This window comes from Nicotiana sylvestris, chromosome 6 (genome assembly GCF_000393655.2).
Source record: "Nicotiana sylvestris chromosome 6, ASM39365v2, whole genome shotgun sequence".
NCBI lineage: Eukaryota > Viridiplantae > Streptophyta > Magnoliopsida > Solanales > Solanaceae > Nicotiana > Nicotiana sylvestris.
The window spans coordinates 81197766-81269854 of NC_091062.1; the positions used below are offsets into that span (position 1 = coordinate 81197766).

Here is a 72089-nt window from a genome sequence, read left to right on the forward strand (position 1 = left end):
TTTGAGTAAAGATCAGTAAAGACAAAGTCATGCTTACTCTAAACAAGTAAAATTGACAGCCACTAAATCGAAGGCTAAATTCACCAATGCCCAGTCATTACTAATTCCGGAATAGAAGGCCAATATATAGCGAACAAACATGAGATCCGTAATGACAAATTTAACGGGTCCTAACTTGTACCCAAAATCCATTAGAATCTCATTTCCTGCTACTTAATTGTTTTTGTTTTCACCCCAGTGTCTGGTTCCCCGATTAACCAGATTTGCTCCGCATAAGACCATTAAGAAAAGAAACTATTTCTACCAGAACTTTGTTCACCACAGAACTCAAATTCAAGGCCTCTAATTAAATATGGAGAAAACATATTCATCCTATTGTAACCCTTACTTAATTACTTTAGTAATTATTTCGTCCAGTCTACTTTAAGTAATTTTTTTTGTTGTTTTCACACATATTAAGGAATTAACTTTTTAGCATTATGTAATAATGTAATTGACCATATTAACCTTAATTTGTTCATCGAAAATACAACAAATGCTTGTAGGCTCTTTATACCAATAAGAACTTTGGAAATAAGAAGTTAATTTTTTCTTGATATTTGAAAAAATCAAATATTATGGACTACAGGAAAATGCCAAAATATCACTTCAAGTGGACAGAAGAGAGTACCAATTAGTGCATTTCTTATTTCTTTTTATTTTCCACCATTAATTAATGCATTTTTGTTAATCTTCGTCTTAAATCATAGGGAAGCAGTTTTCAAACGTCCTTAGATTTTCTGCCCGTCTTTAAAGTGACATTCGATTGAATAATCTCTCTCCCATGTATAAATATCACCACCAACATCTACGTACATCCTCATTCCATTCTTGTTTTTCTTGTAACCCCTTTTACTATTTTGGGATCCCAAAAATGGAGAGTTTAGATGCCAAAAATATGCAAAGCCCACCACTGAAACCTTACAAATGTTTGTTGAAGACCCAAATTTTCCTGAGAATTTTGGCAACTGCATTCACATTGGCGTCCACTTGGATTATTCTCACCAGCAAGCAGACTGTTACTGTATTTGGACTTGAGATGGATGCTCGATATAGCTACTCTCCAATTTTCAAGTAAAGAATATGAAAAAGCAAATCTTTGGGTTTTTCCTTGAAATTTCTGAATTTTATTAAATATCTTCTGATTTTGCTGCTTATTTCGTTTTGAATGGTTCTCTGCAGGTTCTTTGCTTTTGCAAATATCATTGGATGTGCCTTCTCTGTTTTGTCCCTGTTTCTTGCCTCTGTTTTAAGCCATAAGTGTCTCGACCCAAAGAACTACTTTTGCATGTTTCTTCATGATTTGGTACGCCCAATTTGTTTGCATAGCTTGAATATCCATCTTCTAGTAGTACTATTCATTGTGTTTATTACTATAAATTGTTAGTAGATCTAGGAAAATTTCTTGATCAATGTAGACTCAAAGGTAAATGTAAGTCCATTTGGGGGGTCTGGAAAAAACATACTTTACTTGCAAGCTTGTAACGTCACGCAATACTGGCATTAAATGATTTGCTGTCTCTCGATTTGTTTCTTTTCTTATTATGAGGCCTAAACTTAGACGTCATTTACAATGCATTATGCATGCATTTCCCTAATTGTTGATTAGTTTTGAGGGAAAAAAAAAGAGCTAGATGCTAATAGCATGTTTGGGCATAGCAAACTTCTCCAAAGTGCTTTTCTTTTTCAAAGTTGATGTGTTATGGGCAGACTTTTGCAAGAAAAAAAAATGCTTTTGAAAAGCACTTTTGAGAAAAATACATTTAGAAGCAGTTTTTAAAAGTTTGGCCAAACACTAAATGCTGCTGTGAAATGCTTTTCGAATTAATTAGCCAAACACAAAACTGCTTCTTACCAAAGGTACTTGTGAGAAAGCACTTTTAAGAAAAAAATCACTTCTTAAAATAAGCTGATTTTTGCCGCTTGGCCAAACATGCTCTATAAGTGGTAGATATTGGTATAATGGTGCTAGCTAGTATGAATGTATGAGCTTTTTCTTTTTCTTTTTCTTTTTTTTGTTTTTCTCTTAGGCCCCGAAGAACTTTGAAACACATGGTCTTTGGATTTTATTTATCTTTACACTATCAGTATAATTTAACATGTTGTACTAATATGTAAGCTTCCTTATCTTTTTAGGTTATTAATCATACTTTTTGTGGACGATTTATTTATAATTATCTCTAGGTAACATAGTAGTGTAATATTTTGTTTACACGTATCAGTATATACAATAGTTAAACTGTTACTCTTGTAAAAGCCATACATTTCTATTATAAACTCAGTATAAATTTGAAGCAGTAATGTGAATGTTGGAATTTTGTTGTGAGGACAGATTGTGATGGCACTGCTGCTAGCTGGATGCGCAGCAGCCACTGCAATTGGATATGTGGGGAAATATGGAGAGAGCCATTCGGGATGGATGCCCATTTGTGATCATGTCTCAAAGTTCTGTCACAAGGTTACAGATAGTGTCATGCTCTCCTATTTTGCTGTGCTTTTCTACCTCTGCCTCGCTGTAATCTCCGCAAATCAATCTAGAGAGATCCAAGTTTAACACACTTCAGAAATATCTTAATTAGCAGTGATGAAGTCCAAGAAAGTTCTTTTAGCTGCAACAAAGCAGAAGTAGAAACCAAAAACTGAGCAACTAATGGTCTATTCTTCACTATTTTGAATTGATCCAAGGCAATTTAAGGGATATATACCTGAGTCCTGAGAGCAGACGATTAAATGAAGCTGGAGATAATTGTTTATCTCAAGGATTATGCTCAATTTCAAAGGCCAGTTGCGCGTTGTGTGATCTTAGCAATTGTCCACTGTTCTGAATTGATGCAACTGAGCAATTGCTCTTTCGTATTTTGAGTTCAGCCCTATGTAGTTCAAGTTATTGTTGCCTTTCTTTTATCTTCTTTTCAACTAATTGTATGGAATCTAACGTCACTCAAACGATATTTACCTCAAAAAGTAAGAACAAAACAATTGGTCCATCCATAATCAAATTAATTCTACAAACAATTCCTGCAAAAACGCTGAGCCAACGAAATGACAAAATCACAACCATGTTGATCTTGGCTTTACAACTAACACAACGCTATCAAGTTAGGTAAATGGGCTATTAGTTTCAGTTTGATCAAGGAAAACACAGCTCACACGCTACCATTTCAAGAAATGAAGTGAGAGGTTTGGAATTCCAACAACAAAATATATATAATAAGAGAATCTGAGATACCAAATTTTATGTGGAAAACTTTTTATATACAAATAGTACAAATTATAGGACCTCCAAATCCATAGAAGTTTCAGTATTTCAAAGAGCGTTATAAAAGTCCCCTAAATTGGTCACAACACTAGTGCCACGTAAAGAGAGACAAATATAGAGAGACAGGTATCGATAAAAGCAACAACAAACAAGTGAAGAATAAGAAAGACTTAGGGTATATTTGGTACGAAGGAAAACATATTTCAGAAAATGTTTTACAATTTTTCCATGTTTGGTTGACTTAAATGTTTTGAAAAATATTTTCCTTATAAACTGATTTTCCTCCAAATGGAGAAAAATAGTTTCCCTATCAAGAGAAAAGAAAAATATTTTCCAAAACGCTTTTTCAACCTTCCTCACCCTATTTTCCATCCCCACCAACCCACTCCCATACTCCACCTACCCACCCCCACCTCCACCCCCACCCCCATCCTACCCACCCCCACCTCAACCCAACCCCCACCCTCGCTCCCATCCCCATCCAAAATAAGAATATTATTAATAGTACTTTCTTTTCATGTTATAGATAGTTTTTTTTATCATTTCAACGAATGAGTATTTTCTTTTCATGATATAAAAAAAATTCATTTTAACAAAAAAAAAGTACTTTCTTTTCATGATGTAGAAAAAGTATTTTCTTTCATTTCAACAAAATGAGTATTTTCTTTTCATGATTTAGAAAAAGTATTTTCATTTATTTCAATAAAATAATTACTTTATTTTCATATTGTAGAAACAATACTTTCTTTTTCAACCAAAAAAAAAGTATTTTCTTTATAGTTATGGATCATAAATTTCAACGTTTTGCAAAAGTAAAGCAGCACATTAGTTCCTTACTTCCTTTGGATTTGTGTAAATTTTTAGAAGAATAATTAAATTGTTGAAGAAAATAGGGGTTGAGTACTTGGGGGAGGGGGGAGGAGAAAGGAAACATGGGGACTTGGGGGAAGGGGAGTGAGGAGAGTAACATAAAAAAAATATTTTCTACTCTTTAACCTAACACTAAAAAATATTTTCCGGAAAAGTTTTCCACTCACCAACCAAATAAGGGAAAATAAATGATAAAACCATTCATTTTTCATGAAAACATTTTCTAGGAAAATATTTTCCTTCGTACCAAACCACGCTTAATCACCCAAAATCGAGCTATGGTTTTTGGCTCAAAATATGTAGTTAATGACCTCTAAAACACGATTACATTTTTCAAATTGAAGAACAAGATCTCAGAAACTCCAATTAAAAATTTCATCTCGATCCAATAGTTGACGAATTAGAAAATTGTTGAGAATTGGGGTTTGGAGATCAACAATGGGTGTTGTGAACGCGTGCTAAGAACCAGGTCCTCAAGATGGCTGCTGAAGTATGCTAAGAACCAGGTCTTCAAGGTAGCTGTTGAAAGTTCTAACAAGGCAGTAAATTTTGCACAAAGTTACTATAGTCCAGTTCGCGAGAAGAAGGCTATTAATGTACTAAGGGCCGTTGACCAAGAATATATGCTCGCATAAGTAATTGACAAGAGTCACAAGATTCGTGGAGCCCCTAAAGCTTTAGGAGTCCTATCAAATGAGAAGTTGATTGTGCACACGACTTCCAAAGATCTTGAAGTATTGGGAAGTTAAATATTTTCCTGATGGACTGAGGGCATCATCCTTTTGCATGTCAGCTGTGGAATAACATTTTCAACACTCAAGTCGATTACTAGTCTTAGTGTTCTTCTTGAATCCGTTAGTTTATGTGTATTAGGAAATCTAGTTGTAATCAATATGCCATTCATAATCTATTAGTTGGAGTAAGTGTTTGAGTGTGCAAGTTAGAGTAGCTTGTAATTCATTCAAATAGTTGAATTGGATAATTCTGGGGGTATTGATTTACAATAATCAGTACATTTGGCTCATTTATTCTAGTGAAGTTGAAGTTGAAGTTAAAATCCTACGTGGTAGATCGTAGTTTTTGCACCTTTAAAACCGAGTGATTTTTCACGTAAAAATTGTTGTCCTTGTTCTTACTATTTATTCTGTTTACGCTTAAGGAGTAAGGCAAAGACCAAATTTTTTAATAATTTAGAAAGACACTCAAATTAACAAAAATGCAATTTCAAGCTAAGATGATCACAAAAAAAAATTACGGTAAAAAATGATCTTCCTCTCTCTTCTTACGTCACTCCCACACCAAAAACAATAAATAAAAGTTCAAGGCAAACCTTCTTGTAATTGGAAACGAAAAGGAATCAGAAATTAAACCCAAACTAACTTCAAAGAAATTCGAAAATGATTATTAGCGCATTTGGCTGGAAAGTGGGTGTGGTGCCAACAGGGTAACAGTTATTGTCAAGAAAGAAAAATAAAAGTGAGAATTTGTTCGATCAAACATTGTTCCCACACGGGACACATGTGATCAATTCTCCTTATCAACAACCTACTCAGTCAGTGCTCATTGCACCAGGCTTGCCCAGTATAGTTTGCATCTCTTGTGTAATTTACGAGCTATTGCATAGTGAGCAAGTTATCCAGTGCGCAAATTTTCAAAAAAAAAAAAAAAAAGTTCAACTCTACCTTTATTTAAAATCACAAGTTCTTGTTGATTTGAATGGAAAGATAGTACTCCTTGATTTCCCATTTTTATTTAAAATGCCTTTGTATAAAGAGTTCTGCGTCATTTTCCTTTCTTTTGAAATTTTGGTCACCGACGGCAGGAAAGCTTGATGGACTTTTTCAGTGGGTTGTTCTTATTTTTCTGTGTCAAAATTGAGCAATTATTAGGTTAACAAAAAGAAAATTGAAAAGGAGAAACAGGTTTCGGGGGAGGGGGGGGGAAGGGGGAATATGGCTAATTTGCAGGGGGAAATATGGAGATCTAGTTCTCAAGGATAATTTTAATTCTAAGTTTGTCATCATCAAAAAAGGGGAAATTGATAAGTTATGTGCCTTTTTGTTTTGATGATTTAATAATCTTCATATGAGAATCGGATAGAGAACCTGATACAAAACCTCTTTGTGCTCAAAACAATAAGTCACATGTGTCTGGAACAAGTTCCAATGAAATCAGCTAAGGGAATGACAGATGGAACAGATGGTTATCAGTGCCTCCGATCACAGTACAAGTCAACTCTTTACATCTGTTAAAGTTGCTGCACTGCAGACGAAACAGTGCAGCACTCACTGTTGAAGCATGCTCTGGACCGGACAGTTGCTTGCATCATCCTAGTGACCTCACTTATATGTTACCAACATGAGACAATGGATTAAATACACTTGCAAACCCTAAAACACAATTTACTCTTAAGTGTATAGCCGCCTTTATTTACTCCAAGGCATCGAAGAACAAAGTAGCAACAGAATGAAAGACCAGATCCCAGCATTGACTCCTTAATATTGTTGTATCTTTATTAATATTTGTGGCTCAATATATGTAGCTAAAAATCTCCTAGCACGATCTCCATTGTTTAGATTGGAGAACAAGATGTTACCGGGGCCAGCCGAAGGATATATAAGGCTTAAAGCCATTGCTTTAGGCCCCAATCTTGAAATGCTCCTTTTTTTTCTCCTATTATTTATTATTATATATTTTTATAAAGTTATCAGTAATAAAATGATTCCAAATTTTATGCTTCTATTGTTGGAATGTAATTTACTTCATCAGTTGAATGAACTTGAATTTATAAACATAGACTAAGAAGAGAGAAGCAATTTGATGATGATATTAATGAAACTATGTATCTTTATCTTGAATTTTTTTTAGAATTGATTATTTCTTATACATAATGCATCAAGTTTTTTTTTTATTTCAAAATAGAACTAAACTATTTAAAATGTATAAAATTATTTTAACATTCTACTTAGTAGTAGAAATTTGGGATGATTAGATGATGAACATAGTGAAAAAACATTGCAATTAAGTTAAATTTTTCTTAAGATATTACCTAAGTTTTTGTTAGTATAGTTAACTGATATTTTCGTTGGTGGAAGCTAGGCATAAGGAAATGAATAACCGATCGACGTTCATGCAAGACAGTTCTAGTAACTTACAAAAAATTATTTAAAAACTTAAGATTTTCTATTAAGGTTTAACTTTAGGCCACACCTTCTATTAAGCCGCTTCTAGATGTTATCAACGCCTATAAAGAAGTGAAAATCTCACTTTATACCTATTAAGCCTAAACTATTTACCTTTTAATATCAATGCCCAAACTATTTACCCTGCTTACCCAGTCGGCCCAATCTACCCATCTCTCCTTATCTTCGATCCAGCCCACCTATTTCACCCGGCACAAGCTTCTCACGCTTTTCTTCGTTCTTTAACAGTTAACAAGTAGACTAGAGTATAGTTTCCAAATCTCCATAGCCAACCGATGAGAACGCAAAATTCACCCACATTCGACTTTTTAATTTTTTTTTCCGATTCCGTTCTATCTCTTCGTCTAGTACCTATTTTTGGGTGATATTTTTGCTTCTGAAAGTACATTTTAGTGAAAGTGGGTTTTCAAAATCATAGGATTTTTGTGTTTTCCTTTGTACTTTTGTGAATCAATGTCTATGGGTTATTGTTTTCTCTATGGGTCGGAAGCATTGTGCGCGTAGATGGTGGCACCGTGGACAATATCATTCTTCAACACAAGTAGCTACTGAATCTGTTGCCTCAGCCATGTCTGTTCCTAGTTTTTCCTTATTTTCTGATTCTCAGTCTCTATTTAGTCGTAACCCTAGCAGTAGTCATGTTGAAAACACAACTGAAAATGTAGAATTAGAGGGTGGAAAAGGCAACAATATTAATGCTTCGTCAGTCGATGAAACTCCCTACCTGTCATTACCCGACACAAATTCCGAACCAGTCATAGGAGGTGTTCCTGTGACTGATAAGGGAAAAGGTAAAGTTGTTGAGGATTCTGAGTTAGGGGGAAGCCGACGTGAATCCGTGCCTAAAATAGAGACTCAACAAGTAGATGTTGATTGTAGCGATGATTCTCAGTTAAAGAAGAAAAAAATTGGTATCGCACCCAAGAAGGTAATTTCTTACAATTATGATCTTTGAGATTTTTAATGTATAGTACATTGTTATTTTTTGATTTCCTGTTATGCTTTTGTATTATATTATAGTTATAGTTAGTTGTGTTAATTTTAAGTGAATTATATTTCTTCAAGTTCATTCTGTACATTTAAGAGAACTGTTGTAAATTTATTAGGATTTCCATTTATCTGTTTATTCCAGCTATCCGTTTCATCAATGTTCAGTGCGACGTAATAGTGTTTATAGCTGTCAAAATCCATCACTAGATGATTAACTAAGAGAAAATCAAGTACCAGCGAATTTTGAGTTTTTGGGTGAAGTTCATTTGAGTTGTTCTATGTGTATGTTTCTGTGATATTAGCAAAATTTAGGCCTATCATTCTGCTTAGAAGAAGTAAAAGATATCATTTTGTATACATTGTGTTTGAGCGTGAAGGAATTGAGTGATCTTTTCTAGTATATTGTACAGACCAGTTAATTTGCAATAATGAGCTTGTTAATTTTGGATGGCATATTTGTCTTTGCTATTAGTTTCTCAATGTTTTTGAATCAATATAGACAGATTAAATTAATGTTCTGCTTGAGGTTTAAAAAGGGTCACTGATTCAGTAGTTGTTGTAGTCAACCATATTTATTGAAGCCAGAGCTGCTCTGTGTGATTTCTGATTTTCAGCTTTGCATTAGACGATTTTGTACATGATTTAGTATTTAGCTAGTTGACAGTGGTGGAGAGAAGCATGGAAGGAATGGGACCGTGTAAGTTAGGAGTGCAGAATAAGCTTTTCTTTATATGTGGCATTGTGTGGATGGGGTCAATGGGCGAGAAGCGCTGGTACTGTAGCATAAGTTCCTTGTCGAATATTAGCTATCTTGTAGTGCAATTTGATGTAAGTTTATGCTATTCTTTTACTTCCTTAGTAATCTCAAGAATATGCAAGATGAAAAGTATTTGCTACTATCCTCTAAAATATGTATTTGATAGAATAGTTTCCGGATACTGTAGATTTAATAGTTAAGTTTCTTTTGGCTTTCCCTCCCTAGTAATATTGAATATGCATCTTCAAATGAAACAACTTAAAGTAAGTTTATGCATTGATGGTCACTTAGTATTGCTGCAAATTATTCCCAAACTATTTTCCTTTTGTTTCCTTATAAGTAAAATTTGTAGTTGCCGAAAATTAGTCAGTAGAATTGTATACCTTGCTTGTATAGTTATATGTCGTGTTGGTATCGTATGGTAGTTGTAATATTTTTAGTTGGTTTAGTTGCATTTTAAGTGAATTCTATTTCTGAAATTATTTTATATGAACATGTTTTGCAGTGTTGGGATTTCATTGTGCCTATGGACTTAGATTATAAACCAAAGGTTGATTGGGATACCAACTGCCATGTTATTCACCAATTGAAAGCGAATTTATCAAAGAGGCAACTTCGACTGTTTAAAAAAACATGCTTTGGCTATTTTTTGGATCTGCCACCAGTTATTGTGCAGATTCGGGTTATGCACCATTTTCTTATTAGAGAAGTACATCATGAGGTGAAAAATTAGATGTTGTTTGTAGTGAATGATTCTAGGTTGCGCTTTGGCTTGGGTGAATTTGCACTTGTTACTGGGTTGAAATGTAAGGGTGATACAAGTATAGAGAGCATAGCAGAGAATAGGTTGATTTCAAAATATTTTGGGACTGCATCCGTGACATTTGCCCAACTAGCAGACTGTTTTAAGAAGAAGAAATGGGAAACAGATGATGATGCGTTGAAGATAGCAGTTCTTTATTTTGTGAACAGCTTCTTACTTTCTCAACTCAAAACAAAGGTTATTTCACGGTCTTACATTGACTTGGTTGAGTGCGGTGATTTTAATAATTATCCCTGGGGTATAGAAGTTTATAAAGCTACAATTGACTCGTGTTCTAACAAGTTTCAAGATAAGCCTTCTTTTTATAGACTCGCTGGCTTCCCGTTGGCTTTACAGACTTGGTTGTATGGATGCTGCCCAAGTTTGGATGGTCACTTTGCTGATCATCTTGGAAACAAACTTCCACGAATTTTGAATTGGTTAGTCATGGGTCAAATACCGAATGAGCAAGTTGCTTTGCAAATGTGTAGCTTGCAACGCGAGCAGGTAATTTTCTCATAGTTTTATTGCCTCTCTTAATATTTTGGTACAGTAGTTTAGTCACAGTTGTAGCAATATCCCAGTTCAGTGATATACTCTGTTGGTATACATGTATACTATATTGGTATCATGTATACTATATCCCAATTCAGTGATATACCCTGTTGGTATACATGTATACTATATTGGTATCATATGGTAATAGGGATCTTTTATCTTTCCATACTTTATTATCATTTCTATTTCTAACTAGTGTGCTTAATAATTGCAGCTAAAGACCCAACTGATGATGAGAAGCAACTATTTGATGTGCGTGGTCTAAACTTTGAAATTGAAGTTGAGTGCACTGACAGTCAGCCCGATAGCTTTCAGGTTTTTGGCACTCAATTACCAAAGATACAAAGTATGCATGAAAGTACTGGAGGTGATTTTCAACCTACCAATGCTGAGGTAATGAAGGAGTTACAAGCTTTGAAGCTTTTTGTAGAGACCAAGTTTGAGGAGGTGCTTGCAGCTATTGGTAGACAGTCAATGAAACCAGAGAAAAATTCAGCGGTATTGATCTTTTATATAATATAATGCTATAGTATATTGTTCAAAGATGCAATATATGCTTATAGGATACTATTCCATTCTTTACTTTTAGTGCACATAGTATTCTTGTAATATACATAATACTAAAATTGTTAGTTTCTCATTTTCAGCATAAGCAACAGGATAATGATCCTGACTTTCGTGAGATACATAATGATTAGGACTAGTTTGAAAGTGGCCACGTTGGGAATGATCCTGTAGTTCTTGGAGATAGCACGCCCAAAGCGCCTTCTAGTATGTAAATCACAGATTTGACTGATTTTTTTTTTGTTGTTTTTTGAAAATAGTACTCTTGCTTATACTTTTATATGTTTAGTATCTGGTTTTGGTGGGGTTGGTCAAGACGGAGGTGCCACTGGTGTCAATATGAAGAACGTCACAGCAAGTGATGGTGTAGTTAATGATGATTTTGGCTTAGATTCTAACTTTAAACTGTCTGCATCTGCTATTGATCAAATCATCGCCATTACACAACAAGCAACATATAAGCAGTCATCTCATGATGTTAAAAAGTCGGGTCCTGCTCTGCTGCCATCAGGAATCCCTGTACAGACACGAGCAGATGTTGTTATTGAGTCTAATACTGCTCCACAGGGTACGATGTTGATGTTACTAATTCTGTAGTTAGTATGTAAATGATAGGTTCTTGATAGTTTTTTAATTTTTATTTAAGTAGTGATGCTGATAATGCTTTTATGTGTTCAGCATGTCGGGTTGATGGTGTTGGTCAAGTGGATGTTGGTGGCAGTAATGTGAATTTGCCTTCTGGTAATGTCTTCTATATATAACTTTTCATTCTTTTTTTCTAAATTTCTTAACTTTGTATATTTATTTATTCACTAGCATTTTCTAATTTAAGCTCCATGTCAACACGGGGGTGATCTTCACTTGGATTCTGATTTTGAATATACTGATTCTCAACTTGATCTACTTGCTGCCATTACACAAGGAGGGAGACGTAATGTAAATCAATCTGGAAATGAACTGATAACTCGTGCTGTAAATAAGTCTAAACATGATCAGTCGGTATCAAGAAGTATTGTCCAGATACAAACAGACGTTGAAACTACTCCTGCAGTTTTCGCACGGAGAAGGCGCCCCGCAGCTGTAAAACAGTCATCGTATAGGAATGACTGGCAATCTGGTGTTAGTGCAGTTGGGGGATCCTCGAAGGTTATCAAAGGAAGATTTCCATTTGTAAATGACATTTCAGAGACTGTTGATTTTAAGCTTACGACTGCATTCTCAAACTTTGTTGAAGCAAACATGCAATTGGGAGAGTGCGTATTCGTTTCCATGTACTTTTGTTTTCATTTTTTCTTAATGTTTGTTGTTATATTCCTTATCCATATCTTCTTTTATACAAAATAGGGAAGTGTATTTACCTGGTGATCAAAAGCTAGAGCCTTGTTTTGACTTTAAAGTTGAACAGATTGATGATAAGACGTTTTTCCATACCTTAAACTATTCTGGCAGGCTGTTCTCTAGTTCGGTATGTGTACTGGTTTTTATTTTTGTTGTTGTAGTAGTTCATTCATATTGTTAGTGGTAGTCATGTTTTCTTCCTCTCTTTTTTGCATCACTTGAATATTATATTCTACTATCTTAGGAAGAAGGCGAAATATGGAATTAATATGCCAATCAAAGTAACAACTACAGATACTCTTTTTAATAATATCATTCAAAGGGTTTTCACAGAATTTGTAAAAGGTGGGAAACAAGATCATTTGATTGATAGATCAGATGATATCATGGAGTACATGAAAGCATTTAGGATGCATTGCAACACTCCATGGCACCAGGTTGATCATGTCATTTTTCCAATTAATTTGGCAGAAATTTGGCATTGGATATTAGGGTGTGTGTCATTCCACAAGAGATGTTTTTACGTATATGACTCGCTAAGTAGTCGAAAGCACAAAAAAAGCTATTCAAAAAGTGGCAGAGTCTTATGCTGTGTTGATCCCCCTATTTCTAGTTAGTATTGAATTTTATAACCAAAGAAGTGACATTATAGTAGAAAATAGTCTGCACATGGGAAAGAAGTTGACTGATCCTTTTGAGATTGAACTGATTACAAATCTGCCAACACAGCAAAATTCGTAAGAATAGTTACTTTTTTTTACTTTGTTTTCCTCATTCATATTAACATTTTCACTTCTAATTGATTTTTATAGTCTATTCATTTGTTTTATTTCAGAGATTGTGGAGTATATGTTGCTTGCTTTGCTGAGTATATTATTGAAGATCTTCTAATCCCTGTTGCCAATTTTGATGTGGATGGTCTTCTAGCTAGGTTTGGTATACTGTTGTGGCACTATGTGAGGAACAAGCAGTTGCATGGCGAATCAAGTGAATCTGAGGCTCCAGTAGCACCTAAAAAGACTCGTGGAAAGAAACGCAAGAAGTAGTATAGGTCTCTTTTTGGTTTTAGTTAATCGTATCATGAAAACTTTGCAGGATTTTAATAGTTTTTGGTGAAGTATGGTATTATTAGTAGTAAATGACCTTCTGCTGATTCAAGACTGTAGGAAACTTGTGCCTTTATAAAATATTTCCAACTACTAATGTTTCTTTTGTCATATTTAATTATTCTGGTTCAGAATATATGGTATAGATTTCTTCAAGTACATGGGGGTTATCAGTTTAGTTATCTCTCTTGATGCTGAAACTTTGCTGATTTTGTTTCTGATTTCAGCTTGTTTTATTAGGCTTTTCTTAGGCTTTTTCCATAAATTTGTTGGTTTATTAGGATGTCGAGGTCCATTCCTTTGCTAGAGGGTAAGGTTTAATGGATTCTGAAAGTGAAAATTAGGGGCAGATGAAGCGAACACTTCCAACAACATACAAAGTAGTTGTGACAGAAGTTAAATGACCTGCTTTCGAATGTGATGATGGTCTAAGCTTTAATCTTCATCTGTAGTTTTAGCATAGATGGTGTATCAGTGTAGTAGAACTATATACCAATCAGGTATACTGATATACCATTTGGGTATCACGTTGTATTTGACTCACCTTTCTTCCTTCAGCAACTAGATGTAAGTACTGACATGAGTTCCAAAGCGTGCGCATTTTGGGCATCACATTGTATCCGGTGCACCATTTGTATTTCTGTGTTTTAGCCATATTAGTGCAATACCACTATATACCAGCGAGGTATACAAATATAACATTTGGGTATCACATTGTATTAATGTACCTGATGATGTACAATAACTGCATGCAAATGGCTTCCAATTTGTTATACTTCAATACAGACATGAGCTGCAAAGCGTGCCCATTTTGTTAATAAGGTATGTACAAATGTTGCATTTGCAGCACCACTTCTATTTATGCACATATTTTTATACTAATAAGATATACAGATATACCAATAAGGTATACAGATATACCACTTGGGTATCACATATATATTTTAGCATCTTTTTTCCTGCAACAACTAGATGTAAATGCATCCCACTTTTATATACTAAAATAGAAAATAAATAGATTCTTATTGAAAATACAAGTAGCCAAATAAATTTGTTGCCAAAAAGTAATTTCTCAAAGAATCATCATACCAAATATATGTCTAGTGCAAGAAATGCATTTTATTTTTTTGCAATTCAAATACTATGATTCTACGATATATGAGTTCTACAAAAACATTGAAGCATTATATCAATCTCTCTTTGGAATATTTTGGCATGTTCTCCGGTTGTGTCCTTTTCTCCCGCATAGTGCACATGTAACTGTATTTCCTTCCCAGCCTCCTATGACTCTCTTCTTTTTAGGTCTTCCTGGTTTGATTTTTCCTTTTGGTGGCAGTACCACCTGCGAAGAGACATCTTCTAGAATTTGCCACGTTGTTTCATCAGGCAATAGATTTACTGGTATCTCATTTGTTTTCAGCAAGTAGTCTATGTTGTAGTAATCCGAGCAATACTTGTATGAATCCATATGGAATTTTTGTATAACTGCCATTGCATGTGGACATGGAATATCGTCTAGCTGAAACCTCCCACAAGTACAGTTTCTTTCATGTAGGCGCACCACATTTCTTGTTTGGCCATCAATTACTAAATGTAAGAATTCAGTTGATGGCAACACCTAGTATAATTTTAATTAAGAAAAGTCATTAGCTATATGAAGTAATAGTATTTCTTAAATAACAATATTCAGTTGTTTAGTGAAATCACTAAGGTAAAAAAGTAAAAATACAGTACATGCAGTGTTTTTATGATTTTGAAAATGCATACCGTCATCGTCTGTGATAAGATAGTATTATCTGCCAATATTTTTTCATACTTTGCACCAATCTTCATAAATGATTCCACTGCATCCTTTCGATTGGTGTAATTCCATTTTTGAATCAATGTTGTCATAAAGTCAAGCAAATTCACAACTGGGAGGTCTCTTGCGTGCTTGTTTGCTGCATTTACTGATTCCGCAATATTCAATGTCATGGTCATGGTTCTATTTGCCTTGGAATGCGCCTGAGACCATTTATCATATCCAATATCCATCAGGTATGTTTTCACTTTACTATCAATAGCTTCTAACTCTGCCATATGCCTGTTGAATTCTTCAACAGTGTATGCTCTTGCTAACGCAAAATATACTTCTTTGATTTGTTTTTGGCTCTTCCTGAAGTTTGTCTTTATGTTGTTCCACAGATGGAACATACATGCACAATGAGGGACTTCTGGATAGACAATTGAAGTTGCTTTCCATATAACATCATGCATGTCTGATACAATGCACATTCCCTCTTTTTGTCCATAGGTTTCTCTGAACTGCACGAAGAACCATTCCCACGATGCATCATTTTCCGAATCAACAATTGCATATGCAAGGGGTAGAATTTGTCCTGTAAACCCAAAGAACAAAATATCAATTACAACACACTATATTAATTTAGCATTTCATATAGTAGTATAGTCATAGGTAGGTGCAGATGTGTAGCAGAACAACTATATACTCTGTTGGTATACTTGTATACCATACTGGAATCATATAATATTTGCAAATATTTTTTGTTTCTTTAACTGAATGTAATTGGATTGTACACAAAATATTAATTTAGTATTTCATATAGTAGTATAGTCATAGGTACGTGCAGGTGTGTAGAAAAACAACTATATACACTGTTGGTATACTTGTATACCATACTGGTATCATATAATATTTGAAAATATTTTTTGTTTCTTTAACTGAATGTAATTGCATTGTACACAAAATATTAATTTAGCATTTCATATAGTAGTAGAGTCATAGGTAGGTGCAGGTGTGTAGCAAAACAACTGTATACTTTGTTGGTATACTTGTATACTTTGAAAATATTTTTTGTTTCTTTAACTGAATGTAATTGGATTGTACACAAAATATTAATTTAGCATTTCATATAGTAGTATAGTCATAGGTAGGTGCAGGTGTGTAGCAAAACAACTATATACTCTGTTGGTATACTTGTATACCATACTGGTATCATATAATATTTGAAAATATTTTTTGTTTCTTTAACTGAATGTAATTGGATTGTACACAAAATATTAATTTAGCATTTCATATAGTAGTATAGTTATAGGTACGCGCAGGTGTGTAGCAAAACAACTATATACTCTGTTGGTATACTTTTATACCATACTGGTATCATATAATATTTGAAAATATTTTTTGTTTCTTTAACTGAATGTAATTGGATTGTATTCTTACCCTCTGTGTCTTGCGTGGAAGCCGTGAGTATGGTCCCTCTATATAATGACTTTAAAAAACTTCCATCAACTATAAGTGTTGGCCTACAATAGACCCATCCTCTAATCAATGCATATATAGCTATGAATGCATACAAGAAGCTCATATCTCCTTCAGTGTGTAGTTGTGTCACTGATCCTGGCTTAGCGTACTCTAACATATAAAGATATGTTGGCATTTTCTTGTATGATTCACTTGGTTATCGTCTCAATAATTGCATTGCTTTTTCTTTTGATCTCCAAGCTTGCATGTAGCTTAAGTCCATACCATATGCTTTTTGGATGTCTCTCTGGATATCTGTTGGTATATATATGGTTTTCGGGTCAACAAGTTTATCTTGTACCACAGCTGCAACAAAAGCTGAGACAGCTTGCTTTTGTGAACAAAATCTCTTATCAGTTAAACAACTGTGGACATAATTGAAATCCGTCACTTTGAAAAGATTTGATGCTCGCAGGCTTGATGCTTTAAGTCTCCAAGTGCATCTTTCATCCACGCATTCAAGGACATACCTGTTTATAATACAAATACAGTTATGTATAATGTTTTATTGATAAAAAACACACACAAAAATCCGTACAATTATATACTCACATGAAGTTATAATCACTTTTATGTCTTGAATCTCAACAATGCAAATTTCAACAGTGTTCGAAATCAAAAGTGTTCGAAATTTCAACAGTATATAGCTGCAACAGATTTTTCGAAATCAAACCTCTAGATCTCCAAACCTAGATTAGAATTTTCAGCTAAAATTCAGAAGTTTAGCTCCGAAATCAAAATCAAAACAACAGCGAAATCAAAATCCGAAAAGAAGATGCGAATCAACATCTTCGATCTGTTTTTTCACACTTAGTGATCTTCAAATTAGGGAATATCGGTGGAAATCTCAATTTTGTGCGCTGATTTTATGAAATTTTGAGCAGCTTTTGCGCTTTTTATAGGTAGGGCATTTAGTGTGGGGTATTATTTTGATATTCCCGTTTATTTATTAAATGGGTAGGAGATTATAATTATTTAGTGGGTAGAATTCTTTAATGGGTAGGGCAGGGTAAATAGTTTCACTTTTATAGGTACTCATGTCTTTTCCCCTATAAAGAATTTCATTTCTAGGTCACTCTGAATCTCTCTCCTCTCTTCTTTTTCTTGTCAAAACAGCTGCTCCCTTTGTCTTCTAAGATCACAGTCAACACCAACAACAACCAAAATGAGCATTTTATAAAAGTTAGGCAAAACTCCGAAACCTTCTTTTAATTGGGAACGAATACGACACCAAAAAGGAATTAGAAATTGAACCAAAATGAATTAAAAAGAAATTCCAGAATGATCAATAGTGCATTTGGCTGGAAAAGTGGGTGTGGTCACTGTGGTCCCAACAGAGATAACAGTTATCATTGTTAAAATTATGTACCAATTATATACTAGAGGGGGTGAATAGTGTATCAACCAATTAAAAATTTTATTCAGAATTTTCATTTTCCTAAGCATCTGGTTCTTCAAAATGTTCTTGCAATTCCTGTAACTAATAAGTGCAGAAAATAAAGAAGTGAAAAACCTCCTTGAACAAGGAAGTAAAAACCACGACTTAACTCTGGGATTTTCTCACAAACTTCACTATACAATAACGAGTAGTTTCAGGTTATCAAATTCTTTTATACCTAAGAGGCAAGTCTAGTCACTCAACAACCTACAATTAAATTGATTGTAGCTACTTTCTTTAAACTAATTTCTTAGTATAGAACAACATATTGTCCCTCAAAAACTCTTACAAATAGCTTTTAGTACAAGCAAAGTAAGATTATAACTCGATAAGCTTACTAGAAGATCAAGACAAAAACAAACTAAGCATGGATCTCTGAAACTGGGTTCTTCCCTTTGTCTTGCTCTTGATTCCCACCAAGTCTCTACTCATAACAAGGATATCTCATATCTGTATATAGGTGCACAACCCTGCTAAGGTATACATGTTGTCTTCAAAAGTGATCTTTTCTAGTATATTGTACAGACCAGTTAATTTGCAATAATGAGCTTGTTAATTTTGGATGGCATATTTGTCTTTGCTATTAGTTTCTCAATGTTTTTGAATCAATATAGACAGATTAAATTAATGTTCTGCTTGAGGTTTAAAAAGGGTCACTGATTCAGTAGCTGTTGTAGTCAACCATATTTATTGAAGCCAGAGCTGCTCTGTGTGATTTCTGATTTTCAGCTTTGCATTAGATGATTTTGTACATGATTTAGTATTTAGCCAGTTGACAGTGGTGGAGAGAAGCATGGAAGGAATGAGACCGTGTAAGTTAGGAGTGCAGAATAAGCTTTTCTTTATAGGTGGCATTGTGTGGATGTGGTCAATGGGCAGCATAAGTTCTTGTCGAATATTAGCTATCTTGTAGTGCAATTTGATGTAAGTTTATGCTATTCTTTTACTTCCTTAGTAATCTCAAGAATATGCAAGATGAAAAGTATTTTGCTACTATCCTCTAAAATATGTATTTGATAGAATAGTTTCCAGATACTGTAGATTTAATAGCTAAGTTTCTTTTGGCTTTCCCTCCCTAGTAATATTGAATATGCATCTTCAAATGAAATAACTTAAAGTAAGTTTATGCATTGATGGTCACTTAGTATTGCTGCAAATTGTTCCCACACTATTTTCCTTTTGTTTTCTTATAAGTAAAATTTGTAGTTACCGGAAATTAGTCAGTAGAATTGTATACACTGCTGGTATAGTTATATGTCGTGTTGGTATCGTATGGTAGTTGTAATATTTTTAGTTGGTTTAGTTGCATTTTAAGTGAATTCTATTTCTGAAATTATTTTATATGAACATGTTTTGCAGTGTTGGGATTTCATTGTGCCTATGGATTTAGATTATAAACCAAAGGTTGATTGGGATACCAACTGCCATGTTATTCACCAATTGAAAGCGAATTTATCAAAGAGGCAACTTCGACTGTTTAAGAAAACATGCTTTGGCTATTTTTTGGATCTGCCACCAGTTATTGTGCAGATTCGGGTTATGCACCATTTGCTTATTAGAGAAGCACATCATGAGGTGAAAAATGAGATGCGGTTTGTAGCGAATGATTCTAGGTTGCGCTTTGGCTTGGGTGAATTTGCACTTGTTACTGGGTTGAAATGTAAGGGTGATACAAGTATAGAGAGCATAAAAGAGAATAGGTTGATTTCAAAATATTTTGGGACTGCATCCGTGACATTTGCCCAACTAGCAGACTGTTTTAAGAAGAAGAAATGGGAAACAGATGATGATGCGTTGGAGATAGCAGTTCTTTATTTTGTGAACAACTTCTTACTTTCTCAACTCAAAACAAAGGTTATTTCACGGTCTTACATTGACTTGGTTGAGTGCGGTGATTTTAATAATTATCCCTGGGGTATAGATGTTTATAAAGCTACAATTGACTCATGTTCCAACAAGTTTCAAGCTAAGCCTTCTTTTATAGACTCGGTGGCTTCCCGTTGGCTTTATAGACTTGGTTGTATGAATGCTGCCCAAGTTTGGATGATCACTTTGCTGATCATCTTGGAAACAAACTTCCACGAATTTTGAATTGGGTAGTCATGGGTCAAATACCGAATGAGCGAGTTGCTTTGCAAATGTGTAGCTTGCAACGCGAGCAGGTAACTTTCTCATAGTTTTATTGCCTCTCTTAATGTTTTGGTACAGTAGTTTAGTCATAGTTGTAGCAATATCCCAGTTCAGTGATATACTTTGTCGGTATACATGTATACTATATTGGTATCATGTATACTATATCCCAGTTCAGTGATATACTCTGTTGGTATACATGTATACTATATTGGTATCATATGGTAATAAGGATCTTTTATCTTTCCATACTTTATTATCATTTCTATTTCTAACTAGTGTGCTTAATAATTGCAGCTAAAGAACATCACCCCAACTGATGATGAGAAGCAACTATTTGATGTGCGTGGTCTAAACTTTGAAAATGAAGTTGAGTGCACTGACAGTCAGCCCGATAGCTTTCAGGTTTTTGGCACTCAATTACCAAAGACACAAAGTATGCATGAAAGTACTGGAGGTGATTCCCACCCTACCAATGCTGAGGTAATGAAGGAGTTACAAGCTTTGAAGCTTTTTGTAGAGACCAAATTTGAGGAGGTGCTTGCAGCTATTGGTAGGCAGTCAATGAAACTGGAGGGAAATTCAGCGGTATTGATCTTTTATATAATATAATGCTATAGTATATTGTTCAAAGATGCAATATATGATTATAGGATACTATTCCATTCTTTACTTTTAGTGCACATAGTATTCTTGTAATATACATAATACTAAAATTAAATGTTTCTCATTTTCAGCATAAGCAACAGGATAATGATCCTGACTTTCGTGAGATGCATAATGATTATGACCAGTTTGAAAGTGGCCACATTGGGAATGATCCTGTAGTTCTTGGAGATAGAACGCCCAAAGCGCCTTCTAGTATGTAAATCACATATTTGATTGATTTTTTTTTTTGCTGTTGTTTTTTGAAAATAGTACTCTTGCTTATACTTTTATATGTTTTGTATCTGGTTTTGGTGGGGTTGGTCAAGATGGAGGTGCCACTGGTGTCAATGTGAAGAACGTCACAACAAGTGATGGTGTAGTTAATGATGATTTTGGCTTAGATTCTAACTTTAAACTGTCTGCATCTGCAATTGAAAAAATCACCGCCATTACACAACAAGCAACATATAAGCAGTCATCTCATGATGTTAATAAGTCGGGTCCTGCTCCGCTGCCATCAGGAATCCCTGTACAGACACGAGCAGATGTTGTTATTGAGTTTAATACTGCTCCACAGGGTACGATGTTGATGTTACTAATTCTGTAGTTAGTAGGTAAATGATAGGTTCTTGATAGTTTTTTAATTTTTATTTAAGTAGTGATGTTGATAATGCTTTTATGTGTTCAGCATGTCGGGTTGATGGTGTTAGTCAAGTGGATGTTGGTGACAGTAATGTGAATTTGCCTTCTGGTAATGTCTTCTATATATAACTTTTCATTCTTTTTTTCTAAATTTCATAACTTTGTATATTTATTTATTCACTAGCATTTTCTAATTTAAGCTCCATGTCGACACGGGGGTGATCTTCATTTGGATTCTGATTTTGAATATACTAATTCTCAACTTGATCTAATTGCTGCCATTACACAAGGAGGGAGACGTAATGTAAATCAATCTGGAAATGAATTGACAACTTGTGCTGTAAATAAGTCTAAACCTGATCAGTCGGTATCAAGAAGTATTGTCCAAATACAAACAGACGTTGAAACTACTCCTACAGTTTTCGCACGTAGAAGGCGCCCCGCAGCTGTAAAACGGTCGCCTTATAGGATTGACTGGCAATCTGGTGTTAGTGCAGTTGGGGGATCCTCAAAGGTTATCAAATGAAGATTTCCATTTGTAAATTACATTTCAGAGACTGTTGATTTTAAGCTTACGACTGCATTATCAAACTTTGTTGAAGCAAATATGCAATTGGGAGAGTGCGTATTCGTTTTCATGTACTTTTGTTTTCATTTTTTCTTAATGTTTGTTATTATATTTCTTATCCATATCTTCTTTTATAAGAAATAGGGAAGTGTATTTACCTGGTGATCAAAAGTTAGAGCCTCGTTTTGACTTTGAAGTTGAACAGATTGATGATAAGACATTTTTCCATACCTTAAACTATTCTGGCAGGCCGCTCTCTAGTTCGGTATGTGTACTATTTTTATTTTTGTTGTTGTAGTAGTTCATTCATATTGTTAGTGGTAGTCATGTTTTCTTCCTCTCTTTTTTGCAGCACTTGAATATTATATTCTACTATCTTAGGAAGAAGGCGAAATATGGAATTAATATGCCAATCAAAGTCACAACTACAGATACTCTTTTTAATAATATCATTCAAAGGGTTTTCACAGAATTTGTAAAAGGTGGGAAACAAGATCATTTGATTGATAGATCAGACGATATCATGGAGTACATGAAAGGATTTAGGATGCATTGCAACACTCCATGGCACCAGGTTGATCATGTCATTTTTCCAATTAATTTGGCAGAAATTTGGCATTGGATATTGGGGTGTGTGTCATTCCACAAGAGATGTTTTTACGTATATGACTCGCTACGTAGTCGAAAGCACAAAAAAGCTATTCAAAAGGTGGCAGAGGCTTATGCTGTGTTGACCCTCCTATTTCTAGTTAGTATTGAATTTTATAACCAAAGAAGTGACATTGTAGTAGAAAATGGTCTGCACATGGGAAAGAAGTTGACTGATCCTTTTGAGATTGAACTGATTACAAATCTGCCAACACAGCAAAATTCGTAAGAATAGTTACTTTTTTTACTTTGTTTTCCTCATTCATATTAACATTTTCACTTCTAATTGATTTTTATAGTCTATTCATTTGTTTTATTTCAGAGATTGTGGAGTATATGTTGCTTGCTTTGCTGAGTATATTATTGAAGATCTTCCAATCCCTGTTGCCAATTTTGATGTGGATGGTCTTCGAGCTAGGTTTGGTATACTGTTGTGGCACTATGGGAGGAACAAACAGTTGCATGGCGAATCAAGTGAATCTGAGGCTCCAGTAGCACCTAAAAAGACTCGTGGAAAGAAACGCAAGAAGTAGTATAAGTCTCTTTTTGGTTTTAGTTAATCGTATCATGAAAACTTTGCAGGATTTTAATAGTTTTTGGTGAAGTATGGTATTATTAGTAGTAAATGACCTTCTGCTGATTCAAGACTGTAGGAAACTTGTGCCTTTATAAAATATTTCTAGCTACTAATGTTTCTTTTGTCATATTTAATTATTCTGGTTCAGAATATGTGGTATAGATTTCTTCAAGTACATGGGGGTTATCAGTTTAGTTATGTCTCTTGATGCTGAAAAATTTGCTGATTTTGTTTCTGATTTCAGCTTGTTTTATTAGGCTTTTCTTAGGCTTCTTCCATAAATTTTTTGGTTTATTAGGATGCTGAGGTCCATTCCTTTACCAGAGGGTAAGGTTTAATGGATTCTACAAGTGAAAATTAGGGGCAGATGAAGCGAACACTTCCAACAACATACAAAGTAGTTGTGACAGAAGTTAAATGATCTGCTTTCGAATGTGATGATGGTCTAAGCTTTAATGTTCATCTGTAGTTTTAGCATAGATGGTGTATTAGTGTAGTAAAACTATATACCAATCAGATATACTGATATACCATTTGGGTATCACGTTGTATTTGACTCACCTTTCTTCCTTCAGCAACTAGATGTAAGTACTGACATGAGTTCCAAAGCATGCGCATTTTGGGTATCACGTTGTATCTGGTGCACCATTTATATTTCTGCTCATATTTTGTTTTAGCCATATTAGTTCAATACCACTATATACCAGCGAAGTATACAAATATAACATTTGGGTATCACCTTGTATTAATGAACCTGATGATGTACAATAACTGCATGTAAATGGCTTCCAATTTGTTATACTTCAATACAGACATGAGCTGCAAAGCGTGCCCATTTTTTTTAACAAAGTATGTACAAATGTTGCATTTGCAGCACCACCTCTATTTCTGCACATATTTTGATACTAATAAGATATACAGATATACCAATAAGGTATACAGATATACCACTTGGGTATCACATATATATTTTAGCATTTTTTTTCCTGCAGCAACTAGATGTAAATGCATCCCACTTTTATATACTAAAATAGAAAATAAATAGATTCTTATTGAAAATACAAGTAGCCATATAAATTTGTTGCCAAAAAGTAATTTCTCAAAGAATCATCATACCAAATATATGTCTAGTGCAAGAAATGCATTTTATTTTTTTGCAATTCAAATGCTATGATTCTACGATATATGAGTTCTATAAAAACATTGAAGCATTATATCAATCTCTCTTTGGAATATTTCGGCATGTTCTCCGGTTGTGTCCTTTTCTCCCGCATAGTGCACATGTAACTGTATTTCCTTCCCAGCCTCCTATGCCTCTCTTCTTTTTAGGTCTTCCTGGTTTGATTTTTCCTTTTGGTGGCAGTACCACCTGCGAAGAGACATCTTCTGGAATTTGCCACGTTGTTTCATCAGGCAATGGATTTACTGGTATCTCATATGTTTTCAGCAAGTAGTCTATGCTGTAGTAATCTGAGCAATACTTGTATGAATCCATATGGAATTTTTGTATAACTGCCATTGCATGTGGATATGGAATATCGTCTAGCTGAAACCTCCCACAAGGGTAGTTTCTTTCATGTAGGCACACCACATTTTTTGTTTGGCCATCAATTACTAAATGTAAGAATTCAGTTGATGGAAACACCTAGTATAATTTTAATTAAGAAAAGTCATTATCTATATGAAGTAATAGTATTTCTTAAATAACAATATTCAGTTGTTTAGTGAAATCACTAAGGTAAAAAAGTAAAAATACAGTACATGTAGTGTTTTTATGATTTTGAAAATGCATACCGTCATCGTCTGTGATAAGATAGTATTATTTCCCAATATTTTTTCATACTTTGCACCAATCTTCATAAATGATTCCATTGCATCCTTCCGATTGGTGTAATTATATTTTTGAATCAATGTTGTCATAAAGTCAAGCAAATTCACAACTGGGAGGTCTCTTGCGTGCTTGTTTACTGCATTTACTAATTCCGCAATATTCGATGTCATGGTCATGGTTCTATTTGTCTTGGAATGTGCCCGGGACCATTTATCATATCCAATATCCATCAGGTATGTTTTCACTCTACTATCAATAACTTCTAACTCTGCCATATGCCTGTTGAATTCTTAAACAGTGTATGCTCTTGCTAACGCAAAATATACTTCTTTGATTTGTTTTTGGCTCTTCCTGAAGTTTGTCTTTATGTTGTTCCACAGATGGAACATACATGCACAATGAGGGACTTCTGGATAGACAATTGAAGTTGCTTTCCATATAGCATCATGCCTGTCTGATACAATGCACATTCCCTCTTTTTGTCCATAGGTTTCTCTGAACTGCACGAAGAACCATTCCCACGATGCATCATTTTCCGAATCAACAATTGCATATGCAAGGGGTAGAATTTGTCCTGTAAACCCAAAGAACAAAATATCAATTACAACACACTATATTAATTTAGCATTTCATATAGTAGTATAGTCATAGGTAGGTGCAGATGTGTAGCAGAACAACTATATACTCTGTTGGTATACTTGTATACCATACTGGAATAATATAATATTTGCAAATATTTTTTGTTTCTTTAACTGAATGTAATTGGATTGTACACAAAATATTAATTTAGTATTTCATATAGTAGTATAGTCATAGGTACGTGCAGGTGTGTAGAAAAACAACTATATACACTGTTGGTATACTTGTATACCATACTGGTATCATATAATATTTGAAAATATTTTTTGTTTCTTTAACTGAATGTAATTGCATTGTACACAAAATATTAATTTAGCATTTCATATAGTAGTATAGTCATAGGTAGGTGCAGGTGTGTAGCAAAACAACTATATACTCTGTTGGTATACTTGTATACCATACTGGTATCATATAATATTTGAAAATATTTTTTGTTTCTTTAACTGAATGTAATTGGATTGTACACAAAATATTAATTTAGTATTTAATATAGTAGTATAGTTTGTCATGGGCTGCTTTCTAGACACTCCCCATGACCCCTTGGCCGCGCCCCATGACGGCCTAGCAAGCCTCACAATGCCTAGCACCATGGTCGGCCCCGTGGTCTTGGATGCGCCAAGCGACAAGCGCGCATGCGCCTCTGTCGCCCTACCGATGCCTCTCGCCAGCGCCCAAGGGCTAGCCAATGACAACAGCGCCGCGCGCCCTGACAATGCCGCGCGCGCAGATCCTGATGCCTCGCCAGCGCCCAGCTGCAGGCCCATTCTAGCAGCGCCTCACGCACAGACCCTAATGCAAAGCACCAGCGCCCAGCCTCAGGCCAACACAACAAGTGTCGCGCGCGCCCACAGCAACGCGCGCGCAGACCTTGACCCGCAAGACAAAGTTGCTGCCATCGGACTTAGTTCTACCTTGTAATAAACTAAGTCCTTTTCATTGTAATTATAGGCTAGTTTACATCATTTTCATTCAGTGTGCTTCTACAGCTTTATTAGGACTAGTCATGTAATGTTGGTTTATTTTTTTTAAGCATTATTAAAGGGGACCAAACAATCAAACATTTTCAAGCAAGCATTTTTCTGGTGTCTCTCCCCCTCGACACCGCATCTTTGTAATCAGCATTTCAGTCATCAATAAAATCATCATCATCATTCAAAACCTAATTCTCTCTCAGCTTCCGCAATTGCTCGTGACATTGGTTTTCCTGCACGGCACTGATAATCTAGTCTAGCATGCGTAGGGGACCTCATTGGCGGACAGAAACCGCACTGACATCGGTTGCTTAGCCTTGCGTTGCCCTTCCAAAGAACATCAGGAAGGCGTTGCGTAACAGTTGGTATCAGAGCCTAGGCTCGACATCGGACGAGGGAACATATTTGCCATCATCACCATTTCTGACCATGGTGAATCATGGGGAGCGTCTAGCATCCCTAGAAGAGACGGTTGACCGATTACGACCCATCGTGGATACGATGCCTGATCAAAACAACAACCTAGTGCAAAGGTTGGACGACCTGGACCGCCGAATGCGGCAGGCGGAAAATGATATTGCTAACATCAGTCGTGACTCTAATAAGGACCGACAAACGGCAACCATTGAAATTGCCAATATTTATGGCAAATTTGAGGACCTCCAACAGGAGCGTGTTGACGATTTAGCCCATCAGAAACAACAGGCAGACAGACTAACTGCCATGCAGCAAACCATAGACGACTTGACAGGCAAGCTCAATGTTGTCAACGCTGCCTTACAGAGCCTACTTCGAGGAGGCGACAACCACATCAGGGGTGCAGCAAACCTCACCCCCATTCCACAAAAGCTTAAGATATCGGAGCCAAAGCCATACGACGGATCCTGGGATGCTAAAGAAGTGGAAAACTTCATCTTCGACGTCGAACAATACTTCGATGCTGTGGGCTATTTGGAAGAATCCAAAAAGGTAGCGACTGCTGCCATGTATCTTCAGGGCGATGCCAAACTTTGGTGGCGGGTCAAATACGAAGCCATCAAGGCCGATGAAGATACTCTCCATACATGGGATGAATTGAAGGTAGCCATACGCCTGCAGTTCTTCCCCGAAAATGTGGAATACAATGCAAGGAGAAAGTTACGGGAACTCTGCCACACCAAATCAGTGCGGGAGTACATGCGCGAATTCTCCGCACTCATGCTAAACATACGCGACATGGGGGACAAACACAAACTCTTCGCATTCATAGAAGGTTTGAAACCTCATGCCCGTATGGAACTACAGAGACAACGGGTAGACACCCTGCCCAAGGCCATTCAAGTTGCAGAATGCCTTGGCAATTATCATTTGGGAACTCAGAACGACAGGCCCCAGCCGTCTGTCCGAGGGGGATTCAACGGGAACCATCCCAGCAATGGTGGCCCAAACAAAAGCGGGGGAGATCGGAGTGCATCCAAAACTAAGACTCCTCCCTCCAACAACAACAATGCTGCATCCATCAACAACAATAAGGGGAGAAAGCCTCCCTCAGAATGCCGTCATTGCGGCGGGGCACATTGGAACAATGAATACCCAAACATAAAGGTCAATGCTCATCAGACTATCTAGGATGAGTAAGATGCATCAGACACATAAGAAGAAGACCAGGTAGGCGCCTTCAATGCAATTGTTGGCTCTATCCCGCATGCCTTAGCAGGGACCAGTGCATGTCCTCCTAAGAAAACATCAGTCCCAATCACCAAGAAAGCGAAGGAAAAGATGGACGAGAGGCCTCCTAAACAAGCGAGGACCCTAATGTTCGTCGAATTGAAAGTGAACGGCAAGTCCCTTCACGCATTGATAGACACGGGTGCCACCCACAACTACTTGTCGTCAACGCAAGTAGAGCGCCTAGGTCTTGTTGTGCAAAAGAGAAAAGGCCGCGTCAAGGCTATCAACTCACCACCCCAGACATTGGGTGGAACAACTACCAATGTCCCAGTGAAACTTGGCCCATACAAAGGAAGCATCGACCTGCTCATCGCAATCATAGATGACTTCGACATCATAGTGGGTTTGGAGTTTATGAGGCAAACCAACACCATACCGGTACCATATGCCAACATGCTCCTGATAATGGGAGAAAATGGGGCCAAGCCCTACACCATACCATGTTTTCCCATAAATATGGCCGCTGAAAACATCTCGGCCATGCAGTTGGAGAAGGTAGTCGACAGATATGAACCCCTGGTTCCGGCTACTCTTCGCAGCAACAATCAGCCATCATGTCATCGGCCTCAAAAGACTGGTGACGCTCCTAAGCGTGTGAAGACTTGTCAGCCATGCCACAAGGACAAGTCGGATTACTCATCACAGATGGGACCCTCGCAGCCATTACATGTCCCTCAGAGACCATGGGAAAGTATTTCCCTCAGATTCATCACGGGATTGCCCCAAGTCGGTAATATTGCATCTATCATGGTTGTCATAGATCAGTTTTCAAACTATGCAACCTTCATAGCAGCCCCGTAGAACATCTCAGCAGAAGATACAACTCGACTCTTCTTCTCGCACATTGTCAAACATTGGGGCCTGCCCAAAGACATTGTTAGTAGGCGCGACTCACGCTTCACTAGCAACTTTTGGACCCATCTCTTCAGGTGCTTTGGGTCAACATTGAGTCACAACTCAAACATCCATACACCATTGGATGGCCAGACAGACCGGTTCGATGACATGCTAGAGGAATATCTCCGCAACTTTGCAACCGGATCCCAAAAGCATTGGGTGAAGCTCCTGGATGCTGCTCAACTGTGTTTCAATTCTCAAAAGAGCCATCATACAAACAAGAGCCCTTTTGAAATTGTTACCGGACAGCAACCGCTTCTCCCGCAAACGGTGAATGCATCAACCATGCCGAAATCTCCTCGAGCTGCCAACTTCTCGAGCGAATGGGAGCGCAACATGGGGATAGTGCGGAGCTATCTCGTCAAAGCCTAAGAGCGGGAAAAAAGATTCAACGAACAAAATCTTTGCTTTGCCCAACATCAAACAGGGGACAAAGTAATGTAATGCATCCCAAAGCGATACTTGTTTGCAGAGAGGACCCATGACCCTCGCCTGCAACAAAAATACATCGGGCCCCTACCCATCAAAAAACGCATTGGGAAGTCCACATACCAGGTGAAAACTCCATCCTAGTGGAAGATCCATCCAGTCTTCCATGTGAGCCGCATGAAATCATTGTGTCGCAACAACAACAAGCTCACAGAATAGAGGGGCGCAGACCTCCCATCCAACAACCACCAGAAGCATCATCATCATCATCATCATCATCATCATCATCATCATCATCATAAGGCTCCGAGGACGGCGCCAACTCAGGTGGGGGAGAATGTCATGGGCTGCTTTCCAGACACGCCTCATGACCCCTTGGCCGCGCCCCATGGTGGCCTAGCAAGCCTCACAATGCCTAGCGCCATGGTCGGCCCCGTGGTCTTGGCTGCGCCAAGCGACAAGTGCGCATGCGCCTCTGTCGCCCCACCGATGCCTCTCGCCAGCGCCCAGGGCTGGCCAATGACAACAGCGCCGCGCGCCTTGACAATGCCGCACGCGCAGATCCTGATGCCTCGCCAGCGCCCAGCTGCAGGCCCAATCTAGCAGCGCCTCACACACAGACCCTGATGCCAAGCACCAGCACCCAGCCCCAGGCCAACATAGCAAGTGTCGCGCGCGCCCACAGCAACGCGCGCGTAGACCCTGACCCGCAAGACAAAGTTGCTGCCATCAGACTTAGTTCTACCTTGTAATAAACTAAGTCCTTTTCATTGTAATTATAGGCTAGTTTACATCATTTCCATTCAGTGTGCTTCTACAGCTTTATTAGGACTAGTCATGTAATGTTGGTTTATTTTTTTAAGCATTATTAAGGGGGACCAAACAATCAAACATTTTCAAGCAAGCATTTTTCTGGTGTCTTTCCCCCTCGACACTGCATCTTTGTAATCAGCATTTCAGTCATCAATAAAATCATCATCATCATTCAAAACCAAATTCTCTCTCAGTTTCCGCAATTGCTCGTGACATTGGTTTTCCCGCACGGCACTGACAATCTAGTCTAGCGTGCGGAGGGGACCTCATTGGCGGTCAGCAACCGCACTGACATCGGTTACTTAGCCTTACGTTGCCCTTCCAAAGAATATCAGGAAGGCGTTGCGTAACAGTTTGTATCAGAGCCTTGGCTCGACATCGGACGAGGGAACATATTTGCCATCATCACCATTTCTGACCATGGTGAATCATGGGGAGAGTCTAGCATCCCTAGAAGAGACGGTTGACCGATTACGACCCATCGTGGATACGGTGCCTGATCAAAATAACAACCTAGTGCAAAGGTTGGACTACCTGGACCGCCGAATGCGGCAGGCGGAAAATGATATTGCACACATCAGTCGTGACTCTGATGAGGACCGACAAACGACAGCCAATGAAACTGCCAATATTCATGGCAAATTTGAGGGCCTCCAACAGGAGCGTGCCGATGATTTAGCCCATCAGCAACAAGAGGCAGACAGACTAACTGCCATGCAGCAAACCATAGATGACTTGACAGGCAAGCTCAATGTTGTCAACGCTGCCCTACAGAGCCTACTTCGAGGAGGCGACAACCACATCAGGGGTGCAACAAACCTCACCCCCATTCCAAAAAAGCTTAAGATAGCGGAGCCAAAGCCATACGACGGATCCCGGGATGCTAAAGAAGTGGAAAACTTCATCTTCGACGTCGAACAATACTTCGATGCCGTGGGCCATTTGGAAGAATCCAAAAAGGTAGCGACTGCTGCCATGTATCTTCAGGGTGATGCCAAACTTTGGTGGTGGGTAAAATACGAAGCCATCAAGGTCGGTGACGATACTCTCCATACATGGGATGAATTGAAGGTAGCCATACGCCTGCAGTTCTTCCCCGAAAATGTGGAATACAATGCAAGGAGAAAGCTACGCGAACTCTGCCACACCAAATCAGTGCGGGAGTACGTGCACGAATTCTCCGCACTCATGCTAAACATACGCGACATAGGGGACAAAGACAAACTCTTCGCATTCATAGAAGGTTTGAAACCTCATGCCCGTATGGAACTACAGAGACAACGGGTAGACACCCTGCCCAAGGTCATTCAAGCTGCAGAATGCCTTGACGATTATCATTTGGGAACTCAGAATGATAGGCCCCAGCCGTCTGTCCAAGGGGGATTCAACGGGAACCATCCCAGCAATGGTGGACCAAACAAAAGTGGGGGAGATCGGAGTGCATCCAAAACTAAGACTCCTCCCTCAAACAGCTACAATGCTGCATCCATCAACAACAATCAGGAGAGAAAGACTCCCTCAGAATGCCGTCATTGCGGCGGGGCACATTAGAACAATGAATGCCCAAAAATAAAGGTCAATGCTCATCAGACTGTCGGGGATGAGTCAGACGCATCAGACACATCAGAAGAAGACCAGGTAGGCGCCTTCAATGCAATTGTTGGCTCTATCCCGCATGCCTTAGCAGGGACCAGTGCATGTCCTCCCTAAGAAAACATCAGTCCCAATCACCAAGAAAGGGAAGGAAAAGATGGACGAGAGGCCTCCTAAACAAGCGAGGACCCTAATGTTCGTCAAATTGAAAGTGAACGGCAAGCCCCTTCACGCATTGATAGACACGGGTGCCACCCACAACTACTTGCCGTCAACGCAAGTAGAGCGCCTAGGTCTTGTTGTGCAAAAGAGCAAAGGCCACGTCAAGGATATCAACTCACCACCCCAGACATTGGGTGGAACAGCTACAAATGTCCCAGTGAAACTTGGCCCATACAAAGGAAACATCGACCTGCGCATCGCAATCATAGATGACTTCGACATCGTAGTGGGTTTGGAGTTCATGAGGCAAACCAACACCATACCGGTACCATATGCCAATATGCTCCTGATGATGGGAGAAAATGGGGCCAAGCCCTGCACCATACCATGTTTTCCCATAAAGATGGCCGCTGAAAACATCTCGGCCATACAGTTGGAGAAGGTAGTCGACAGACATGAACCCTTGGTTCCGGCTACTCTTCGCAGCAACAATCAACCATCATGTCATCGGCCTCAAAAGACTGGTGACTCTCCTTAGCGTGTGAAGACTTGTCAGCCATGCCACAAGGACAAGTCGGATTACTCATCACAGACGGGACCCTCGCAGCCATTACATGTCTCTCAGAGACCATGGGAAAGTGTTTCCCTTAGATTCATCACGGGATTTCCCCAAGTCGGTAATCTTGCATCCATCATGGTTGTCATAGATCAGTTTTCAAACTATGCAACCTTCATAGCAGCCCCGCAGAACATCTCATCAGAAGATACAACTCGACTCTTCTTCTCTCACATTGTCAAACATTGGGGCCTGCCCAAAGACATTGTTAGTAGGCGCGACTCACGCTTCACTAGCAACTTTTGGACCCATCTCTTCAGGTGATTTGGGTCAACATTGAGTCACAACTCAGACATCCATCCACCATCGGATGGCCAGACAGACCGGTTTGTTGACATGCTGGAGGAATACCTCCGCAACTTTGCAACTGGATCCCAGAAGCATTGGGTGAAGCTTCTGGATGCTTCTCAACTGTGTTTCAATTCTCAAAAGAGCCATCATACAAACAAGAGCCCTTTTGAAATTGTTACCGGATAGCAATCGCTTTTCCCGCAAACGGTGAATGCATCAACCATGCCGAAATATCCTCGAGCTGCCAACTTCTCGAGCGAATGGGAGTGCAACATTGGGATAGTGCGAAGCTATCTCGTCAAAGCCCAAGAGTGGGCAAAAAGATTAAACAAAATCTTTGCTTTGCCCAACATCAAACAGGGGACAAAGTAATGCTATGCATCCCAAAGCGATACTTGTTTGCAAAGAGGACCCATTACCCTCGCCTGCAACAAAAATATCGGGCCCCTACCCATCGAAAAATGCATTGGAAAGTCCACATACCAGGTGAAAACTCCATCCTGGTGGAAGATCCATCCAGTCTTCCATGTCAGTCGCATGAAATCATTGCGTCGCTACAACAACAAGCTCACAGAACAGAGGGGCGCAGACCTCCCATCCAACAACCACCAGAAGCATCATCATCATCATCATCATCATCATCATCATCATCATTATAAGGCTCTGAGGACGGCGCAAACTCAGGTGGGGGAGAATGTCATGGGCTGCTTTCCAGACACGTCCCATGACCCCTTGGCCGCGCCCCATGGCGGCCTAGCAAGCCTCACAATGCCTATCTCCATGATCGGCCTCGTGGTCTTGGCTATGCCAAGCGACAAGTGCGCATGCGCCTCTGTCGCCCCACCGATGCCTCTCGCCAGCGCCCAAGGGCTGGTCAATAACAACAGTGTCGCGCGCCCTGACAATGCCGTGCGCGCAGATCCTGATGCCTCGCCAGCGCCCAGCTGCAGGCCCATTCCAGCAGCGCCACACACACAGACCCTGATGCCAAGCACCAGCGCCCAGCCTCAGGCCAACACAACAAGTGTCGCGTGCGCCCACAGCAACGCGCGCGCAGACCCTGACCCACAAGACAAAGTTGCTGCCATCGGACTTAGTTCTACCTTGTAATAAACTAAGTCCTTTTCATTGTAATTATAGGCTAGTTTACATCATTTCCATTCAGTGTGCTTCTACAGCTTTATTAGGACTAGTCGTGTAATGTTGGTTTATATTTTTTAAGCATTATTAAGGGGGACCAAACAATCAAATATTTTCAAGCAAGCATTTTTCTGGTGTCTCTCCCCCTCGACACCGCATCTTTGTAATCAGCATTTCAGTCATCAATAAAATCATCATCATCATTCAAAACCCAATTCTCTCTCAGCTTCCGCAATTGCTCGTGACATTGGTTTTCCCGCACGACACTAACAATCTAGTCTAGCGTGCGGAGGGGACCTCATTGGCGGACAGCAACCGCACTGACATCGGTTGCTTAGCCTTACGTTGTCCTTCCAAAGAACATCAGGAAGGCATTGCGTAACAAGTTATAGTTACACGCAGGTGTGTAGCAAAACAACTATATACTTTGTTGGTATACTTGTATACCATACTGGTATCATATAATATTTGAAAATGTTTTTTGTTTCTTTAACTGAATGTAATTGGATTGTACACAAAATATTAATGTAGCATTTCATATAGTAGTATAGTTATAGGTACGCGCAGGTGTGTAGCAAAACAACTATATACTCTGTTGGTATACTTTTATACCATACTGGTATCATATAATATTTGAAAATATTTTTTGTTTCTTTAACTGAATGTAATTGGATTGTATTCTTACTCTCTGCGTCTTGCATGGAAGCCGTAAATATGGTCCCTCTATATGTTGACTTTAAAAAACTTCCATCAACTACAACTGTTGGCCTACAATAGACCCATCCTCTAATCGATGCATATATAGCTATGAATGCATACAAGAAGCTCCCATCTCCTTCAGTGTGTAGTCGTGTCACTGATCCTGGGTTAGCGTACTCTAACATATAAAGATATGTTAGCATTTTCTTGTATGATTCACTTGGTGATCGTCTCAATAATTGCATTGCTTTTTCTTTTGATCTCCATGCTTGCATGTAGCTTAAGTCTATACCATATGCTTTTTGGATGTCTCTCTAGATATCTGTTGGTGCATATATGGTTTTCGGGTCAACAAGTTTATCTTGTACCACAACTGCAACAAAAGCTGAGACAGCTTGCTTTTGTGAACAAAATCTCTTATCAGTTAAACAACTGTGGACAGAATTGAAATCCGTCACTTTGAAAAGATTTGATGCTCGCAGGCTTGATGCTTTAAGTCTCCAAGTGCATCTTTCATTCACGCATTCAAGGACATACCTGTTTATAATACAAATACAGTTATGTATAATGTTTTATTGATAAAAAACACACACAAAAATCCGTACAATTATATACTCACATGGTATACTCTGTTGATATACTTATATACTGTATCAGTATCATATTTTGTTGATAAAAAATATAGACAAAGCAACACAATTCTATAGTCACATAGTATACTGATTTAGCATACATATATACTATATTGGTATTATGTTTTACTGATAATAACAAAGACAAACCAATACAGTTATATACTCGCATAGTATACTGATATAACATACTTATATACTATACCAGTATCACTGATAAAAAACACAGACAAACCAATACAATTGCATACTCGCATAGTATACTGATTTAACATACTTATATACTATATAGGTATCACATAGGTTTTTACTTGAAAACATGCAGACGAACCTTCTTGGGCAAGATTTATGAACCCGATATTGACATTTTTCTCTAACAACATACTGTTGCATAACGAGAGCCAGTAAGTTCTTGTCTTCATAAATTTGTCCTTTTTTAACATTTTGATGAAATTGATTAGTTATGATGTTTGCATCATCAAGTTCTAAAATGGCGTCATCTCCTTCTTGCACATCAAATGTAGTAATCATATCAGTGCTTTCAACTGGAGGTGCTTGCAGCTATAGTGTTTTTAGCAAACGACACACACAGGGGAAGTGTTGTCATCCCTGCACTTGATTTTTTCAATTCCATGTAAACACTAACACTCATATCGCTGCAAATTGTAATTGGTGGATATCCTTGAGAATTAGCATACTGAATAACTATTGTTTTACTGTCCTTTTGCAGTTGCTTTGCAATTTCTCTGAGAAGTTGTTCAAATTTCCAAGAGGTATTTATTAGAATTGCATCAACATGAAAATTTATGAAATTATTGTTATCATCCCATTCTCCACTATGCTGCAGCAGAATTGGAATATTTTTAATGATTCTGAAGTTATAATCACTTTTATGTCTTGAATCTCAACAATCCAAATTTCAACAGTGTTCGAAATCAAAAGTGTTCGAAATTTCAACAGTATATAGCTGCAACAGATTTTTCGAAATCAAACCTCTAGATCTTTAGATCCCCAAACCTAGATTAGAATTTTCAGCTAAACTTTAGAAGTTTAGCTCCGAAATCAAAATCAAAACAACAGCGAAATCAAAATCCGAAAAGAATATGCGAATCAACATCTTCGATCTATTTTTTCACACTTAGTGATCTTCAAATTAGGGAATGTCGGTGGAAATCTCAATTTTGTGCGCCGATTTTCTGAAATTTTGAGCAGCTTTTGCGTTTTTTTAGGTAGGGCATTAAGCGTGGGGTAGTTATTTTGATATTTCCGTTTATTTATTAAATGGGTAAGAGATTGTAATTATTTAGTGGGTAGAATTCTTTAATGGGTAGGGCAGGGTAAATAGTTTCACTTTTATAGGTACTCCTTTCTTTTCCCCTATAAAGAATTTCATTTCTAGCTCACTCTGAATCTCTCTCCTCTCTTCTTTTTCTTGTCAAAACAGCTGATCCCTTTGTCTTCTAAGATCACCGTCAACACCAACGACAACCAAAAGGAGCATTTTATAAAAGTTAGGCAAAGCTCGAAACCTTCTTTTAATTGGGAACGAATACAACACCAAAAAGGAATTAAACATTGAACCCAAAATAATTAAAAAGAAATTCCAGAATGATCAATAGTGCATTTTGCTGGAAAAGTGGGTGTGGTCACTGTGGTCCCAACATAGATAACAATTATCATTGTTAAAATTATGTACCAATTATATACTAGAGAGGGGTGAATAGTGTATCAACCAATTAAAAATTTTATTCAGAATTTTCATTTTCCTAAGCATCTGGTTCTTCAAAATGTTCTTGCAATTCCTGTAACTAATAAGTGCAGAAAATAAAGAAGTGAAAAACCTCCTTGAACAAGAGAGTAAAAACCACGACTTAACTCTGGGATTTTCTCACAAACTTCACTATACAATAACGAGTAGTTTTAGGTTATCAAATTCTTTTATACCTAAGAGACAAGTCTAGTCACTCAACAACCTACAATTTAATTGATTGTAGCTACTCACTTTAAACTAATTTCTTAGTATAGAACAACATATTGTCCCTCAAAAACTCTTACAAATAGCTTTTAGTACAAGCAAAGTTAGATTATAACTCGATAGGCTTACTATAAGATCAAGACAAAAAGCAAACTAAGCATGGATCTCTGAAACTGGGTTCTTCCCTTTGTCTTGCTCTTGATTCCCACCAAGTCGCTACTCACAAGAAGGATATCTCATATCTGTATATAGGTGCACAACCCTGCTAAGGTATACGTGTTGTCTATATATATATATATATATATATATATATATATATATATATATATATATATATATTATAAAAGCATGAATACAATGTCGGTTTACAAAAATAACCTTAGAATATTAAGCATAATAACTCATTAAAAAAAAGGATATAACCGGAATTCTAGATATTAGTCTTATAATCCTATTAGTTTTAGGACATAATACTACACATTATGAATCCTACATGATTACCTTTAGGAATCTTCTTTGTACAATTACTTTCGGGCATAGACATATAATACTACATGTTGTACATATATCTCAACATCTTTTATGTTTTATTTAATAATTTAAGTACAAAAAAAATCTAAAAGGAGCGTGTATATAGCAAGCTTCAAACAATTCCAGGACTTACATGTCGTTTATAAAAAAAGGAACTTCCGAATAGTATTTTAAAAAATTTATTTTAGCGACAAAACGACTAAAATGTCAAGTTTAAAGTGGTAATATATTTATATTGCACTTCAAAGTCCTTAATAATAAGTTATTTCTAATTTAATTAGTGATAGGCTACAATCTTTTGCCATTGTTCAAAATTGTTCGCACCAAAAAAAAAAATTGAGGCCATTAGCAAACGGTTTCATTCTAGAATTATAATTGCAATTGATTTTAAAGTCCTAATATGGTAAAGTTTTAACTTTGACAATTTTATCCAACATAGGATTATTCATTGAAAGATATACATAGATAGATAAATTACTTTGGGGGATAGAGACATATTTTTAGTTATGTAATCCTATTACTTTTAGGATATACTTCTTAAAAATTCCTATTACTAATTTAATTTAAAAATGTATATAATCTCCTATTACTAATTTAATTTGAGAATATATTATATTGTACATATTCATTTAGAAAAAAAAGAGCCTATATTATTAAAAAGCAATAATACAATATTAATAGACCAAAATAACCATAAAATATTAAATGAAAGAACTCATAGGAAAAGGACATAACTGCAATAACCTATTTTTTGAACTACAATATCTTCTACGCTAATATTTAATATTGAAGATTTTAAAATTAATAAAATTCTACTTATTAAATTCTTATTATGAATATGTAGGAAGGTTTAATAAAATCAATTTCATAAAAATCCTCCGTATTGGCAATACAAAATATTAAATGGATTGCATAAAGAGTTATCGAAATACACCCACGATAATACATTTTTATATTATATTTGAACTATGTTCCTATTGAAATAATATTTTTTTTAACAATTTTTCGTTTAATATCGAAAAATATCCAATTATTAAACAACAACTAAGATAATATTTAAGAATATAAATATGTGAGAAAGAGAAAAAAATGGTTGGTAAGAGTCAATACCACTAATGGTTCTACAAACATAAAGATCTAAACGCGAAATGTTAGATCAATCTTTTAGTCATTGAAAATAAAATTTATGGTGGATAAAATTATAGTTAAGATTACATATTAAAAACAAGAGGTGAACTAATGTTAAGATCTGAATCAACATAGAATAAAATATTTTTATATTAAAACCAAATAATTAGATCTTTTAATTAATTATTTAGCAAGAGAATCAAATTCAATTATTTTTTAAATTCATGAGTAAAATTCTTCTTCGAGTTTAAATTTTTTTTAGGGTACATCAATTTATTCCATAAAAAGAATTTACAACATAAATTTAAAAGGTTAGTATATTATTAAGAATCAAAATATTATACAATTGTCTGAGAAAACACAATCAAAACTAAATCCTAAACAAGTACAAGTTTTCAAGACTATATTATATAGAGTCGACTCTGGTATAACACGATTATTCTTTGTAGATGCCTCCGGTGGAATCGAAATAATATTTCTATGCCATGCATTACTTGCAAATATCATATCAAGAGACACGACATTGTTAACAATAATAGCAAGTGATGTACCAATAACGATTTTATTGCGAGGCCACCCACTTTAGATTTGATATACATCTTCAAACAATTTAAATAACCATCACAAATTTATAAGAAAAGCAAAATTGATAATATTGGGTGAAGCGCTTATGGCTAAGTGTCAACGATCGAAATAATTGCCTAGAGTTCTAGAGATATATTGGATATTAATGAACCATTTGGTGGAAAATTAATGGTTCGTGAGGTAATTTCTGTTAAGTACTACAAGTAGTTCCAAAATCGACAAAAGCATAGACTATAAAAGCTAACTTGCCAAAGTTATACTTTTGGCCTTAAATGAAAAAGATTCAACTCACAAGAAATATAAAGTAAGAACATATCAAGACTCAGTGTCTTCTTGCTTCATGTCGAAAATGAAGAAGAGCATCCAATAAAAGATGATTTGGTTTTCCCTGAACACTTGGTTATCAGCTCCAATGATAATAGTAGTGCATTTAATAAGAGAAATATTTTATCATTAGATTAAAATGCAAATTGCGCAAATCGCATGATAGAATTAAAAAGATATCTTAACTAGCAAAAATGAATATATTGATCGACTAAATAAAAGGAGGATTGCAAAATTTTATAGTAAAAATAAAATATTTGTTAATTTTTGACTCAGCAGAAATGATATCAATAATTACTACCAAGAAGATTATACTTAAATACTTTAATACCAAATGGCCTTCTACCATACATGTATGTTGTCAAGGTTAACATTTTTTACGTATGTTAGTGTCACCGTGTATATATATAATAGACTAAGTTAAAATTGATCTTCTATTATATATAGGTTGATTTTGAAGAAAAATATGCTCGTCATGCTACTGAAAACTTCGATACGCCGAATAACTTATGTAATAGCACACAGATGGTACATAAAAGTTTTCACAATAACGCCTTAAAAAATAATGATACTGGTCAATGTACTTCTAAGTATAATTTTATCCCAAATTCAACTTTCATCTTCCGAAACTAAGGAATATCCTTTTAAATTTATGTGAAACTAATTTTTAGTATGTTTATGTTTTGCAAATATAATAAATATACAAGGACAAACATCCTAAATATTGGACTATATTTATCGCAATGTATTCTCTTGCACGAACAGCAGTATGTTACATTTTCAAGAGGGAAATCAAGAGTTATGGTTTAGGCAGAGCAACCAAAGCATTAGGAGGAAATATACAAACAAAAAAAATATTATTCACAAAGGAGCATTCGTTAAGAAACCATCACATTAAATACTTTTGAACTATAATAATAATAATTATCTAACATGACAAAATTGATCATTTGTGTAAGTTTTGATGTTGTCCTTTTATTTTAAATTCATGATTATGCTAATGTAATAATATTTTTCTGCATTTAGATGATTTTTGTATTATTATACATAAATTACTCTCATTAATTAAATTTTATTATTCTTATATATAAATAAATGTTTAAACCATCACGTGTCATTATTAACGTGCAACACACGTTCATAGATACTAGTACATATATATATATATATAAGAATAATATATATATCGAAGCGGTGTCACGTGACACCGCTTCGTCGAAATTTTTTATTAAATATATGTATTAATATTGTACGGAAACTATTAAGCAGTCAAAAATGACACCACTTGACATAAATTGTATGTTGGTGTGTTGGTAATGTGTGTGATTTTTCTATAAGAGGTTAAAGGTTCAAACCTCAACTAAGACATTTTTATTTTGTAAATATTTGCTTAAGACTCAACAAAATCAATAGATTAAGACTATTTCTTGTCTAAAAGTATGACAATCAAAGTTATATTTCAGTTTTTTTTTTATAAATTTCGACACCGCTTACAAAAATTTCTGCGTACGCCCGGTGGAAGAGTGATTACCCAGTCTCGTAATCCTAGCAAATAATAGAAGTAAAAGATTTTTTTCGGTCTTCTAAGGAAGTAGAATTTACTTCCATATGTACTTCCTTAATTCTTGGCCCAAAGTCAACCCATAAAAATCTGCTAAGATTTTTTGACGCTATCGTGTATCTGCCAAGTAAGCATAGTATACATGGGCGATGTGCATGCGCGAAAGTGAATCCCATTTTTTGTAGGACTCTGAACTATATAGGAACCACCAGCCAACGTGTTGTCTCGTGAATAGTGGTGGGCGATTTATTGGATCTCCCTCCTGTCAGGTTTGTCGATTGTCTCCTTCATTCATGGTGAATAAAGAAAATCGTTCATCTTTCTCTGCATCTTCATCTTGACTTTTATCATTGTCGTCTTCGTATGAAGCCATAAAAGCTTGCTTTATGGCCTCTTCCGTAACCTTCATTTTAGCTACCTCAACTTTGTTGTAACTAGTGCCAGGACTCCGGTCCTTCCTCAGGTCCCTCGTCTATTTCTTGAGATGCTCCTTCTCCTACTCAATTTTTCACCGTGGAGTCCTTGATCATGTAATAAAGCTTCCCACATTTATAGCAGCATTTGAAGTTGGTCCTCTCTAAGGTTTTTGATTTATTGGAAGCCTCCTTTTTCCAGTTCCTTTTGAATTTCTCAAAAACTTCTTGAATTGTCTAGCCAATAGACTCATATCGATTTCTTCTTCATCTGAATAACATCCTCATATGTCTTGACTGCTACCTTTTTCTCTCTTGGTATCATCTTTCAACTCCATTTTCCTCATCTCATAAGTTCTCAGATTTCCTACCAACTGATCCAGGGTTATTGTACTTAACTCCTTTGCTTCTTGGATTGCAACGACTTTGTTTTTCCACGCGGCAGGAAGTATTCTGAGAATGTTCTTATCAAATTCCTCTTATGTTGAAGGTCTTTCCAAGTGATCTGAACTCGTTTGTGATGACTGTGAACCTAGTGATCATATCCTGGATTGGTTCTAAATCTTTCACGGTGAATAGTTCATAGTTTCTCAATAGCATTTAAATCCTGGATTGCTTCACTTGCGATGTGTCTTCGTGTGCAGTTTGTAGGGTGTCCCAAATTTCCTCTGCATCAGTGCATGCAGATACTCATCTGTACTCATCAGGACCCAAGACACATATGAGTATATTGGCTGTAGAAATTTTCTCCATGAATTTGTGATTGGTATTATTAAACTCACTTCTTTCCTTGGGAACTTCCCTTCTGCCAACATCAAGTTTGATGGGAATTTCTGGTCCATCCAGAATAATATTCCATATTTTGTAATGTACAACAGTCAAGAAGTTTTCCATCATAGCCTTCCACCAGATTTTATCGGGTTGATCTCGATCCCCCGATTTGATACACCATAAAGCCGAGGAACCACTACTAGAAATCCAGAAAAAAGCAATCACAAAAAGCGACCAAAGTTGGTCGCTTATTGGCCAAAAAGCGACCAAATAGCGACCAAAATGGGTTGGTCAATATTAAGCTGGTCCCTTTACCTTAGGGACCAAAGTTGGTCGCTAATTAACGACCAACTTTTGTCTCTAAGGTAAAAGAACCAAATATTCCTATAAAGAGAGTAGCGACCAACGTTGGTCGCTATATTATTTTAATAATATAAATTTGGCGACCAATGTTGGTCTCCAAATGTAAATTACGTTTTATTTATTTATTATTAATCATAAAAAGCGACCAACTTTGGTCTGCAAAAAATATTATATTTTAAAAATCTGGAAAATAGAGACCAAAGTTGGTCGCTTTATTATTAATTTTTATAATTTTTTTAATATAAGCGACCAAAAGTGGTCGCCAACTGCAAGAATTATTCTTTTTTAAATTATAAGCGACCAACTTTGGTCGCAATATTTGCAGAAATTATTATTTTTAAATGGAAAGGCGACCAAAGTTGGTTGCTTTTTTGAGAAATCTGGGTTAAGTAGCGACCAAGGTTGGTCGCTATTGCCCAGATTTTTTTTTTAAAGTGAAAAACGACCAACTAGAGACCAAAATTGGTCGCTTTTCTTGGTATATTTTTGACAGAAACTGCCTGTTTTGGCAGCTACACCACCTGCCAGCTTACCAAAAATCCTAAACAGGCATTTTATGCCAACAACAACAACAATTAAAAGCAACAAAGTATAAAGTTCAATAGAACTAACACATTAAGCTAACAAAACTAAGTTAATCCTTATTACAATCCCATTCAAAAACTGGTTCTATTGTCTAGTTCAAAGTATATAAGTACTCAAGGAGTGTTCTTTCAGCATCCTCGTCCGAAAGTTGGATTGCCTTGCCCGACTCATTAGGTGGCTGACTGCGTATGAATTCCCTCACATCAGTTGTGAAGCGAACCTATAAGAAAAATTATATTGAATTAGTATTTCAAAATTTAAATAAAAGTAAATCAAAATACTTAATGAAAAGTAAAAAAGCTTACATGTATAGTCGAGGCTCGACCCTCGACCCACCTTTCTGAATCAGTCTCTTTCTTCTTCTTTACAATACGAGTTTCATTGAATAGCTCATCTTGCTTCATTAGCATCATAAAGCTGTCTGGTGGCTTTGGTGATTATCCTCGTGGTACTATAACTCGGGATGAACTTGGATACAGAGAATAACTTGGATACAGTACCTAACAGGGTGTGTCTTTGATCAATTGTTGTTCTCATTAGCGACAATGATGATGAGAAGACAATGTCATGTGTTTCAAATAGTGATGGTGTAGGTAGGAATTTAACATTTCCTAAGTAGATAAAAGAGGTTATAGGGGAATTCTCTACTTCATTTTTCAAGAGGAAAAGAAGTTTAATTGAGAGTGACAAGGTTTATAGTGATGGAATGTTTTCCGTTGGTCGTGGCAGTTCCCATAAAACGGGGTCATAAGACTCTATGATGACAAAGACGAAAGAAAATTTTATTCTCAACTTTCTTCCAAGTCTGATCCGTACAAGCTTAATGTGATTGGTGATATTTCTTCGAATTCAGATAATGATTTGACTAACAAAAGTATGGAAATGCTAATAAAAAGAATTAAAGGTAAAATATTTTTCTTGGTAGAGAAGGATGCTAAACTCTGCATGAACGTGAAGCATCTTACTCTTCCGAGAAAAATATTTTACCTTTAATTCATTTTATTAGCATTTCCATACTTTTGTAACTCAAATCATTGCCTGAATCCGAATAGATATCACCAATTCCATTAAGCTTTTACGGATCAGACTTGGAAGAAAGTTGAGAATAAAACTTCCTTTCGTCTTTGTCATCATAGAGTCTTATGATCCCCGTTTTATGGGAACTGCCACGACCAACGGTAAAACATTCCATCACTAACAACCTTGTCACTCTCAATTAAACTTCTTTTCCTCTTGGAAAATGAAGTAGAGAATTCCTCTATAACTTCTTTTATCTACTTAGGAAATGCTTCCTACCTACACCATCACTATTTGATACACATGCCATTGCCTTCTCATCATCATTGTCGCTAATGAGAACAACAATTGATCAAAGACACACCCTGTTAGGTACTGTATCCAAGTTATTCTCTGTATCCAAGTTCATCCCGAGTTATAGTACCACGAGGATAATCACCAAAGCCACCAGACATCTTTATGATGCTAATGAAGCAAGATGAGCTATTCAATGAAACTCGTATTGTAAAGAAGAAGAAAGAGACTGATTCAGAAAGGTGGGTCGAGGGTCGAGCCTCGACTATACATGTAAGCTTTTTTACTTTTCATTAAGTATTTTGATTTACTTTTATTTAAATTTTGAAATACTAATTCAATATAATTTTTCTTATAGGTTCGCTTCACAACTGATGTGAGGGAATTCATACGCAGTCAGCCACCTACCGGGTACCGTATCTTAGTTATTTTTTTTTGGAAGTTCCATTGCAAGTCTAATAAAGTCATCAACCCCTTTTACAAAATCCTCCCGCAATCTAAAATTCCAATACATAAACCAAAATTTCAATTCATATCCTAAAGGTTCAATCCATATCCTAAAGGTTCAACTCATATCCACAAAAGTTCAAGTCATATCCTAAAATTTCAATTTATAAACTAAAATTCCAATACACAAACCAAAATTTCAATTCATATCCTAAAGGTACAACTCATAACCACAAAAGTTCAAGTCATATCATAAAATTTTAATTTATAAACTAAAATTTCAATACATAAACCAAAATTTCAATTCATATCCTAAAGGTTTAACTCATATCCACAAAAGTTCAAGTCATATCATAAAATTTCAATATATAAACTAAAATTCCAATACATAAACGAAAATTTCAATTCATATCCTAAAGGTTCAATTCATATCCACAAAAGTTCAAGTCATATCCTAAAATTTCAATTAATAAACTAAAATTCCAATACATAAACCAAAATTTCAATTCATATCCTAAAGGTACAACTCATATCCACAAAAGTTCAAGTCATATCCTAAAATTTCAATTTATAAACTAAAATTCCAATACATAAACAAGAATTTCAATTCATATCCTAAAGGTTCAACTCATATCCACAAAATTTCAAGTAAAATCCTAAAATTTTAATTTATAAACTAAAATTCCAATATATAAACCAAAATTTCAATTCATATCCACAAAAGTTCAAGTCATATCCTAAAATTTTAATTTATAATCTAAAATATCAATACATAAACAAATCTTTTAATTCATATCCTAAAGGTTCAACTCATATCCACAAAAGTTCAAGTCATATCCTAAAATTTCAATTTATAAACTAAAATTCCAATACATAAACCAAAATTTCAATTCATATCCTAAAGGTTCAATTCATATCCACAAAAGTTCAAGTCATATCCTAAAATTTCAATTTATAAACTAAAATTCCAATACATAAACCAAAATTTCAATTCATATCCTAAAGGTTCAACTCATATCCACAAAAGTTCAAGTCATATCCTAAAATTTCAATTTATAAACTAAAATTCCAATACATAAACCAAAATTTCAATTCATATCCTAAAGGTTCAACTCATATCCACAAAAGTTCAAGTCAAATCCTAAAATTTCAATTTATAAACTAAAATTCCAATACATAAACCAAAATTTCAATTCATATCCTAAAGGTTCAACTCATATCCACAAAAGTTCAAGTCATATCCTAAAATTCTAATACATAAACCAAAATTTCAATTCATATCCTAGAGGTTCAACTCATATCCACAAAAGTTCAAGTCATATCCTAAAATTTTAATTTATAATCTAAAATACCAATACATAAACAAAAATTTCAATTCATATCCTAAAGGTTCAACTCATATCCACAAAAGTTCAAGTCATATCCTAAAATTTCAATTTATAATCTAAAATACCAATACATAAACCAAAATTTCAATTCATATCCTAAAGATTCAACTCATATCCACAAAAGTTCAAGTCATATCCTAAAATTCCAATACATAAACCAAAATTACAATTCATGTCCTAAAGGTTCAACTCATATCCACAAAAGTTCAAGTCATATCCTAAAATTTCAATTTATAATCTAAAATACCAATACATAAACCAAAATTTGAATTCTGTCACGAGCAAACCCTGCTCCGATCGTGATGGCGCCTTTCATGAAGGCAAGGCCAGCCAACAAACCCATATCGCCTTTTCGAAAATAGTTAAACATTAATAAACAGTTTAAATATGATTTAATGATATAATTAACGGAAGCACAACCCGACACAGCCCTAACCGGGGTGTCACATGTCACGAGCATCTACTAGGGTATAGATACAACTGAAAGCCTGGAATGTACAAATATAGACTAATGAAATGAGGAGAGAGAAAAGCAGTGCTGCGAATGCCGGCAGCTACCTTGCTAAACCCTGATGACTCTGCCTCCGATCAGTCAAAACATACCTGAATCTGCACACAAGGTGCGGGGAGTAATGTGAGTACTCCGACTCAGTGAGTAATAATAATAAATAAAGACTGAAGGCAAGAAATCACGCAAAAACACAAGTTATTCCATACTGAAGCAGTAAAATCACTTCAAACAGTAAAGCAGTAAGAAATCAAGTGAAAATCCTTTTTTTTTCCTATAAGTAAAGCAAGTAGTTTACACGTGAGTAACAAAAATGATAGAAATGTAAACAGCCCCTCGAGCAAAACATGTACAACAAACCGCCCCTCGGGCATAATATCAACAGAACCAGCCCCTTAGGCTCAATATCAAAATAGTGCCAGCCCCTCGGGCTGAATATCAGAACAATAATAGCCCCTCGGGCTGAATATCAGAACAATAATAGCCCCTCAGGCTCAATATCAGAACAGTAACAGCCCCTCGGGCTCAATATCAGATTAGTAACAGCCCCTCGGACTCACTCTCAGAATAGTATCAACCCCTCGGGCTACCTCACAATCACTCATATCAGCCCCTCGGGCATAGTATCAATCACTTAGAACAATGGGTACCCGCGCTCACTGTGGGTGTGCAGACTCCAGAGGGGCCCCTTACGGCCCAAGCACTATATCAAGCCACCTCGTGGCATCATCACTCAGCATATCCTCATATCACTCAAGCCACCGCATGACATATAAAGTATCTCAGGCCCTCGGCCTCATATCACTCGGCTTCACATCACTCAAACCACCTCGTGGCATAAATAGTATCTCAGGCCCTCGGCCTCATATTACTCAGCATATCCTCACATATGGCCCTCGGCCTCACTCAGTACGGAAATCATCATAAGCCCCTCGGGCATTTGTAAAACAGTAGTTCTCAGCCCAAAATACCATTTAGAAATATCATTTGAGTTTTCAAATCTGCATAAAAGCGGTTGAGTTTGTAAAACAATAATTATCAACAGGACTAAGTTTAAATATAAGTCAAAACAGTGAGGAAATAGTGATAAAAATTCCCAAAGGATTCAAATAATTGGCACGAAGCCCAAGTATGGCAATCAGCCCAGATCATGATGATAACAAATAAGTTTCAATCAAATATGCGGTAAAATCATCAATCGGGATGGACCAAGTCACAATCCCCGGTAGTAAAAGACTCCGCGCTCATCATCCAGTGCGTGTCTCACCTCAATATAGCACTACGATGTGCAAATCTGGGGTTTCAAACCCTCAGGACATCATTTACAATCATTACTCACCTCGAACCGGCTAATCCTCTAGCTCGCGATGCCTTTGTCTCTCAAATCGACCTCCGAATTGCCTCGAATCTAGCCATAATAATTCGATTCAGTTAATAAAAATTATAGGAATTAATTCCATATGAAATTCTACATTTTTCATTAAAAATTCGAAATTGCACTCAAAATTCGCCCGTGGGGCCCACGTCTCGGACTCGACAAAAATTACGGAATATGAAACTTCATCCAACCACGAGTCCAACCATACCAATCTTACTAAAATCTGACATCAACTCGACCCTCAAATCTTCAAATTAAACCAAGAGGGTTTTCAAGATTTTCCCAACTAAAATCACCAATTAAATGCCAAAACTAGTAATAGATTTGGGTAATCTAACAAAAATTAAGTTAAGAACACTTACTACGTTGTTTTCTCTGAAAATCTCCCTAAAATCGTCTCTCCCCGAGCTCAAATTTGGTAAAAATGGAAAAATCCCATTTTCAGAACTCAACATTCTGTCCAGAATTTCCATGGTTACTGTTTACGCATTTTACTGTTCATGGGTACTGTACATGGATACTGTTCATATGTACTATACTTGGTACTGTACACGGATACTGTTCACGCAGGTGCGGTTACTGTTCACTCGTGCGAAAAATGCAGAAACTGCCCAGAAAATTGCAGCATCTTTGCTTTTCACTAAAAAGGCTCTAACTCCATCATACGAACTCGGAATTCGGTGATTATTGTTCCTATGAGTCACAAATAATAATACGAACATAGCCCTTCAGTCGAAACTCAATTCGGAGCTCATTTGCTCAGTTCAATACCCATTTCGCTCGTTAAACAATTAACTCATGTTTCGTGTCAAAAACCCAATTGCGACTTGATGAAATTAGACCAAACTTTCCAGATCAGTCCTATAATTCATTATCAAAATTTCGGAAGTCTCGAAATCAAATTTCGATCTCTAGAACTAAAAATGGACCTTTGGATCATTACATGCTTATGCTCAAAACGACAAAATCTTCCAAAAACTTTTCCAAAACATATCCGAACCTCATGGGACCCTGACCAAACATGATAACACACCCCATGTCATCATTCAAACTTGTTCCAGCCTTCAGAATACTGAAAACAACATTAAAACATCGAATCACCCTCGGATTCCAGCCTAAGAATTCCAAAACTTCCAAATTCCAAATTAGATCAAATAGTCTATCAAACCTCGTCTGAATGACCTGAACTTTTGCACACACATCCCAAATGACATAATGAAGCTACTGCAACTTCAGGAATTCCATTCCGACTCCTATATCAAAATATCGCCTATCAACCGGAAAACGCCGAAATTTCAATTTCGCCAATTTAAGCCTAAACCTTCCACGGACTTCCAAAATGCATTACGATCACGCTCCTAAGTTCCAAATCACCTACCGGAGCTAACCAAACCATAAAAATTCAAATCTGAGATCAAATACAAACAAGTCAAATCTAGGTCAAACCTTTCAAATTTCAAGCTTCAACTGAGAACTGTTCATCCAAATTCATTCTGATTTTTCCTCAAAACTAAAACCAACGATCTACATCAGTCATAATACGTTAAATGGGGCAAGTCATGCCCGAGAACTGGCGATCAAAGTACAAAAGTTCAAAACGACCGGTCGGGTCGTTACATCCTCCCCCACTTAAACACGCGTTCGTCCTCGAACGTACCCAGAGCTGTTCTAAAATCCCACCAATCGCTGAATAACCTTACCATGCATATAGCCGGGGGTGATCCTATGTCACCCTATCTTATATAGGTCCGATAACACCGTTTAACTAAAATTACACAATCCAATCTAGCCCATAAACCATAGAACCACATTTTCACTTCTGAAACCATCAATACGATCAAAACCTCACACCTATACTTTGAATAGACCCGAACTAGCTGTAGTAACCCATGCCTGAAACTTCGGGATCAATCCCATGATATACCTTATAACTCTAACGCTCGCAGCAATAACTTCTATTCACAGCAGCTACCCATTACAACCAAATACCAATAAAAAACCTCTTATCAGCTAAAGTCTCATTCCAACACTTTCATATACTGCCAACAATAAATAAATCACGCAATAAGCCATAACCATTTCTCAGATCAACCATTCATGAAGCCATTTTTCCTCTGGCAATTACCATAGCATTTTTTTTTTGAACCGAACCTCGATGTTTACCCATCAAACATGCTGAAATCGAATCCGTTTATTTTCATTAATGATCCTAACGATCTCCTCTAACCCAACACACTACCCTAGTGACATGTCACACCAATAGAGGCCTAAGCCGCATCTAGCATAATAGGCGCACCAATAAGCAACGGTCCGAACATACTCAAATCATGAAAATGACTCAAATGAAAGAGGTGTACCTCAAGCTCACCAGTACCACCACAACGCAGGGCTGAGAACCCGTCTCACATCATAGAATAGGACACACGAATCTAACCCGCAAGGTCATATCTCTGCATAGCTTCGCTACAATGCATGATCCTATCGAAACACTGCTCCACATGGGACAGCTCAAGTCACTATGCTTGAAATTGACAACCACGCACAATTTTACGTCTAGAACCAAAGCAAATCCTTACACCAACGGTGAAACAAGTAACATATACCACGCAAACCCGATAGGACGTAACCGATACACCATTCACCGAGCAACACCCGATTACTCTTCCCTCTCGACTTTCACTATGAACCCCATTAGAACCGCACCATATCCTATCACAATTTCGCCGTCTGAATATATGCCACACCTCTAATACCTAATCATTCCACTATAGATACTCTAAAATTTCCCTGTGCCACCAAGCAAACCCGAATATCACCAGTCGATCTAAAAAGAAGGTGCCATAATACTACCGAAGTGCTATCAACTTAATAACATTGCCCTTTTACTAAAACATAGACTCTCGTTAAATCATTTCCAATTAGCAGTACCATTTCCTTAATCATCTGAGGCTATCTGCTGCCTAAAAGTTTTATGAACTTCCTTTTAGAACTGAACTGTAACTCATCTAGCCAAGAATTTCCATTGATCCCGTCTAGAAAAAAAATCATTACATATCCTATGCTTCTCACACTCAGAGAAATTGCACCTCTCCAACCACGGTAGAATTCAATAAGAACTCTCCCAATTCCATTTGCACAAATTCAACTGCCAGGACTGAATCCTTCTAACTAGACCAAGCTAAGCAAGCCATCAAAGCCCAAGAGCATTGTTGCAAAATAGCTATAGGAACTCATTACCTCGAACACATACAAGGAATTAATCATATCCTTACCATACCGATTTGCTCTACTATCAAGATACCCCATCTATCTAAATTCCTTCTGATTCGTCTTCAACTTGATATTCTTTCTTGCTGTAGCACCACAATTTCTTCAACCTAGGCATATCACACGAAACCCAAGCATAAAGTTACACCGTCTAAGGCTCCTAAGCCGCTGAATACTCTTTAAGTGTTCCCCAAAGCCATTACCTTTACCTTCCTGATACTGATATGTAGAATCCCATAATTAATATAGAAAATACCACAAGTCTTGCCATCTTCCACTGAAAACTCAGTTTCTATCCATAAGTACAACTTAGAAGCCTCCAATTATTGCATGTAGAGTTTTGAACACAATAGGACCATTCTCTAGAGTCATCCACACTACTCAAACCGTAGTTAGATTGATTAAACGAACCGAACAACCTGTGCTTCATTAGCACTCCAACACTGCAGAATGTGACCTCATTTCAATATAACCAAGCAACTTCCTGCTCTATGCACTGAGCATTCGTTACCAACCACAACTCAAGTCATTCCCCGATTCTCGTACACCCATAAAACATAACATAGCCTCTATTGAAATTTCCTTTACTCGAGCCACAACTGATTTACAAATACGCCTCGAACTGGAACCATTAGAGCACATAACCGTGCAATCAACTATTCAATAGCAGACTCCCCCACTTGGCTCGAAGCCATAGATCAACACACGCTTAATAACTCATAATGATTATACTCTATTGATGCCATGATACCATAATGAGATTAAACTCAAATCTTTTATAAGCTTGTGAAAACACAGATCATCTAGAATTGTAACTCTTCTGCAAATCTGGCATTCCACTCTCACAATAGTTACACCCACTCACTAAGCGACCCAATTTAAGTTGCAACACATATCCTTCACTTGCAAATCTAACAGACACATAAGGATCGTACAACCTCAGAACACTTCGCATGAGATAACCCACCTTCTTCACCTTAAACTAACATTTATGTATACCTTCCACCGTCATAACCATTACGCAGTCACTTAGTCTTCTTGAGTCTGAACTCATACCGCAACATAAAATTTACTTCACTCCCAACTAGGACACATGAAAAGACTCTTTGCACACCCATAACTCGGGGCTATACCTCAAATCAAGATGGATACATCTTGCAGTACTAACATACTCATCACATAGTTATCCAGCCATCACTCCCACTAATAGGGACACTATCGAACATATAAGTTCAAAAATACTTGCTCACACAATCAGCACCTCGGTGCTCAAGCCATAGGCAAATATTCGGCCTCAAGTCCTCCAGACTGGCCTAACATCAAACTCACAGAGATCACATCTCGCCCCTCGATCGGGGAATCACAAGCCATCAAGGCACATCTGATACTGAGTGCTCATGCGCGCATACGAACGCGTGGAAGGAATTCAAAGAGTTATATTTCAAGATGAATCAAAGGATGCACGATAAGAATTCAAGAATGTGAAGTTTTCCTAAAGGTTCTGCAGCCTCTCAAGGATAAATACAGACGTCTCCGTACCGATCCGCGAGACTCTACTAACCTTCTCATGACTCGTGAGACCTATGTAACCTAGGCTCTGATACCAACTTGTCACGACCCAAACCCCGCTCCGGTCGTGATGGCGCCTCTCGTGAAGACAAGGCCAGCCAACAAACCCATATTGCCTTTTCAAAAATAGTTAAACATTAATAAACAGTTTAAATATGATTTAATGATATAATTAACGGAAGCACAACCCGACACAGCCCTAACCGGGGTGTCACAAGTCACGAGCATCTACTAGGGTATACATACAACTGAAAGCCTGTAATGTACAAATACAGACTAATGAAATGAGGAGAGAGAGAAGCAGTGCTACGAATGCCGGCAGCTACCTTGCTAAACCCTGATGACTCTGCCTCCGATCAGCCAAAACATACCTGAATCTGCACACAAGGTGCAAGGAGTAATGTGAGTACTCCGACTCAGTAAGTAATAATAATAAATAAAGACTGAAGGTAAGAAATCACGCAAAAACACAAGGTATTCCATACTGAAGCAGTAAAATCACTTTAAACAGTAAAGCAGTGAGAAATCAAGTGAAAATCCCTTTTTTTCCAACAAGTGAAGCAAGTAGTTTACACGTGAGTAACAAAAATTATAGAAATATAAACAACCCCTCGGGCAAAACGTGTACAACAAACCGCCCCTCGGGCATAATATCAACAGAACCAGCCCCTCGGGCTTAATATCAGAATAGTACCAGCCCCCCGGGCTCAATATCAGATCAGTAATAGCCCATTAGGCTCACTCTCAAAATAGTATCAGCCCCTCGGGCTACCTCATAATCACTCATATCAGCCCCTCGGGCATAGTATCAATCACTCAGAACAATGGGTACCCGCGCTCACTGTGGGTGTGCAGACTCTGGAGGGGCCCCTTACGGACTAAGCGCTATATCAAGCCACCTCGTGGTATCATCACTCAGCATAACCTCATATCACTCAAGCCACCGCGTGGCATATAAAGTATCTCAGGCCCTCGACCTCATAGCACTCGGCCTCACATCACTCAAGCTACCTCGTGGCATAAATAGTATCTCAGGCTCTCGACCTCATATCACTTAGCATATCCTCACATATGGCCCTCGGCCTCACTCATTCCGGAAATCATCATAAGCCCCTCGGGCATTTGTAAAACAGTAGTTCTTAGCCCAAAATATCATTTAGAAATATCATTTGAGTTTTCAAATTTGCATAAAAGCGGTTGAGTTTGTAAAACAATAATTATCAACAGGACTAAGTTTAAATATAAGTCAAAACAGTGAGGAAATAGTGATAAAAATTCCCAAAGGATTCAAATAATTGGCACGAAGCCCAAGTATGGCAATCAGCCCAAATCATGATGATAACAAATAAGTTTCAATCAAATATGCGGTAAAATCATCAATCGGGATGGACCAAGTCACAATCCCCGGTAGTAAACGACCCCACGCTCATCATCCAACGCGTGTCTCACCTCAATATAGCACTACGATGTGCAAATCCGGTGTTTCAAACCCTTAGGACATCATTTACAATCATTACTCACCTCGAACCGGCTAATCCTCTAGCTCGCGATGCCTTTGTCTCTCAAATCGACCTCCGAATGCCTCGAATCTAGCCATAATAATTCGATTCAGTTAATAAAAATTATAGGAATTAATTCCATATGAAATTCTACATTTTCCATTAAAAATTCGAAATTGCACTCAAAATTTGCCCGTGGGGCCCACGTCTCGGAACCTGACAAAAATTACGGAATATGAAATCTCATCCAACCACGAGTCCAACCATACTAATTTTACTAAAATCCGACATCAACTCGACCCTCAAATCTTCAAATTAAACCAAGAGGGTTTTCAAGATTTTCCCAACTAAAATCACCAATTAAATGCCAAAACTAGTAATAGATTCGGGTAATCTAACCAAAATTAAGTTAAGAACACTTACCCCGTTGTTTTCTCTGAAAATCTCCCGAAAATCGCCTCTCCCCGAGCTCCAATTTGGTAAAAATGGAAAATGGGACGAAGTCCCATTTTCAGAACTCAACATTCTGTCCAGAATTTCTATGGTTACTGTTTACGCATTTTACTGTTCATGGGTACTGTATATGGGGTACTGTTCATATGTACTGTACATGGGTACTGTACACGGACACTGTTCATGTTTACTGTACATGGTACTGTACACGGATACTGTTCACGCAGGTGCGGTTACTGTTCACACGTGCGAAAAATGCAGAAACTGCCCAGAAAATTGCAGTAACTTTTCTTTTCACTAAAAAGGCTCTAACTCCATCATACGAACTTAGAATTCGATGATTATTATTCCTATGAGTCACAAATAATAATACGAACATAGCCCTTCAGTCGAAACTCAATTCGGAGCTCATTTGCTCAGTTCAATACCCATTTCGCTCGTTAAACAATTAACTCATGTTTCGTGTTAAAAACCCAATCGCGACTTGATGAAATTAGACCAAACTTTCCAGATCAGTCCTATAATCAATTATCCAAATTCCAGAAGTCTTAAAATCAAATTTCGATCTCTAGAACTAAAAATGAACCTTTGGATCATTACATGCTTATGCTCAAAACGGCAAAATCTTCCAAAAACTCTTCCAAAACATATCCGAGCCTCATGGGACCCCGACCAAACATGATAACACACCACATGACATCATTCAAACTTGTTCCAGCCTTATGAACGGTGAAAACAACATTAAAACATCGAATCACCCTCGGATTCAAGCCTAAGAATTCCAAAACTTCCAAATTCCAAATTCGATCAAACAGTCTATCAAACCTCGTCCAAATGACCTGAACTTTTGCACACACATCCCAAATGACATAATGAAGCTACTGCAACTTCAGGAATTCCATTCCGACTCCTATATCAAAATATCGCCTATCAGCCGTTTAGTTCTAGGTTTAAGCATGTAATGATCCAAAGGTCCAAATCTTGGTCAAACCTTTCAAATTTCAAGCTTTACTAGAGAATTGTTCATCCAAATTCATTCTGATTTTTTCTGAAAACTAAAACCAACAATCTACATCAGTCATAATACGTTAAACGGGGCAAGTCATGCCCGGGAACTGGCGATCAAAGTGCAAAAGTTCAAAACGACCGGTCGGGTCGTTACAAATTCATATCCTAAAGGTTCAACTCATATCCACAAAAGTTCAAGTCATATCCTAAAATTTCAATTTATAATCTAAAATACCAATACATAAACCAAAATTTCAATTCATATCCTAAAGGTTCAACTCATATCCGCAAAAGTTCAAGTCATATCCTAAAATTTTAATTTATAATGGAGGTTGTTAAATTTTAAGTCGAAGAAGCCAGGAGCCCGCCTGTAGAATGGAGGTTGTTAAATTTTAAGTCGAAGAAGCCAGGAGCTCGCCTGTAGAATGGAGGTTGTTAATTTTAAGTCAAAGAAGTCAGGAGCCTGCCTGTAGAATGGAGGTTGTTAAATTTTAAGTTGATGAAGTCAGGAGCTCGCCTGTAGAATGGAGGTTGTTAAATTTTAAGTTGATGAAGTTAGGAGCCCGCCTGTAGAATGGAGGTTGTTATATTTTAAGTTGAAAAGTCAGGAGCCCGCCTGTAGAACAGAGGTTGTTATGTTTTAAGTTAATGAAATCAGGAGCCCGCCTGTAGAATGGAGGTGTTTATTTTAAGAGTTGCTGTTGAAGTCAGGAGCCCGCCTGTAGAACGGAGGTTGTTATAATTTTAAGTCGAAGAAGTCAGGAGCCCGCCTGAAGAATGAAGGTTGTTATCATTACAAGTTGCAGACAAAGTCAGGAGCCCGCCTGGAGAATGGAGGTATTATATTTTAAGAAGTAGCTGATGTCAGGAGCCCGCCTGTACAACGGAGGTTGTCATATTTTAAGTTGACGGAGTCAGGAGCCCGCCTGTAGAATGGAGGTGTTTATTTTAAAGTTGCGGTTGAAGTCAGGAGCCCGCCTGGAGAATAGAGGCTGATTTATTTGCAAAGTCGTTATTAGAGTCAGGAGCCCGCCTATAGAACAAAGGAATACACGTTCGAGTTGAAGTCAGGAGCCCGCCTGCAGAACAAAGGAATACATTTCAAGATCAAGTCAGAAGTCAGTAATGCGGAGGGTTACAACAAAAATACCCCCAGCATGAATCCCATTCCAGAAATCAGAAAGAAGACTACAGGAGCAAGTCGAAGATAGATACGATTCTGTAATCATTAGTTTAGTCTAGCTTTTGTTTTCTTTCTAGCAATGGTGTAATAAGGAGGTCGGAAAGCAGTAGTAACAACATGCAACAGCAGTAACAACAACATCGCAGTCCCATGGTAGTCCCAGCTACCAAAATTTCCTGAACTACATTAACCTGATTCCCTTCTAGCCAGGGATATGTAGGAAGCCTTTGAAGCAAAGGTTCGGTTAAATCTTTTCAAAAACGCTTCACACGGAGTATTCCAACGGGCAAAAATCGCTCGTGTCCGCTCACTTTATCTTTGCACGAAAACTCTTTGTGTTTTCGGATAAAGAGGGGCAGCTGTGAGCACGTGATTTTTGTTTCACCAAAACTACTCCAAAAGAAATCGAAAAATAAAACAAATTGCCTTTGGGTACAATTTTGAGAATTTTGCGTAACGTTTTGGATAATTATTTTTGTCTGTGAATGTTTATTTTGTTTTAATTAATTGAAAAATACCAAAATACATGTTGCATGTATATTTAGGATTTAATTGTGCATTTTTGAATTAATTAAACCATATCCTATTTTTAAAAGAATGAAAATCACAAAAATATGAATTTTGGTAGCTTTGTCATTTTATTGTTTAATTGTGTGATTTTATTTTAATCAATATTTGATCTTGTGTGTTAATTATTGTTAAGGGTTAATTAATTTCTTTTAAAAAATAATCTCGGTTTTACAATTTAGTTTAGGAATTTTTGTTTTTAGGAATTAAAAGAAAATGAAAAAAAAATAATTTGGGGGTGTGAACACGTAATTTTTGCCCTATATATGAATAATTCCCAAAAAATTCAAACAAAATAATTTTTGTGCATTTTGGTATCATTTTCTGATATTGGTTGCGTTTTATGTGTGCATGTTAATTCATACGAATATATGCATTTGCATTTTGGATATAATTTCATACTTTTAGGATCAATTAGGGGTTGGTTTATTTTAGAACCAAGCATGAAAAATTACAAAATAGTTCACCTTTGCGTTGTAATTGTTTAAGTCGTGAATTTGGCGTAAAATAGGTTTAAAATAATTTCAGAATTTAATTAGTGTAGCTTTGGAATATTAGGACTTTATTTTAATTCTTGCATATTTATAAATAAAGGGGTTTTTAATACAAAGCCACAATTGGGCTCTTTCAATTGAATTCCGCCACAACCCAAAACAATGTTATCCCCCCAAGCCCAATGTCGCCCCATCCGGACCCAACCCTCTTTCAACCAAACGACGCCGTTTGGCGTTGTTGAATCTGAGCCCTTAAATCGTGTTAATCCGACGGCCCATAACCCTTCCCCCATTTGACATAAAACTGTCCGAATAAACCCCTAACCCTAGAGACATCAGCCCTTCTTCCTCGTACCAATCTCCAGCCCCGCCGGAACCTCGACGCCGACAAACGATTTCCATGGCAAAAAGCCCCAAATTAACACCATAGATCCCCCATGAATCCCTCTTTCCATTCCTGCTATTGGTTTCCCTCGAATATTGTCGGAGGTCGTCGAATCTCCGATTAAAGTTTTCCGTCCAAGTCGGAAACTCATCCAAACCGGCCCAAAATCACACCACACCATCCCCAGACTTCCCTCAACCCAAATCCATGACCATTTTCCTTCGAATCTCGGTGAAGCGGCTCGAATTTCAGATCTAAGAATTTCTGGCCAAAACCCTAACCCAAAATCTCTGTGATTTTGGACCGTAATATCCTTAACCATGTGTTCTCTTGTAAAAACACATGGTTAGGGATGTTATGTGTCAAAAATCTGGAAAGATTCGGATGATAGCAACTGGCCGGAGTTTCTCGTGCTTTAGTGAGCTTTCTTGTTTCTTTTTACTTGCATGGTTGAAGTTTTAGTTATAGTTTTGATTTCATTAAGTGTTCTGTTAATTTTACGATTTATTTTTGTGTATTAGTATAGTTTAAATCTTCTTTATTCCTTGTTCCTTGTTCCATCTATTTTAATCAGTAAAGCATCTTCGCATTTTTAGTTTAGTTTGATGCATGTGTCATTTGTTAGTTAATCATAATTTTAATTGCAGAATCGGCATAATTGATTAGTTTGGATTCAATACCATTTTGTCCATTAATGTTAGCTAGATGTTTAGGTTGATTTCAATTGCTTTTTAGTTCTGAATTTAATGTTCGAATGGTCAATTGGTTAAAAGTTAGTTTAATTTAATGTTGATCGATGTTGGTCTCTTGGTTTTTCTAGTTTGTTTGGGTTTGGGTGATTGAACAATTGGGATTGATTAGTTCAATTAGTTAATTTCTGAGTTCTAATTAATCAGTCCTAGTTAGTTTTGAAATTAATTTAAGGGATTGGTTATAGCTGTTGAGAATGTAGGTAGAATCAGTAACTTTGAGAAGTTTTCAAGGGCATATTAGGCATAGAAAAGGGTAGTTTCTTTAGGGAACAGTAATTTCAAAATATAACAAGGGTAGTATAGGTACTGTATAGGTAGAAGAACACCCTAGGGCCATCTAGAATAGGACTTTAGTGTAGATTTCAGCTAACTTAGGATACTAGCTTGGGAAACAAGTCAAGAAATGAGGGATTAATCTGAAATAAACTAGGGACTGAATTTAAAATCTGAAAATCAGACTTGCACCTCATCTTTGCCTATAAAAGGCATGACCATTGCCTTGAAAGGGGTTTTTTTTGGAGCTCAGAAATCCTCCCAAAGTATGCTCTCTAATTTTCAGATATAAGACCTGAAATTCAAACTCCAAAACCCCAAAAGCAATAGAAAAATCCAGAAAGCAAAAAAAAAAACAAAAAAAACCAGAAAAATCAAAGAAAAACTGTTACATGGCTCCTCCCTAGATCATTTTCAAAGGTTCAGTTTTTAATCATCATTTTAGCTTAGTTAAGATTAGGAACTACTTGAATTCCTCAATTCTGTTCGAACATTTGAAGTGTGAAGACAAGTTTGAATCAGTCATGGGTTAACTGATTAGATCCACTGATTTCTAGGCTTAGTTTCGAGTATTTGGTACTGTTTGTCTATTATATTGATACTGTTGAATTTTCAAAACAATTCTGAGCTCGATCCTGGTTTGAATTGCTGTTGCACTCGTTGAATACTGCTGTTTGCAATCTGATCTCTTCCTTTCCTTACTTGTGTTCCAATTTTCAGGTATGTTTCCAGAGTCCAGGTGCTGGAACTAAATTGATATGAAAAACTTATTTGAAATCGATTAATGAAGAATTGAAGCTTGGATTGTTTGATTCGCTGTGACTGCATTTCTGCAGATTTGCTTACACTATTGTTTAGTTTGTTTTAATTCTCGTGTGGTTGATTAATTAGGATTGGAAATCCAGTAGTGTATAACTGGACAATTGCTTATTGTTTTCATTCGTGGCTTTTGAATTGATGCTATGTTTTCCTTAGATCATGAGAACTCTCTGTAGATAGTAGTATTGGTTAATGAATGATTTCAGTAGTAAATTCCTATTTTCAGTAGTTGGCAATCCAATTGGGAACTCATTAGTGTAAACTAGCTACAGTGGCAGGCAGTAATTCGTTCATCAAATCTCAAGTTATTTAAAGTTAGCTTTGTTAGATTGGTAATATTGAATGAGTAGCATTTGATTCACTTAATCTAAAATTGAGAACTGGGCCAATGTTGGCATGTAGGCCCAAGGCCTTCGATTTGAATAAGATGAAATTTATAGGGTGTGATTTGTTTTAGGACTGGGATGGTCACGTTACTGGTTGGAATGGGGGTTGTAATTGGTCTTGTGGGGACTTGATCCCGGACTGGGCGTCAGAGCCGCCTGGACCTTTCACTGATGCTGGGCCTGAGAAATTGGGCCGTATCACGAGCCTACCGTGCAGACCAGGCTGGGCTAAAAAAATGTGATTCTTAGTTTGCCTTGATGTAATGCAATTCATAATTAATTAGGTTTTTATTTCTCTTCTAGAGAAAACAAAAATCAAAGAATCGTAGTCACTTTTAGGTTGCCCTTTTAATAAAATGATGAGACGAGCCTCACCAAACGAAAATACAAAAGGCGGGGCCCTCAATAATGGTTACATAAAATAATTAGAATTTGGGAGGGCCGTCTAGTGAATTTCACGGCCTGCCCCCACATAATAATACGTTAGAATATTTAGGCACGTTTTTAATAAAATTACTTCCTTAAACTCTGGTGCGCATTGATGCGACCCAAATCTAAATCTCGACGAAGTCGAAATGGGTTGACAATCAAGGGTGCATTGATTGCGATGTGGTTCGAAATGCGTTTTCACGACGTTGTAATTCTTTTAAAATAAGTAATGATAAAAAGTAGTTTACGAATAAAAGGCACATAAGCTAGCATATATTAAAATCAGATAGAATCAAATACAGCTGTTGAGCGACCGTGCTAGAACCACGGAACCCGGGAATGCCTAACACCTTCTCCCAGGTTAACAGAATTCCTTACTCGGATTTCTGGTTCGCAGACTGTTAACAGAGTCATATGTTTCCTCGGTTCAGGACACAACCGGTGACTTGGGACACCATTAATCTCTCAAGTGGCGACTCTGAATAATTAATAATTAAATCTCGTTCCGATTGTCCTTTAAATGGAAAAACTCCTTTACGCCCTTGCGGGTGTAGTGAAAAAGGAGGTGTGACAGCTCTGGCGACTTTGCTGGGGATCGAACCTAGAATCTCTGGTTTAGGGTTCAGAATTCGAACTTAGATAAATTGTTGTATTTGGTTGTATCCGATTTTCTTACATGTTTTGTGCTGAATGTGCCAAATGTTACCGCTTTGATATTATCTGAACTGTATATAATCTGTGCCGACACCCTTCTCTCTTCACCTCCAAGGATGTGCTTACTGGTTGAGACTCCCTATTCTGTTAGTGTCATACCTTGAAATAAGAAAGAGGGCGGACAAGTTACGAAGCCGGATGGCCTTTTGGTTCCCGGTAAGTTGCCCCCTCCTCGACTTGAGTTGTCTGCTCGGGTACACAGTCTAGAACACCGACCCAGGTTTTGAATATAGAATAACGTGACTTCATGCCGGATCCCTAGTAGGAACGATTATTTGCATCATGCTGCATTTGACTTAGGGGACTCAACACAAGGGTTGGGTCCGTATAGGGCTAAGCAACCTGAAATGAAAGGACCATCCTGATGCATCCTACTTGCTCTATACATATATTTGTTTCGAACCTGCATGTTGACCGGTTTCTGAATCTCGGGAATGTTGAAACATCGAGGAAAAAAAAAGGGAAAAAGAGAGAAATAACAGAAAAACCAAGTATTCTTGAAACTCTGCCGAAATTTTGGGAAACGGAAAAAAGGAAAAATAGGAAAAAAGAGTCTTTTATTTTCGGACAGTTGTTTGTGGAAAAGAGTCTTTATTTTAGTTGGGAAAAGTAAGTTGTTTTATTGTTTGTCGAAAATGAAAAAAAGTCGTTATTTTGTCTTGTTTTCAAATAATAGAAAAGGAAAATAGTTTGTCTTGCCATGAAAAATGAAAATAAAAAAAGAGTCTTGTTTTAAAATGGTTCGGTTGATTCGCCCGAACTATGCCGGTTTGATTCTCACAGGGTTTGGGATACGTAGGCAACCCTCATCGGGTCCAACCTTTCCTTTGCAAAAATAGCCAAAAAATGTCAAAATTTTTATTTTCGTCCTAAATAAGTTAGGTGATGCCGTTTTGTCAAAAATAGCCAAATGTTCCCAAACGGAACGCCGGAAGGCTGCCCTTGCATAAATAGCCACCTTTGGTCATGTTTTCATTTTTTTACCCTCACAGCCTTAAGTTTTCGTCCTCGAGGCGTTGAAAGACCGTGTTGCAATACCGGGTCTTTTATCTTAAAAAAAAAGTAAAGAGTTGTAAATAAGTCAAGTAAGGCCGTCTTGTCATAAATAGACGAATGTCCCCAAAAGGAACGCTGGAAGGCTGACTTTGCAAAATGGCCATCTTGGTCAATTTTTGATTTTTGACCAGTTGACTTTCGCAGCCTTAAAATCTTTGTTCCCGAAGGGCTGAAAGGCCGCGTTTGAGAGTCGAGTTCTTCATTTTTAAAAATTTGAAAATATATTGGTAATTTTTAGTCGAATAAAAGCTTTTCTTTTGCTTAATCGCCTTAATAAATATGCAGGATGAGCACGATGCTAAATGATCCCTTTTCAATAATGACCAAAATCCCTTTTGAGTTGCGATTATGGTGGAATGATTTAGGCAAAGAAGGGCAAGACGAAGTGAAAAAGTATTTGAAAGATCTCCCGGATTTATTAGACATTCAGCCTCGGGGTGATATTATCAGGGCATTGGTCGCTTATTGGGATTCGGCACATAATGTATTTCATTTCTCGGACTTTGAGCTCACCCCGACATTGGAGGAAATAGCGGGGTACATCGGAAGTGGTCAAGCTCCGTTGAGGTTCAAATACTTAATTGCTCCCAGGGCCATTACCGTACACCGGTTTTTGGATTCCTTGAAAATACCCCGTACAGTTCATCATCCAGATTTTGCAAAGGGTTTCTGCAGTTTCTGCTTCATATATGATAGATATGTCCACGTGGGCGGGTTCTATAATCCAGACTTTAAGCTATGCAGTAGAAGTAACCGACAAAAATGGGAGGAACACAGACGGGTGGCTTTTATGATAGCCTTTTTGGGCCTCATAATATTTCCAAGGAAAGATGGAGATATTGATTTGAAAGTAGTTGGGGTCGTCAGTACCTTGCAAACCATGGGGAAAAGCACTTTAGCACCTATGATCGTGGTTGACATCTTCCAGGCTCTCACTGCTTGCAAAGCTGGGGGCAAATTTTTTGAGGGATGTAACTTGTTGTTACAAATGTGGATGACTGAGCATTTGTGCCCCCGCTCTCAGCTCTTGAGTTATGGTTCGTTTGAGAAAACTTGTATAGGAGAATTTTATACAAGAATCAAAGAGGCTAGTCTACCTGAAGGAGTCACGGCTTGGACATCATTATTTCGGACCCTCACTACCAGCCATATACAGTGGGTGCTTGGATGGTTGCCTGTCGAAGAAGTCATATATATGCCAGCAGCCCGGCCGCATTTTCTGTTGATGGGACTCAAAAGCATCCAGCCCTATGCACCATATCGGGTTCTGAGGCAACTCGGGAGGTATCAAGTATTACCGAGAGATGAAGATCTGAGTACCCAAGTGGTCGAAATTAGTCCTGACGGTCGGTTCCCCGAAGAAGAGGTTCGCCAAATCTGGAGTGAGTGTCAACATTTGATGGCGAATACTTGTGTGTCAGATAGGGCTAAAGGGGAAGTTGCTCCGGGGTATCATGATTGGTTCAGAGGTGACGTGGCATGCGGGAGACCGGCTAAAAGACCTCATCTCGAAGATTTCGCCGAGTTGTCCCAAGAGCAGTGGGACTGGTTAGCAAAGGAAGAAGGCTATCGAGTTGAGATTGGTAAGCTGAAGCAGCAAGTTAAGAGTCTAAAATTCAAGAACAGTGTACAGGTTGCCGCGGATCAAGGTGAGAAGAACAGACTAGCTCGAGAAAACGAAGTGCTTAGGGCCCAAATCCGGCAATTGAGGATAACCGTCGATAAGCAACCAAGGAGTCGATCAGATGAGCAATTGATAAAAAGATTGGAAAATGAAATCAGGGAATGGCGGGATGAATTAGAAAAATCTGAGAATATCATGGCAGAGCTTAAAGCGCAGTGGGCTACAAGAACCGAGGAGCGTCGCCAGTACTTGAATCAGTTGAAAAGGGACCATGAGAGAATTGTTGCCGATTTAAAGAGAAAAGTGGTTGTCCTTGAGGGTAAAACGGTTAGGCAGGCTAGAGATTTTGGAATTGAAAGTGGACATTGTTATGACTTGTTGGACCAAATGGAGATAGAAGTGCAGTTGTTGCAAGATCAACACCTGCATGATTCTCGAGCTTTAAAGACGTGCAGCGATAAGATAAAACGCTTGATTACAGAAAAGAAGCAAACAAAAGACAGGATTAGAGCCATTGCTCATGCCATTTTCAGGAGATGCCGGGTTTGTTAAGACATGACCTATACTACTTTTGTCTCAGCAGTAATGATCTATGTGAGGAGAACCATGAATGAATTAGAGCAGCTTGAAAGAGATTTGGATCCTAGGCCCGCGGCGAGGCCGAACGACGCTCCGCGGACACCTAAGTTTGAAGCACTAGAGTATGCATAGTCCGTGTCTGTAGTTTTCTACCTTTTGAGTTTGTCTTTTGTCTGTCCGTTGTCTTTTCAGGTCAAGTATGTTTGCAGTCGTAGAGTATGTGTTTGCTTTTCATTTGCGTCTGTTAGGTTCATTTCGAAAAGTGTTTAGTTTGTAATAGTTCGTTTTAGTAATGAAAATTGAAAATTTCAAAAAAATTTCTTATTTCCACCCTTTATTTTTGCATTTATTTTCACGAACTACGCCTGGTCTGATTCGTGCGGGGTCACGATACGTAGGCAATCTCCATAGGATTCGACCGTAATCGTAAAAACAAAACGTAAGAAAGAGAGAGAGATAAAAGAAGGGAGCGAAAAAAGAGAGAAAGAAAGAAAAGAGCGGAAAAACAAAAAGAGAAAGAGAAAGCAAGAAATGAGCAGAAACACAAGAGAGTAAGAAATAGAAGAAAGAAAAGAGCACAAGAGAGGGATAAGGTGAGAGATTTGAAAGAAAGGTAAAACGAAACAAGGAACGAAGTGCCGGGATGACGCATGCAATCAAGCAAACGCATAATCGAAATGATTAACTGTATAGGTGCATTCATACCAACGTGCAGTTGTCAAATCTGTTAAGACTTAATCGCTAACAAAGTGGTTGTCTAAATGTGTGAGTTCAGGCAGGTGGTTAGTTGATTGGCAGTTCTAGCAACCCACCCGTACAACACCCGGTCAAAAGATAAAGTAAACATGATAGGACAGGACTCAGATATCAGTCTCGTGGACCCTTCAAATGAAGTTGAGGTAACAGATGTGGGTGCTATGAAAGAAGAGATGAGGAAACTAAAAGCACAAATGGCCGAAATGCATCGGGCATGGTCTCAGGGACATCCGGCACCACTATACCCCACTAATCCATCTTACATCCCACCTCTGGCTCAGGCTCAGGAGCCCACCACTCCCCACGCATCTTCAACTCTCCCCTATTACACCCAGGGCTATGGTACTACTTCATATGCCCCTCCAGCTCCACCACCCAAACAGAACCCTCCCCCACCCATGGTTCTAGTCTTTGTGGCACCTCCCCCAGCCCCATTACATAGATCGTCCAGTGAGCCGCTATTCCAAGCTCACGACACCCAATATTACCCTCCCAAACCCACTTTTAAAACGCCTGAGCCATATACCTATACTCCCCATTTTGAAATCCCGGGAGAAGTTGAGAAACTGGTTAAGAATGCAGAACAGGAGGAAGTGATTCGTAAAGTCAAAACCCTGGAGCAATCCTTCAGGAACATGCATGGTTTAGGCTACCAAGTCAGCGTTGCATACAAAGATTTGTGCCCTTTCCCTGATGTTCAGTTGCCTGCGGGGTTTAAAATGCCGAAGTTTGACTTGTATGAGGGGCATGGTGACCCAGTAGCCCATCTGCATGGCTTTTGTAGCAAGATGAGAGGTGCTGGGGGGAAGGACGAATTGTTGATAGCCTATTTCGGTCAAAGCTTGAGCGGGTCCGCGCTGGAATGGTACACGAAACAGGACCCCGGCCGATGGTATACATGGGATGATTTGGCACAGGCATTCATTGGCCAGTTTCAGTATAACCTTGAGATAGTCCCCGACCGTCTGTCATTGTTGAAGCTGGAAAAGAAGCCTGGGGAAAGTTTTATAGAGTTTGGTTTCCGCTGGAGGGAACAAGCAGCAAGGGTTGATCCTCCGATGAGGGAGAGTGAGATGGTAGATTACTTCTTGCAAACATTGGAGCCTACCTATTTTGGTCATCTAGTGATATCTGTCGGAAAGTCGTTTAATGAAGTGGTAAAGATGGGATCCATGATTGAAGAGGGATTGAAGTCTAACAAAATCTTGAGCTACTCGGCATTGAAAGCAACCACCCAGGCCATCCAAAGCGGTACTGTTGGTGTGCTCGGAAAGAATAAGAAGGAAGAAGTTGCTACGGTTGAAACTAGTACTTGGTCCAGAACCAATAACCCTCTACCCTACTACAACCAACCCAGACCCCACCATCTAAATTATCTATATACCCCATATGGCCCACCACAACATTACTACCCACCACTAGAACCACACTTTTCTGTTCACCACGCCCAGACGTATACTCAATACCCGACGCACCCACAATGGCGTGCACCAGTTCTCCAAAACACATATCCACCTCCATAAAACACCTACCCACCTCCCAGGGCTAGTAGACCAGGAACTGGCTTTCGCCCAAACCAAGCTTTTAGAAATGAGAAGGCCCCGAAACAAAAAACATTTACTCCGTTGGGAGAATCTTATACCTCTCTTTTCCACAGATTGAAACAGTTGGGAATGTTGACCCCAATTGAGCCCAAAGTACCAAATCCCCCTCCCAGAAACCTGGACCATTCTGTTAGCTGTGAGTATTGCTCAGGGATGTCGGGGCATGATACTGAGAAGAGTTGGAAATTGAAGAACACGGTGCAGGAACTTATTGATAATTGCCGTATTGAGGTACATGCTCCGGAGGCGCCAAACATTAACCAAAACCCGTTGCCAACACATCATGAGACTAACATGATTGAACTGATACATAAGGGAGCAAAGCCTAAAAAACCCTCGCAGACGGTCATGGTGATCCGTTCTACGGAAGCCAAGGTCAAAGAAAAGACAGTTAGCGCAAGGCCAGCGGTTCAGCTAAAAGCGATAAAAGATAAGCCAGTGTTGGTAATGGGAAAAGGACCATTTGTTGCTGCAAAAAAGCTAGAGCCAGTCAAGTTAGTGGTACCGGGGTCATCATCTGCACCCGTGGTTGTTGTGAAAGGGGCCTACATAGAACCAGTTGTCATAAAGCCGGTAGTCCCATTACCCATGGTTGATAGCAAAGCCGTGCCGTGGAAATATGACAAGGTAGTGGTGACATACAAAGGAAAAGAAATTGAGGAAGAGAGTTGTGAAGCACAAGGACTAACTCGGTCGGGACGTTGTTTTGCTCCCGAAGAGTTGAGAAAGGCTAGGGGCGCTAAAGACAATACAGTGCTAGTCAAAAAGGCTGTGATGGAAGAAGAGGCAGAAGAATTTCTGAAAAAGATGAAAGTGCAAGATTATTCCATTGTTGAACAATTGAGAAAAACACCGGCCCAGATCTCGTTATTGTCATTATTGATCCATTCTGACGAGCATTGCCGAGCTTTGATGAAGATATTGAATGAAGCTCATGTGCCCGACAAAATTTCAGTGAACCATCTGGAGACAATTGCCAACAAAATCATTGAGGTAAACAAGGTAACATTTTCTGATGACGAATTGCCTGTGGAAGGCACAGAACACAATAAAGCTCTCTAATTGACGGTCAAGTATGAAGATTCAATGGTTACTCGGGCGTTGATCGATAACGGGTCAAGTGCTAATATTTGTACGTTGTCCACATTGAACAAGTTGAAGATTGATGATTATAGAATCCGCAAAAATAGTATTTGTGTTCGAGGGTTCGACAGAGGGGGAACAAACACAGTGGGGGGGGGGTATTATACTCGAATTGACTATTGGCCCAGTCGAGTTCACTATGGAATTTCAGGTGTTGGATGCTACAGTGTCCTACAATCTTTTGTTGGGTCGACCATGGATCCACGCGGCCAAAGCAGTGCCTTCCGCACTGCACCAAATGGTCAAGTTCGAGTGGGACAGACAAGAAATCGTGTTATATGGGGAAGATCCCACATGCGCCATGAATGATGCCATTGTGCCCTTTATAGAAACTGAAGATGATAAGGGACCATGGGTTTATCAGGTCTTCAACACGGTCCCGGTGAACAGAGTGCCCGAGGGTAAAAGCATTCCATGTCCCAGGGTGGTAGCTGCGACCGTCATGGTAGTATCAGAAATGTTGAGTAATGGGTTCGTGCTGGGAAAAGGTCTGGGGGCTGAGCTTCAGGGCATTGTTCAACCTATTTCTCTGCCCAAAAATCTAGACACCTTCGGAATAGGGTTCAAACCAACAGTGGCAGATGTTAGAAGGGCTCGTAAATTGAAAAAGAAAGCTTGGGTTCTTCCCAAACCGATTCCACGCTTGTCCAGGTCCTTCGTCAGGCCGGGTGTCAAGAAGCAGTCATTGGAAAAGGTGTCGGGTCCATTGATTGGTGCAGAGGGGAACTTGGATAAGGTGTTCGAGAGGGTATTTGCTGAAGTGAACATGGTTGAGGCCGAGGAAGGGTCAAGAGGAGCAGATATACAGTACATCAGACCGCATGCTAACATCAACAATTGGGAAGCTACTCCTCTTCCAATTCGGAGGGAGTCGTGGTAGTGGGTTTTGTTTTCCTTTTGTCACCTGGATTATTCCAGGGTTTGTAATTCAGTTGCTATGTTCCGTCCGTTTGGATGAGTTAAAACCCTGTTATCTTTACATTCAATGAAATGCAATTTTCTTCTTTCTTCATTCCTAATTTTGTTTCCATTTTTTCTTTTCTTTCTGTACAGTTCTTTTTATGCTGATACCAATGATATGACATGCATGAGGAATCTTCGGCCCAGTTTTAAAAGCCAATCTAGCTCAGAAATAATAATACAAGAAATCGAGTGTGATGATGGGGTGGATTGTAACGACGATGAGGCTTATGAGGAAATTAGTAAAGAATTAAGTCACTTTGAAGAAAAACCCAAACCTAACCTAAATGACATAGAAGCAGTTAATTTAGGGGACCAAGACAATGTGCGGGAAACTAAAGTAAGTGTTCATCTGGAGCCACAACTCAAGGAGGAGATAATTAAAGTATTGCATGAGTACAAAGATGTTTTTGCATGGTCGTATGATGATATGCCAGGTCTAAGCACTGATTTGGTGGTTCATAAATTGCCCACTGATCCGGCACTCCCTCCTGTCAAGCAGAAGTTGAGAAAGCTCAAAACGGACATAAGTGTGAAGATCAAAGAAGAAATTACCAAGCAATTTGATGCAAAGGTCATTCGGGCTACACGGTATCCCACTTGGTTAGCTAATACCTGTGCCGAAGAAAGATGGCAAGACCAGGGTGTGTGTCGATTATCGAGATCTTAACAAGGCGAGTCCAAAAGACAATTTCCCACTGCCCAACATCCATATACTGATTGACAATTATGCCAAACATGATATTGGCTCTTTTGTGGATTGTTACGCGGGTTATCATCAAATTCTAATGGATGAGGAAGATGCAGAAAAGACGACATTCATCACGTAGTGGGGAACGTATTGTTATCGGGTCATGCCGTTCGGTTTGAAAAATGTTGGGGCAACTTATATGAGGGCCATGACAACAATATTCCATGATATGATACACAAAGAAATCGAGGTGTACGTAGATGATGTGATCGTGAAGTCTAGACAGCAGTCCGACCATGTCAGAGATTTGAGAAAGTTCTTTCAAAGGCTTCGCAGGTACAATCTTAAGCTCAATCCTGCAAAATGTGCTTTCGGGTGCCATCTGGGAAGTTGTTGGGGTTTATTGTCAGCCGGCGGGGTATTGAATTAGAACCGTCGAAGATCAAAGCTATTCAGGAATTGCCACCTCCAAGAAACAAAACTGAGGTGATGAGTTTGTTAGGAAGATTGAACTATATCAGTAGGTTCATTTCTCAGCTCATGACAACTTGTGAGCCGATTTTCAAATTGTTGAAGAAAGACGCTGCAGTCAAATGGACTGATGAATGTCAGGAGGATTTTGATAAGATAAAGGGGTATTTGTCGAACCCACCTGTGTTGGTCCTGCCAGAACCAGGGAGGCCTTTGATTCTATATCTGACGGTTTTGGATAATTCATTCGGCTGTGTACTGGGGCAACATGATGT

General features: G+C 37.8%; 3 protein-coding genes across 3 annotated transcripts; 2 read left to right on the forward strand and 1 right to left on the reverse strand.

Moving 5' to 3' along the window:
* Window positions 1-767: 767 nt before the first annotated feature.
* On the forward strand, window positions 768-2926 carry LOC104217838 (CASP-like protein 1F2). The gene is made up of 3 exons (XM_009768169.2): window positions 768-1113; window positions 1222-1345; window positions 2372-2926. Exons 1-3 carry the CDS (start codon window positions 824-826, stop codon window positions 2591-2593), a joined length of 636 nt encoding a protein of 211 aa, XP_009766471.1. The 5' UTR covers window positions 768-823; the 3' UTR covers window positions 2594-2926.
* Window positions 2927-7849: 4923 nt separating this feature from the next.
* Window positions 7850-13426, forward strand: LOC138870847 (uncharacterized). Its single transcript, XM_070148687.1, has 12 exons — window positions 7850-8299; window positions 9624-9727; window positions 9878-10360; window positions 10474-10532; window positions 10693-10976; window positions 11126-11156; window positions 11332-11610; window positions 11721-11783; window positions 11875-12295; window positions 12387-12494; window positions 12625-12817; window positions 13193-13426. Exons 1-12 carry the CDS (start codon window positions 7850-7852, stop codon window positions 13424-13426), a joined length of 2709 nt encoding a protein of 902 aa, XP_070004788.1.
* Window positions 13427-24657: 11231 nt separating this feature from the next.
* On the reverse strand, window positions 24658-25547 carry LOC138870848 (uncharacterized). Its single transcript, XM_070148688.1, has 2 exons — window positions 25236-25547; window positions 24658-25086 (listed from the first exon to the last, which is right to left on the reverse strand). Exons 1-2 carry the CDS (start codon window positions 25545-25547, stop codon window positions 24658-24660), a joined length of 741 nt encoding a protein of 246 aa, XP_070004789.1.
* Between the last annotated feature and the right edge of the window lie 46542 nt (window positions 25548-72089).

What these genes read in the sequence shown, in the direction of transcription:
- LOC104217838 (XM_009768169.2), top strand. Translation starts at nt 824, where the DNA reads ATGTATAAATATCACCACCAACATCTACGTACATCCTCATTCCATTCT. An exon ending in AGCTACTCTCCAATTTTCAA is followed by an intron (nt 1,114 to 1,221) that starts GTAAAGAATATG and finishes GGTTCTCTGCAG; the next exon opens with GTTCTTTGCTTTTGCAAATA. An exon ending in GCATGTTTCTTCATGATTTG is followed by an intron (nt 1,346 to 2,371) that starts GTACGCCCAATT and finishes TTGTGAGGACAG; the next exon opens with ATTGTGATGGCACTGCTGCT.
- LOC138870847 (XM_070148687.1), top strand. Translation starts at nt 7,850, where the DNA reads ATGGGTCGGAAGCATTGTGCGCGTAGATGGTGGCACCGTGGACAATAT. An exon ending in TTGGTATCGCACCCAAGAAG is followed by an intron (nt 8,300 to 9,623) that starts GTAATTTCTTAC and finishes CATGTTTTGCAG; the next exon opens with TGTTGGGATTTCATTGTGCC. An exon ending in GTCTAATACTGCTCCACAGG is followed by an intron (nt 11,611 to 11,720) that starts GTACGATGTTGA and finishes TTATGTGTTCAG; the next exon opens with CATGTCGGGTTGATGGTGTT.
- LOC138870848 (XM_070148688.1), bottom strand. Translation starts at nt 25,547, where the DNA reads ATGGCAGAGTTAGAAGTTATTGATAGTAGAGTGAAAACATACCTGATG. An exon ending in TCTTATCACAGACGATGACG is followed by an intron (nt 25,087 to 25,235) that starts GTATGCATTTTC and finishes AAATTATACTAG; the next exon opens with GTGTTTCCATCAACTGAATT.